Here is a 70,587-nt window from a genome sequence, read left to right as displayed (position 1 = left end):
TAAGTCCAGTTCTCTCTGCCTCTCCTCAGAAGTCATGTGCCCCAGCCACCAAACCATTTTCATTACACTCCATTGGACTGTCTTCGATTTGTCCACATCCCTTCTGTAGTGAGGGGCCCAATACTGGACACAGGACTCCAGACCTGAATTTTCAATCAGTTCCAGCTACTTACTGTTTTCATAGGTGGCTCAATTTTTTTTATCCATTTCATGAATAGGCATTTTTAGCCTTAATTTTTATGGACAGTCTATAAATTTAAGGACAGTTCCCAACCCTGAATCTGTGTTATCCAAAGGCCTTCCCCCCACTCCACACCATACTCTGCACCTCCCCAGGCTTCAATGTACATAATCTTTAGGTTATCACTCCAGGTTACCCATAGAGCCTCACTTTCCATCACACCTAGACCTCAAAATATCACCATCAGGGCTTCACCACGAGTCACCTGCAACTACTCTTTCACACCTGGGATCTTCCCTGGAGTCACCATCCAGCTTCACCGTACATTAACCTGGAGAATGCACTGTGGTTCACTCTGAGGTTATGATATATATGACAACTGGACAACAATCTTCTGCATCTCCCCCAGCCCAAAAGTCTTCGCTTTTTCCAAGCTTTGCTCAGTGTAGCCCCTGAAGCCTCTGGCCTAGTCCTTTATCACTCACAACCCTTGCCATGTGTCCTTCCAAATTTCAGCCTGCCCAAAGCACAGGGCTTCATTCTGCACCAACCTCAGGCCTCTGTTCTGTGTCCCCCCATTCTCAATGAACAGTTTCCCCACAGCATCAATGAATGTCTCATCAATCCTAGGGGAAAGCACTGCACAGTTCAGAGTCCCCAGGGCCTCAGTGCACAGAATCCTGGACATTTGTGTACATCACCCCTAGATTTCAACATGTGTCTGCCACAGGGTCTCATTCTACATCCTGCTCAGGCAGCTCCAAGTGTCACCTAGGGTCCCATTTGTTTCACCTCTGGACCTTGCACTGCATCACCACTGTTCCTGCCCTCAAACTTCCTCCTGCATCACTCCCACTTTTCACTCTTGGCAGATTATACGAAGTGGTAAATATCCATCAAACCCTTGAAACATTTCACTTTTGTAATGCTGCCTGTTTGGTAGTTGTAGTGTAGTTTTCTTGTGCCCCCTCTCCCCTTCTCTGGGCCACGGTCACTGTTCAAGTTGCATCTCTCAAGATGTTCCACAGCATCTGCTTCTTGGCAGGAAGCAGTGCATCATGGCTGTGGCATGGAAGATAAAATCCATCTGTGATAGATTATAGGGTCAGGGTAGTGTGATGAGAACAGCACCTGAAGGTATAAGAAGTTACAGGGAGTGGTGGTACATGATGGGAATAAAATGTAGATAGCACCTGAAGTATTGTGAGGTTAGTAAAGGAAAAGTTATGTGGCATTAAAAGTATCTGTTGCAGTGTTGGGTCACTGGGGGTGGGATGGTTGGAAAGGAACAGTAGTTACAGTGCTGGAAGGGTAGTGGGTGATGGATAGTGTGATGGAGTGATGTCATCAGCATAGTGGGGTCACTAGAAAAGTGTGATATGACGAGAAATTATCATTGATATTGGCTATTTTCTTTGAGAACTTGTGGAGGTTGGGTGAGATTCAGACAACTGGAAAATAGGCAAATATAGTGCTCATCTTTAAGAAAGGGAATCAGTAGAATTACAGGCTGGTCAGTCTCACCTTGCTCCTTGGAAAGATTATTATCATGAACTCACAATCTTTGGGGTGCTCATGAAATGTCATGCATAGATATTTTCCTGATTTACAGTTACCACTGTAATTTTTGGTCTCTCTTTGTGGCTCATGTTAAGCTGTGTTTTGCTCTATTATTTTTATGCCTGTAAGAACCAGGGTTTGGGTTATAATTGTAGTCATACCATTTTGTAAGGTTTGACTTGCCGTGAGGGCTGTGTTAAATTAGGTGTTCCTCTCCAGACAATAATGTTCACACATCTGAGGGATAATCACTGAGAAGTTGCATCCAAGATGACTATGCATATTGGCCAGCCCAAAGGATGAACAGGCCCACAAGCAGACTGCGGTGGTTAACACGCCATAGCTGGAGACCAGTAGCAAGACTAACACTTAGAAATGGTCTAGTCAAATTGCAGTTTGAGAAAATAAGCGAGAGGCCATACCTCTATCGGACCATTGATAGCTAAGGACTAGATTAGATTAATGTATCTGAAAAAGTTGTATATACTTTCCAGATGTACTTGGATCAGGAAATACAGGTGTCAGACAGATGCATATCTAGGGGAGGCAGTGATCTCCATAATATACAAATGCACCCTGAGAGCTGAATGGAAGAACATACATGAACAGATAAGATTACATACAAAAAAACTAGAACTCTTGGTTCCAAAATGATACTTTTTATTAGACCAACTGGGAAATTGCAAGAAAACTGTCCTTTTCTGCAAGCTTTCAGGATCAAAGTCCCTTTGTTAGGCTCTGGGAAAAGTATAGATAGAAGAAGTGGTAAAAAGTCATAAATAGTACAAAATGATACAAGGTATACAAGATATACAAGGTATAGTTGGTACAAGATGGTAAAAAATGTTTAAGACTGGGTTCTTAGGACATGACTCAAGAGGCAAATTGTTGTCTAAGGAACTCTGAGCACTGGGTGATTTAGTCCCCTGGCTGAGTGAAAGTTGGGCAATACAACCTAACTGGCTGCTTGCAGAAAACTTGTAACTTAAGAGCCAACAAGTGCATTGTAGTAGTGCAGGGTAAGATTTCTACTATTTTTCCCTGATTTAACTTCCATATATTCCATATATTTATACACAACATAGGGTTACTGTTTTTAGGATTTCTCTTGTTTATGTAATAAATGGTTTTGTTATTTCTTATGACTTTCTAATCGATTTTGGTGTGATTTCAGAGCATTTCACAGAACAGGCCACTCACTCCTACAGGGGTGAGGACCAATAATTTCTCGCCCAAGCTGAACAGACACAATTCAAATCACTTCTCTTTCTTGAATAATTTGCTGCCATTTGCCACTACAGAGTACAAATATTGCCTCAGTCCACACCCAACAGCCTACGGATTTTTTTTATTATTTTTATTTTTTTACTTTTGACTCAACTGTATATTAGCTTAAATCATTAACAAGGACTCCAGATTGTAGTCTGGCATGCAGCTGGCTATTGCCACATCCTCACTGAGAAGAAAACAACCAAATATCACCACAGGTGCTCCTGTATTTTTCTGACATTCTTCCCTGGATTTGGCTGTGATTATTTTGGATGACCAGTCCCATCCCTACTTGGGACTGTCTCTCTAGTCTCACAGTCCGTATCATCCAACTTCCATTGCTTTCATAGTGAGTGTTTTTTTTTCCTTAAAGATGAACTCTGGAAGCATGTGCATCCTAACAGATACTCTGTTGGTCACTGAATTTTGCAGTCAGTCACTAAGACCACATGTTCATCATACAGAACAATTCATGCAGCTGTTCTGGCCTTCACTAACCAGCATCTTCTCCCAGACAGTATCATTACCTGCAATAAACAATGATTACAGGTAACCATTACTTCTCCCTGTGCGGAATACTGGGAGCGGATCGTATAGAAAAGCTGGGCTGAAAACACAACGAAGAAAAAGACTTGCATTGCATGTAGGAGCAACAGTCGTGGACCCGGACCTCAGCGTGCTACCATCTGCACAAATAGAGGCAAAGATAGGGCCTTTATGATAGAAGGATAAGACAAGAGAGAACGGATAGAAACAGGCAGACAGGTCGGGTATACAAGGAAATGATGGTACCGTATTGGATTGCATGCTAGGCAGTGTTCTCAGTAGAACAGCTGCCTAACCATTGTTATGTTTATGACTCCCTTGTTAAATGTGAACTGCAAATGGACAAAGTAATTCCATACTCATTTAAATACATCATTTCTGTTCTGGATCCTGTCCCCTTCTTGCTATTCCTTGTTCATTGGGAGCAAAAGAATGAGGCTGCTGAATGTGCACCCAGCAACACTGATCTTCAGCTGGTGAGTGATCCATGACACAACCAGTGATCAGAGACTCCTTGCCTCAGGGCTGTAACTAGATACCAGCTGGCATCAGTTCTCTAATTTAACCTTCAGAAGGGCATAGCCATATGGCCTCAGTGTGGTGCCTGGTAATTTCTATCTGCCAAATGAGCTAAGGACTTGTTCAGCAAATCCTCCAGTTAATTTAAAAATAATTATAGGAGCTTTACCATCATTCAAAATCACTCCCCTGAACTAACATACAATTTCAAAGCAACCAGATTAAAAGAAAAAAGTTCTCTCTCGCCCATGTAAGCCCATAGGGAAATGTTTAATGTAACATTGAACAAAGCAATCTGCTTTCCATTTCTGGAGGGCAGCAGTTCTGGGCTGTATGCCTAGAAAGTGAACTTCTGTTTTATCTGTAGGATGCAGATTTCCTGCCGTACCAGCTGTCTAGCTTGAAGAGGCAAAAAATCTTTTACAATAATTCACAATTTCGTTTTTCTTTTTTTTTAAACAGGCTTTTACTTTTTACAGGCTTGGCTTCAACAAAATTGTTCAAACAAATCTAATTCTAATTGCCTTAAAAAACCAAACATCCTAGCATCTCATGCACAACCAGTCTATTTTAAAATCTGTCCCCTCCTAGGTCTGGCATATTAGCTACACTGATTCTTAAGTCACTTGAAACATTTAAATACAATTCTGGAACAATACAGGGACATCTCCTGCTTTTCAGCTCAGATGTTGCACCCACATCATCTTGTGCTCTCCCCCTACACTACAGCCTTTAAGAGATGCTCTCTTAAATACCCGCAAACTTAAAATCAGTGGATCTATCAGATGAACATCCACTTCCAACCACTGATTGATGACATGGATCTCATCTGATACATCAAGTATTAAGGGAGGGTTTCATTTTAACCATAACTCTTATTCCGCCTCCCTTTCCTTCAGAAAGTATTTGGAAGGAGAAACATAGGTTTCAGTGTCTTTCAGAAGGTATTAAAGTCAGTGTTAACTGGATTTTTTTGGAGTAGGGAGAAGAGAAAAAAAAGTAGGAATAAGCTGGGGTACTGCTGTTGCTACCTTGTTAAAATCTACTCCTGATTTCTTGACAACAGAAAATAGCCTACATAAAAAAGGGACCTGAAAGAACAGCCAAGACAGAAACCCCAGGTCCTGTTCCTAATGCTTACTTGCACATGCAACCTCACTGCTGGAGAAAGTGCAGCATCTACTTTAACCCAGCAAACCTGTACCATTGTTGGGCTGTTTAAGACATTGCCTGAAGGTGCCTCTCTGGTCAAAGATTCATGGCACCAACACAAAACAATTCTGTCTGGCTCAGCCTGGCTCTTACCAACAGAAGGCAAACAGATAGCTGATAGAGGAAATCAAGTTCCAGCGGCTAGGAGTTGAAGTTAGACTAATTAAAGTTTGATGCAAGTCACTTTTCAAGTAGCAAGTGTAAATTATACATTGAGGCTGCCTCTTCTGAGAAGGTGCACATTTTCTGCAGCTTGGTGTGTTCAAATCAAATATGTATCAAATATTTCTCAAACACAGGCCTTAATTCAGTATCTGGGACAGACTCTACTACTTGCGCATACAGGTCATACTAGATGGTCCTGGACATCCTGTTTGGCCATAGGATCTATGAATCACCTGCAACATGGGCTGCTATAATCTGCAGCACTATTCTCACTGCCATCATTTGGATGTCACCTAGACAAACAAGCAACAGAGTCCAGTGCAACACTTCAGCCAACACTTCAGCAGGGTGAATCTGCCTAGAGTCCTATGTGAAAAACGTTCTCTCCTACGTTCCTGGTCCCAAAGGATGTATTTTTTGGCAGCTGGATTTGCAATAAGACCCTCAGGAGCAAGTCCAAGTTTGGCACTCCCTTGGCCAAAGGCTTACCCAAAAAGTACATTAGAAGAAAATGGAAAATATAAGAGAGGAACTGAACATGCCCTACCTCAACTCATCTTGAGTGCTAGGCATTGCTAAAGCCTCCATTAATATTTGATGTATGAAATTGGATCCTTGTCATCAATCAGGACCCTTAAACAGAATTACTTACTGTTCCTAGAATTGAACACCCAATGTTTTAAAGTATGAATAAACCTCTCAAAACCCTCATGTAACATTAAAACAAATATATTTTAACCAAAGAGTACTGATCACTATTACTGTGTTACTGGAGATGGTTTGTTTGCAATGGTTTCTTACAAAACATTAAAGAAGCATGCAAATGAGTTTGTAAAAATGTCTTTTATTTAAAAAAAAAATCTGTTTCTTTTCCATTCCGTTTTAGTTTCAAATGTCAGGATACTACTTCTTCCTTTTTAGCTATTCACATAAGCCAAATATTGTGGACCCATGGACAGAGCACTGGGTTGTGATTCAGATGCCTTGGGTTCAGTCCTGTCTCACCCACTTAGAGCAAGGCCCTGACCTTCCAGCACCCTAGATTCCTCATTTTTACAATGGACAACTATCAATCTCCTTTCTGGAATAATTAAAGGTCTTCAGAAGAGAAAGCGCTACCTAAAACCTAAGTCTTTTGGTTTAGTTTCACACTTAATGGAAATCATATGGAGATTTTTTCTTTGAATTTTTTTTTAGGTCATCTCATTAGCTTTTCTCTTTTGGGGGAGGGAGTAGAAATTTCAAAATCATTTAACAGAAAATGCTGTCACAAAATTACATCAGGTGAAAAACTTATGGTAAATGCTGTCAATGAAATCTCAGTTCTCATCAAACATCAAAGTCCTATTACTGCTATGTCTACTGAAGCAGGGCTGTCCAGATGGCTGCCCACAAGCCACATCCAGCCCCTGGGCTCCTGGTCTGGATGCTGCTCCCCTCATTGCTGCTGCAGCCAGGGTCTTCAGGGTCTCCCTCCCTCCTCCTTCTTCTGCTTCCTTCCTCTGCATCTGGGGACAATATGGTGCAGCAGAACATGCAGAGCTCAGGGAACTTGTGGCTAGGGGGATTTAAGAGCCCCTATATGGGTGGCATTAGGGCACCAATGCTATGTCCAGTGGAGGGAGAGGGAGCAGCTATATCAGGACACAGGGCACAGCATGTAGCTAGAAGATGTGCAGCCCACTCAGAAGTCGGACAGCCCTGTACTGAAGCATCAAAGAGGGATACCACAGTCAGGACTCAAGTCTCTCTAGGGACTGGTGCTGTTCACACACCTGACAAAATAACCCCTGTAGCAGGAAGCTTTAAAATAAAATATTTTGTTTATTTATTTGTATACTGTAGTGCCAGCACGTATGTAGTCTTAGAACAGGACTGCACTATGACAAGTATTTTACAGAGCTGGACCTTGCATCTGCTTGCAAGCCTAGCAGGGAGACATGCCAAACCACCAGAGCTGACTTTCTCTCATGGACTCATGAGCTGACCTGACACAAGGAGGGCTACAAAAATGAGAAGTCTTTTACATGCAACCAGCTAGCTTACATAATGCGCCAAAAGATGGCAGTAGAGGACAAGTTCAGAAAAAAAGGAGATGGCTAGTAGAAGAAACTAGACAAAATTCAGACTGAGAATAAGGTCGTTTTTAACAATGAGGATAATTAACTGTATGAACAGCTTATGAAAGACTGAGCTGGGTTCCTCCAGCATTAGCAAACTTTAGATCAAGACTAGACATTTTCCCCCAAATGTTTTGCTCTAGTCTTAGTAGGAATGAACACAGGTGATACAACAAATTCAACTTCTTGTTGTGAAAGACAACCAGCACCTTCCCTGCTACTCTGAATTTATCAGGTTCATGGAATCTGGGTACGGACCTCAAGTCCATTCTCTGCTCTTCAGTTTTAAAATAATCTCTCTCATCAGCATACCAAATACAGCTGGAAGGCACTCAAAGAACTGTCACTTGTTATTTAGGAATCCACTTTCAACAGATAAATGAAATTCCTGATGGAGAGAACCAGCCTGCCTGCCATTTGTGGCCACCTACTTCCAGGACCAACATGTAGAGCATAAACCAAAGGTATTTTAAGACCCTTTGGCCAAGTTCTGTTTGAAGGGAACCCAACTGGTAAAATCTACTGCCACCTGGCAGAAGTGGTTAGGGGCATGAGGCATAACAGAGCACTGTTTACGACACAAGAAATAAACCTAAGCTTGGCGTTAGGGTAGGAACAGCAATGATCAGAAACATTCTTATACTGTATGCCCAGCAACTTCTGATGCCAGGCCCCAGCTCACTCATACACTGAAGTGCAGAAGAAGTTTAACGTGGATAGAGCATCCCTCTGTCCAAGTTAAACCCTTTCTACACTTCAGTGTATCAGTGAGTTGGGACCTGGCATCAGATGTTGCAGGGCACATGGTATAAGATGTTGGGGCCTGGCATCAGACGCAGTTCTTGATCTGTTTGCAGGATTGTACCTCCCCCCCAGGGATTGCTTTTGGGAATAACAGAGACCACAGAGCAGGAAAGCAATAGTTGTGCTCTGTCTGTCCAGGGAAGGTGCCCCCTGCGCCTCCCCAATTACCACAGAAACACCCCACTGTTCTCTCCATACCCATGGCTCCTCAGACCAATCCAGTCCTGATATCCCTTGTGCACCTTGCTGCTTTTGTCACAGCTAATGACTCCCATGTCCTTCGTTTGATATTGAGATCCCATCCTCCATCCCACTCTCCTCTAGCAGAACTGTGTTCTGCAAGACCCCCTAACAGTGCTAAATTGGATATCTGGGTCTCATTCCCATCCTGAGCTCTCTTTCTCGCTCATAGAAGCTCCTTTCCATAAAGTTCCTTGATTTTGAATTCATTTCATTCTATAAAGCCCCTGGTTTGCCTGGAGCATGATGAAATGTGATTTGAGCACATGCCCACAGCCGGTGACAACAGCACCTAGGGGCTGGCTGCCAAAAACAGTTACAGCCAGGTTGACCCACACTTGGTCACTAACCAGGCCACTGTTCTCCACACAGCTCTACTGATTCTATGCCGCTCTGGGCTGAAGGAAGGCATGGGAGTGGGAGGGAAGGGGAGGTCACAACTATCTCCAAATATTTTATTTCCCCAGTGGAAAGGACATGCTGCATTACCAGCAGGACCAAAACTAATGGTTCCCCAGGCACCCAGTGCTCTGGTGAGTAGCCAGAAAGGGCTACTCCAGCAGGAAAGAGCTGGTTGGAATGAACTTGCATAGGCCTCAACAGTGCAGGGCCTCCATCCAAATGACCATGCTACTCACCGGTCAAGAGACCAGACAGTTGTGGTGGTGCCCCTCAATCCCAACCTGCAGATCCCTCCTAAAACAGCCCCACCTGGATCACAGGCCTCCCCTTGTCCCAATCTTGTGGAAGATAAGGATTAGTGCCACAAAACATAGAGGGAGATGCATCATAGCAGCCTGGGAGAAGTCACGTTAAGGGCGACCTGAGGTGGGGCAGTGTGGGGAGGAGAGTGGAATTGAGAGGGATGTTAAAAACTAAATAGGATACATTAATTTTGTGCCAAGTTTAGAGTCAGTCCTGGTTGCCAGAAGAGTGGCCCAACCAGATTCCTGATAAATCATGTCCACAGCATCACAGTTAGGTAGTGGAACTGGTACTGATGACAAGGGGAGAGCACCCTCACACCATCCTTGCAGCACCTTGTGCTACACTGAGGCTGTCATCAGCATTGATTGAGGAGCAAAACGCCCTACATACCTGCCGCTCGCTGCATAGCACAGCAGCCCCTACTGCACCATACATTTGACAAAGGAACTCCCCACACAGCAGAGATTCAGCCACAATTTAGTCCTTAACAACTGTACAATGCTATATACAAAATATATTAGTGGGGGAATCATGCCCATGGTACCATGGAAAACTACAACTTCCAGGACCCTCTCTGCAGGAGCCCAGCCCATTAAAAATGGTCACAAGATGGAAAACAACAGATAGAGTGCAACCTGGTTAGACTTGGATGGGAGAGTTAAATGAAGATGAGCACAAAGGAGATCAAATTGGGACAGCGCAAACTTTGAAAAGGAGGAGAAATTGGGTCTCCAAATGAGCTGCTCCATCCATTTGCCCCTACACAGAAGGATGGTAAGAACACAGTGGGATGGGAAGGTGGGACTCAGAAGGAACTGGGAAGTTGTGGAGACATACAGAAAGCCAGAAGAAAAAAATAAGGGGCTCAAAATGGAGAACGCCTTAAAGTGCAACTGAAAGCAACTGAAGTCCTCAAAAAGGGGTGACAGAGAAGGGTGCCAGCAGCGTATGAGAAAGACAGCCAAGCTTAAGACAACAGCCCCCATGGCCTATTGAAAGGGGAATGCCTAAAAGCAGTGTAACCTCCTATCCCAGCCCTGCTCTCAGCCTCAGGACACAATGTCCCGCAGGGCCACAGGGAGGTCAGGGAAGGTGAAGTGGTAGCCGCACTCCAAGGTGCGTTTGGGCACCACTCGCTGCCCCTCCAGCAGCATGACGCCTCGCTCAGCCCCAAACACGGCCTGTACCACCATAGTGGGCAAGGGTAGGAGGGCCGGTCGCCCCAGAGCGGACCCCAATGCATGGGCAAAGTCAGCATTTGAGGTGTTGGGGGAGGTTGGGGAGACACCATTGAGGACACCTCGGACACCTTCAGTCTCTAGGGCATGGGACACAATGCCAGCCAGGTCCTGAACATGGATCCAGGGGAAAGGCTGGACACCAGAGCCAATGGGGCCACCAAGGCCCAGCCGAAAGGGCCACAGCATCTGTGAGACTGCACCTCCGTTCTTCCCCAGTACCACTCCTGTGGAGAGAAGAGAGTCAGATAATGTCCCTGTGTCAGCCAGTGCCCCCTAACTGGGCCATATCAAAGTAGCAGCCTCTACAGAGGAAAGGTCATATGTCCCATTCCCCATCCTTTGTGCTAGACAGTCTCCCAATCCTGGACTGAATGGACGCCACAACCCCTCACCCCCAAGGGAAAGGCCCTATGCTCCATTCCCAACCCAACTAAGAAACCTCATCCCATCACGGTGGGGCCAGTCTTGAGCCAGAGCCCTCCAATGGGGAAGTGCCCCATACTCCATTCTCCAACCCCTGAGCCATCCCCTCAACCTGGGGCTGATCTGCACCAGTGCCCTGCATCCCACCTCACCAGATCTCACCACCACTTCACGGGTGATGTTCCCTGGAATTTTAGCTGCTAACTCCCAGGCGTGCACCAGGCGCGAGAAGAAGTCAAAGTCCCCACCAGAACTGTCTTCGGTATATTCAGTTGTCAGGCTAGGGCGGTAATACCCTGGCAGGTTAACAGAAAGGGCTGTTATTGCTGGATCGTGGTCCTTATTCCCGTGGTCACTATGCTCCTCACTGAAGCACTACAGATATCCTAACCTCTCCCACAGCCATCACGTTTCGGAGACTATTTTCTCCTCTCTCCAAGTGATGGAAGCGCAACATTTCTTCTTACAATGGGAGAAAGACACATTTCGCAGGAGGTTTCAGTGGCTATTTTCTTCCACCTCCCCAAGGGCAGAAGCACATCTATTCCACAAGAGGCTGTACTCCATTTTGCTACAAGGGTAACCTTGTCCTCGCAGCAGTGGTAGAAAGACATGCCCTTTTGTGGACAGCTGTGTTTTGCCACAGCAATATTATTCATCTGTTCCCAATGGCAGAATATCATCAATATCACCATAAGATGTGATTTGCCCTTATGCTACAGGCTAGGGAACTATTTCCTTTTTAGTGTCAGGGACAGAAGCACAAGATTTTGTGAGAAATTACCCAAAGAAATTATTTTTCCTCTGTGAGCATGGGTGGACAGAAATCTATGTTGTTAGGGAATGTACTCTATCTAGTAAATGGGGACTGCTTTATCACAGTCACAGGAGAATATCAGGACTGCAGGAGACGTGAGGACTATTTTCCTTCTGCGCCAGAGGGGCACAGTAGGTATGTCGAAGGCTGTGCTGCACTTGGCGCTGCTTCTTCTTTTCTGTTAGTAACCCACAAAAGTAAGAGGCTGCACTCTTCCTTGCCTGTACAGAAGGACTACTGACCCAGCAAGGCAGCAGATCAGGACCAAATCACACTTCATCCACATATACAGTAAATACCTACGCCGGTGACAAGGACCCAGGCACGAGGGGGCTGCTCAGCCTCAGCAATGGCTTTGGCCAAGGTCTTGGTAGTCTCCACCCGGCTGGCAAATACTTCCTTTTGGAAGGCACAGTCCCACCTGCAAAAGCAGAAAGATGGCAAAGGGGTCTTGCGTAGTCTTCACCCTCTGCACTCTTAATACACTCAATGGTTTTTATTTATATATATGTACGTGTGTGGGTATAAAAATCCACAGCCACATCCAGCTAAATCTCCCTGGAAATGGCAGCTCTAGAAAAAGAAAGTTCCCTATAGATATTTCATATTCAAACCAGACTCAGTCCCTGGTTGATGCCACAATGCCACACCCTCCCCCTGCTGTGTAGTAGTTCAGGTAGTACAAGCCCCTCCCCCCCCCCAAGCAGCTGGAGTGAATGGTAGGCAGAACTCTAAGCCCCAGAAGCGAACAAGCCATCAGCTGCAGACAAGCAGTCAGCTGCATGCACAATCCAAAACAAGCACCCGTTTAACTAACCATTCCCCAGGAGAAAACCTCCCAGTGACATTTTACCTCGAATCCCAATTCTCCATCCTTTCTTTCCCTTGTGGCATTAAAAGACAAGGGCAGGGCAGGAAACAACTGTGGTGACAGAGACTCAATCCCTAGAGTGTAAAGGTCAATAGCCTACAGTTTACACTCCAAATATGGCCAACTGTAGCATGGAGAAATCAGCCGCACACAGCTTGGGCCAATCCATCCCACCCCCTCTGCTCTGTATCAGGTCACTGATCCCCTCCACAGCATGCCCCTCACTGCTCTCTCCCCCACCCCAAGGTGGAAGGTGCTATATAGTTTGTAGGAGGGATTGTCCTCCTTCACACAACCCTGCAGCCCCCTCTCCATGTATGGGCTCACCTTCGAAGTGGGTTGAGGACATTCTCACCAGCCAGGTTCACGGCAGCATCACAACGGGGTAACCCAGAGCGGGACAGCTCACCCTGGGGACACAGGACAGAGACACTGCCCACTCCCTGCTCTCAGGGCTGGCCCCTTCATCCAGCCTCTCCGATCTCCTGCCCTCCCCAGATTGGCCCCAAGACCCAGCCAGCTGAGCACACGCGTGCCCTGCTCTTGATGACTTTTACCAGGCTACAGGCTCCAACCCCAGCTTCCTCCTGAGTCCTGCAGTGTGGTGGCTGCCACCAGGCAGAGCTGGAGCAATGCCTCCGTCTGAGCTGTTCAGCCCAGGCAGGAGCTGCCAGACACATCCGGACCAAGCACTGATCTGCTACAACTATGGACTCCCATGATCTCTGTACCCCACTGAGACCAGAGGACCCGCCCCCCCGACACTGTAAAGATTCCTGCAATCTTTCCCTCTGGGGATCCAGCCAATCACATACCCAGCTGATCCGGTCCTTCCCTGCATGGCGTGAGACATGGGTCACCTCATGCCCTGTGCTCCTCAGCAACTGAGTTAGGGCTGTGCCCACAAAGCCAGTTCCGCCTCCTGGTTTAGATAGAATTCGAATTAGGCAGAAAGCAGAGCAGGGCAGCAGCTGAGACACTAACTAGTTCAGAGGGGCCCGAAGGTCTTGCAGGCAACAGCCTAGTTGTCAGATGCTAGAACAGATCTGCAAAAATCTGAAAGAGTAGGCTGCTACCTGTGAAAGCTTGTGCCTCTCTGAGACAGACTGGTCTCCTCCAGTTGTTACATTTGTCATGAGATAGATGCAAGTTTCATGCAACAGATTGGAACATGCCAGGCTTTAAAGCAAGATAAAAATAGCAAATCCATTGCAAAACTGAAGAATTGACCACAAAGAAATTGCTGATTGATGCAGCAGGTTTTCAGGTGTCGAAGTATCCCAGGGGCAATTTGAAGGTTTGGCCAGTCCCTTGGACCCTGAAGAGTAAAAGGCTCTTTTGTGGCCTGCTGCAGCAAGCTGCAAAAGAGACCTGGGAGCACTGCGTTGCCACCCCAGTGCTAGAGCAAGGGCAACAGCTGGCTATAGTAGGTAAAGCACCAGCACCACCACTGAAGCTTCAAGGTCATGGTGCTTGGTCTCTCTAGCTAAAAACAGCCCAACGAAGCAGATGATCTGCCTCACTGGACAACACGCACATCACCCCTTGTCCTGCCCTTGATGATGCGGTGTGATTTCCCTGCTTTTTCCCTGCCCACCTGGCTAGCGAGGAAGGTGAGGTCTTCCCTGTCCAACCAGACCCAGACATCTGAATGGGGAAACATTTTTCCCAACCCAGCCAGACCCCAGGGCAGGCATCTGGCTGAGTAGGGAAAGTGTCACCATTTGAGGGTACAAACAGATGTCGTTTGATTTCTTGTTTGTACCACCTTACAAATTTTTAAAGGCAGCACAAATGCAGAACAAATAGACATTGATACCTTTTGTTTGTGCAACACAGCAAGGAAAAATTAGTAGCACAGCAGGTATCAATAGTCATACAATCACAGACAATGAGGGGTGGACGGGACCTCAGGAGGTCACATCTAGTCCAACCCCCTGCTCAAAGTAGGACCAGCCCCAACTAGATTATCCCAGCCAAGGCTTTGCCCAGCCAGGCCTCAAAAAGCCTCCAAGGAAAGAGATGCCACTGCCTCTCCAAGTAACCTGTTCCAGCGCTTCACCACCCTCCTACTGAGGAGTTTCTGCTAATACCCAACCTCAACTTGGCTGGTTGCTCCTTGTCCTGCTTTATCGTGGTGGATGTCTGTTACCACTTGAGCTGCCCATTTGGCCACTGCCCCAGAGCAGCACTGTGGGCCTGAGACTGGCTGGGCGGGGGGGATCCCTGCATCCCCTGCTGCCCCAGACCCGTGGGTAGGGGGAGGACCAGGCGTCCTTGCCTGCCAGCCGCGGAGGTGACAGAGCCTGGAAGCACCTTGCCCACTGGCCCGGGGGAGCAGCGGGGCGAGCAGGTGTCTGCCACCATCAGCACGAGGATGATGTTGCTTTGCAGAGGTGGCTGTGCCCTCTAAAGAGACCAGGGCAGGGCAGCAAATCCAAGGCCAAAGGGCTAGCTTAGACTAGGGTCCCGGTGCGGAGCTTGGGGGCACCCCCAGAGACCGGCTGTGCCTCAGCGGCCGCTCCAGCAGAGGACTCGTTTGTTCTCCCCGGCACGTGACAGGGCGGAGGCCGCCCGGCTCTGCCCCTGTGCCGCCCGGCGGACGCTGCAGAGCGGCACAAAGGGGGCGCGACACCACGCCCCACCCCGCGCGACCCACTCACCCACCACCACCCTCATGGCTCGCGGGGAGCGCACTGCGCATGCGCCGCGCTGGGCCGGCCGGGGAGGAGCGGAACCGTGCGTGCGCAGCTTCCAGGCCGGGCGGGATCGCGCATGCGCACGCTTCGGGCTGGGCGGAGCTTTGAAGCGCCGAATGGCTGCGCCGGGATGCGTGCTGTGTGCGAGTCCCAGTGTAGGAGCGCCCAGGCTTCCGCAGGGCTGAGGCGTTGGGCACTGCCAAGGAGGGCGATGGTCTGCTCTCCCTATTACTCCACAGTATGTTTCTTGTTTCAACGGGGCTGGAAGGAGCCTCCCGGGGTCTCCTAGCCCAACCCCTTCAAGGCAGGATCTAAGCCTTTCTGTGCTTGATCCCACACACCACGTGTCCTGTCCCCCATGCGTACGTGGCATGGCAGGCTGTGCAGTATCCAGGATCAGGGGTCGGTTCCCTCCTGTCAGTATCAGAACATCTGGCAGACAAACGCCCTGATGCTTCATTTGGCCGAGATAAAAGCGAGACTTCCTGAAAGACTCAGAGACTTGCTGAAAGAGCTGTAAGAAACGGGGAATGAGAGCCTGGGTGGTAAAGACTCACTCCAGAGCGATGTGCTGGTAACCTCTCATTTCCCAAGGGTTCAGTCCTGTCACTGTTACAGCATTTTTGTCTTAATTGATTTCTGTGGGCAGTGAAAGTATATTGTTAAGAGGGAAGGTGATGCAAGTTAAGATTTAGAGATTTTTCTTAATTTAGAAGAGATGGGAATTGGGAGATGTTTCCTCAGGGAGTAGCTGCAGTCAGAAACAGCGCATCTACGTGTTCATTACTGCGCCTTAAGTACTGCACGTTGCTTAACAATGTGCAGGACCTAGAGTTACTGTGCAGTAGTGCCAGCACATGGTTATTTAGTGATGCTTACTGTGCATTAGCCTAATAACACTGCACAGTAGGCTATTAGCATGGTTTGTGCTGTGACGCACTACTGCACAGTGTTGTTAGGCTAATGTGCAGTATGCATCTCATGTAGACACTCCCACTAAAGATCTGAAGAGGCTTATCTACAGCTGCATTGAGTTGTTTACTTTTTCTCATCCATGCCTGGCTGTCTTACCAGTAATTATTAGAGCCATCCTAGCCCCTGCCCCCTAGGACACAGGCTCTGTTGTTGGTAACAACATGCAGGTTCCTACAGCTTGGGACACAAGTTGCAGTGGGGATAGTTTGGAGTGTGACACTAGGAAGCTCCATGTGCTTGGAGAATTTCTCAATAGCTCCAAAACAAGCTATACCTCACGCTTGCAAGCAGCACCATGGAGCACATGGCACTTCCAATAAATATCCAAGTTCTTGTAATCCTAATAGTCTTTTGATTATTGCAAAGAGCTCAGTGTGTGAAACATGCTAATAGCAGATGAGAATCACAGTGAAGAGTGTGTGATTTAAAGTATCAACCACACAGCAAAGAGAGAGCAGGCTGTCTGGAGAGACACCCCCCCCTTTTACATTCAGATTTTCAATCAGAGAACTGGGAAGCAGTATGGACGCAAAGGAAGAGCTCACAATGCGTCCGCTGTTTCACTGAAAGTTATTCCCACACCTGAATTGATGTTCACCTGAGTTAACATAACCAAGCTAATGTTTTTAGCTAGAGTTGAAAACAATCTGTGTGGCTTTGAAATAGGAGTCACATCATCAAGACCAGCTAACAGCAGAAGAAAGGATGGCTTGTTTAGTGAAAGGTGAAGATTATCAAAAAGGAGAAAGGTTCATTAACACCTATTGAATGAAGAGTTTAGAAGGAATCAGGTAGATTATGAGCCATGGAGTCAAGTGGTTCGCTCACTGCTGCTTGAGTAGAAAGGCTGCTGCCACTGCCGGGCAGTTGGTTTTAAACTTTGGGTGGACCAAGAATGAAAGTGGAGTGCAAGTGCACCACTGCATTCCCATGCCCCTTGGGTCCACCCCTGCCTCCAGAAAGGTGCTGACAGTCACTGATCCAGTATTACCCCTATATTTCAGACAAGATACCAGTGTAAAAATTAAACATGCCAGCACACAGACAAATTACATAGGCAGTGTGATTTTCTCAAACTTCCTCTTTTTTGGGAGTAATAAAGCACTCTTTTGGCCTATGAACTTGCCTGAGGTATAAAACTACAAGCAATAAGAGGCCGTTACTAGACTGTAATTTACTCTAATGAGATCTGCAGGTGGTGTCAGATCCCACATAGAGGCAGGATAGGTTCTTGTGGGAAGAATGTGATAAAGGACTTAAATCACTATTTGGGGCCCTGTTCATTTTTTGAAAGAATAAAAGGAAAATGGATCTCTCCCATTAGAAGATTTTTTTTTAATACCGGGTTAATGAAGGAAAAGGAATTTGACTTCTCTCTAACAGTTTACAGCCTGCCCTATACTCCCTAGGTTTATTCACATTATTTACAGAAGCAATAAATGCCAAAATCAGATGGAGTTCCCCTGTTTTTATTTTGTTTTATTCTGCTGTAAATATAATTTCATTTATTTTTCATTTTGTGGTGTACTGTTTGTTTTTAATTTTGTTTAAACTAGTAGAATATATAATCTTATACTATTATAGGTACCAGAAGTTATATATTTTTATTATATTTGATGTAATGTTATTGCCAATTTTGTATTGTTTTCATGAAAGTTGTAAATGAACTACTACTACTACCACTACCACAATACAAAACACAAAACATCACTGTACCATTATAAGGATCCACAGAGCAGCTATAGCTTGAATACCGCATGCAGTTCTAACCACCCTAGGAGCAGATCTAGGATTTTGAAAATGGGGCACGTCGGTGGGACTCCAGACCCCAGAGGGTGAGCTCTAACACCACTGGCCTCCCTAGAAGCAGAAAAGTTATTGAGGGGTGCCTTGAGCCTGAAAAGATTGCGAACCACTGCTCAGCCGTAGTGGTTAGGGCACTTCCCAGAGAACGGGAGCTGTGTTTCTAGGTATCTCTTATCCCATGGGGGTATGAACTTGCAGCTCCTAATTTCTCAGATGTTTTTATCACAAGTCTGTGGGCTGAGAATGTACAAGACGAGGGGTATGTGTGTCGTAAGTGTCATGGGGAGTATATTATAAGGATGTTAACTGACAAGCATCTGGAGGAGAAAAAGCTGATTTCAGTCAGCCAGCATGACAAAACCAAACTGATCTCTTCCTTTGACAAAATATCCAGCTTTGAAGATGAAGGGAATAGAGTGGACACAGTGCACTTAGATTTGGTAAGGCTTTTGATAAAGTCCCCCGTGACCTTCTCCAAAGAATATTGCAGAAAGGTGGGTTTCATAAACATGCAACAAAGTGGTTAGCTAACTGGCTTAATAGGCACAAACCAACATGAATTTAGAATGGGACACTGGTGGAGTGGCAGGCTCTAATTACTTATGCCAAAAGGAGCAGCATGAACAATGGAGTTTGAACATTTCCATCCCAGAATATCTCATAGCACAGGGGCAGGCAACCCCCAGCACGAATACCAGAGCATGTCATATGAAGGCGTTTTGCTTGGAGCATGCACCACAGGGAAAGAGCTGTGGCTGCACTGCCCCAATAAGGATTGAGCCCCACATGGCTCCCCCGCCGTCCACACCTGGGATGCCAACAAATTACAAATTGAGATTGTGGGTGTTTTTGGCACTCTACCCAGAAATCTTGCTCACCCCTCCCACAGTAGCTATTAAATTCATGCCTGGATTAATGATGCTGAGGCCAGAGGAGAAGTCGCCTTTTGATCTAAGATGCCAGGGACTGGAGCAGTCACCCAGGAAGGAGGTGGGAAATCAGGATGAGCTCTTTCCTCTGAAAGCATTTGCAGCCTCCCAGGCTCATGCCTGCATGTAGGCTGGCTGCTTTGGTATAGCTTGGGATGGAGGTGCTCAACCTCCATTCCTGGTGCTGCTGATTTTGGCATCAGGAATTATAGGGGTAGCAATGTGGGACAGGAATGTGTCTGGACCACCCCCCAGGTGGATGCCCTAACCCAAAGTTGAGAGGAATTTGTCTCCATGGTCCTAGCGGAAGCTGGCGCTGATGCTCACAACCTCCCCAGGGGCTTCCCGAACCCGGAGGTGAGAGGGATTTGTCTCCATAGTCCTAGTAGAAACTGGTTCTGATACTCCCTTCTGTCATGGTTAGAAACCATCTCATCTTTCCCTGGGTGCTTCAACCCATTTGTGCTCGTACTGACACATGTGTAGAGCAACATTGGCCCCCCACAGCCTCCCTTTATCTGAGCGGAACAAGCCATGCTTTTCAAGATTTCCATGCAAAGACAGAGCACCCCTTGCCCTTATTGTCCTTGCAACTTCTCTGCAGCTGCTCAAGTGCCAAGGAACTGAAGGTAGAAAGAATTAAGAGTGTGGAACTGAGAGCAGTGCAACGCCTGCATCCAATGGTGCGGAGGCAAGAGCGCGCACCGACAGCTGGGGAATAAATTTCCTCCTCTGCTGGACAGGACTTGCACCCATATTTCCCACATGCTGGGAGATTGGTTTAATGAATATACTGTTGTATAAAGAGATGCATCACCTGCTTGTCCTCCCCGCCTTCTGATGTGTTTTAAAAGGAACAACCTCTCCACTTTCTTCCTACATGTGTAACCATGGTTTATAAGAAAAGAGTAATCTCTGTTTGCTTTTTTCCCCCTTAGCTGTCTCCTTTCAGGGATGCGGTTTCCAAGTGGAGAGCGGTCCTTCGTGATAGCTCTAAGACAAGTCTGTAAGATCCAGAGGGCGAGCATTTTAGACAACCCCACTTCTCAGTGTTTCCTAGTGTCTGTCTCTGGGCCTCTGTACACTCGGTGTGCCAGCTGTTTGGGATTCATGTTGAGGTGCTTGATCCTCCATGATCTGCACAGGTAGCTTTGGCGCCCACCACAGGTCTGGCTTCTACCTTGAGTGCCAGACACCTACACACTAGACTTTGCAGTCCTCAACACTGTGGTACCAAAGTCCTTGTGTAGGTCTACCCCGTAGCTTCTGCAGGTCTCTCCTGTAAACCCCATTCCTTAACTGCAGCGATGGATTGTTATATATCCAGTTTATATACGTGTGTGTTTCCCCTCAGAAATACTCAACTGGGGTTGGCAGAGATATAGCTAGATCAGGGGTGTCCAACCTTTTTGAATGTGGGGCCGGATCATGAACTTTTTATCATCCAGTGGGCCGGCAGGAGCGGGTGCTCGTGCAGCCTGTCCGGTCCGGCCGCAGCCTGGGGGCGCAAGGGTCAAGGGGTGCCACATGACCCCACCGTGTCCTCCCTGCCACCTGGGCGGCCTCGAGGATGCTCCCACACTTGCGCACCTTGGCTCAGCAGCCAGGGAGACATGTGGGTATTCGACGGGGGTGTGGGATGTGCAGGGACACCCCCCTGCTCCCTCTCCCCCGGGGCAGCCTGAGCCCGAGCCCAAGCGCTAGGGGTCCCTCTCTCCCTGGGGCCCATGACTCACCACCCCCAGTGCGATGTCTGCAGGCATGAGGGGATGCGGGGAGGCAGGAGCAGCGCCGGCTTCCCGCCCAGACAGCCACAGCAGCAGCGGCAACAGCATCTCCCGCGGGCCCGGCCGCAGCACCCCTCCGCGCCCACCTACCTGCTGCACTGCGATGTGCTGCAGCCCACGCAGCCGGTGGGGACTGGTGCAGGGTGGGGCCAGCATGCAAACGAGGAAGGGAGGGGCGGGACTAGGAATGGAAACCCTGCAATGTGGGAGAGGGGAGGAGCTGGCATGCAAATGAGGAAGGGAAGGGCAGGGCGATGAAGGGACACAGTGAAATGAGGGGGGAGGGCAGGAGCCGCACCACATCGGCAACGTCAAGCTGACGCCGTGCGTGTGGGAACCATGTCCCTTCCTCAGCCCTTCAGCGGCCAGTAGGAAGCTGCTGAGGGGCTGGGGGAGGGACAAGCTGTTCCTGTCGCAGCGCTGCGGGCCACAGAAACTGGCTTGACGGGCCGCATGGCAGCCTGCGGGCCGTATGTTGGGCAAGTCTGCTGGACACCCTCTGCACCCCACTTTTTCTAAATCCTGACCCCAACTAGGTGCTTGTCCACCTTGTGTCACTGCAGCAGAGAGCGGATGCTGGAAGGGAGAGGGAGCTGGGTCTGACCAGGGTTTTTCCCATTGTTCCTCTCCCACTGGCAGGCTTTAAGGTCTAGGAAGCTGCAATTCGGGGGCTGTGTCCCTCACTCCCAGGCTCAATAGCTACAGGTGCCCCATTCCTTCAAGGATGTGTCCAACCCCTTTGTGAATCTGGTTAAAATCTCAGTGTCCACCACATCTGGTGGCAACGAGTGCCATGCTTTAATGTCCTGCTGGGGGGAAAAGAACTTCCTTATGTTCATTTTCAATGTACTCCCTACTAGTTTCATCCTGGGACCCCTAGTTCTTGTATTGGAAAACACAGTAAATAATAAATCCTTATTGACTTGCTCTTTCCCATTTTAGTATCTTGTAAACCCTCCTCATGTCTCCCCTCAAGCATCTCTTTTCTAAACTAAATAGACCTGGCCTCTTTAGTTTCTTCTCATGTGACACTTATCCTTGGTTCCCTTCTCTGGATGTTCGCTAGTACTTCTAGTTCCTTCTTGAGATGCGGGAACCAGAACTGGGCACAATCTTCCAAGTGTGGAGGCACCATGGATTTATAAAGGGACATCCTGATACTTTCTGGTTTGCTCACAGTTCCCTTCTTAATAATCCCTAACATTTTGTCTGCCTTTTAGACAACTACTGGGTGCTGAGTTGATGTTTTTAGCAAACTGTTCAGAATTCCCAGATCTCTTGGCAACCAGAGTGTCATGGGAAGAAACAGGGGCAGACCCCGAGGAGCCGGGGGGGAGCCCTGGGATCAGGAACTTGCCGGGGAAGGTAAAAGGAAAAAGAAAGAAACAGAAAACTTCTTCCCTGTAGCAGGAGCCGCGCCGAAGCTGGAAATGGTGGGGGGACCTGGGCAGCTCGGTAGCCGTGCCTTTATACAGCTGCAGCCAGCCGATAAGGCGGGTGGCAGGAACCGGCCAGGGGAGATAAAAAGAGCCGCTGGCGTGGAAGTGGGGGAGAGACCCGCAGGAGCACCAGCCGGGAAGTCTCACCCGGAGCCCCCGCAAGGGGGGAAAGTGTGGGAAACTGCCTCTCGCAGCATGGGAGGACCAGTGAAGCCCCCAACAGGGAAGATGCTGCCAGCAGCAACGCAGGGAGTGAGGGAGCAGAGGCACCTCATCCACACCGGGAATCCGGATCAGGGGACCGTGAAGAGCCAGAGGAGCTTGACGCCCAGGGTTACCACCAAAGAGCTGGAAGAGTCAGCAGAGGCCAAAACACCAGACCAAGTGGGACCGCTGAGGGTTCGGGAGGGCTCAAGGAGGTGCCCCAGGTGGGGGACGAAGGGCACGAGCAGTGTGAAGGACGGTGGAAGACGGGCCCCAACAGTATAGAGCCGCTCCGACAGGAGACATGGGGAAGGCATGCCAAGAAGGACCACCGAGGGTCCAGCGAAGCCACAGGCTGGGCAAAGAGTGGAGAGGAGGACGCAGTAGCCTGCAGTCTAATTCAGACCCAGTTTAGGGCCAGCTAGGGGTCTTAGGGGCCTGTTGTAGGGCAGGCTGTGGGAGCATGCGGTAAATGGGGCAAAGGGCCTTAGTATCTTTGTATTCCTCTGTTGTTGGTATTTTTTCTTTTTTTATCTTTCCCATTTTTGGAGGGGTTCCTCAGAAAGGGAATATGGAGCCTGAGTGTTTTTTAAACCCAAAGGGGGTTTACAGTCACAGGGAAAGCTAGACAGCCGTGAGACGCGGTGGGTGGAGTTTGGGTTTGATCCGGCTGCCCTATAGCTCATCTCTGCAAGGGTGCACAGAGCCTCAACTGTCAGGGAACTGGCCGAAGGACATCAGGAACTCGTCAAGGCGGGGTGTAAGGGCAAGGCAGAGGGCAGGTGGAGCCTCGCAGAAGATCATCATCCAGCAGTCCCATATGCGAGAGAGCCCCAATAGTCGGACCCCCCACCACTGGAATAAGATACAAAGTTGTGGCAGGCGAGATTGGGGGAGAGACTATCCGGGGGAGGGACATCTACTCAGCAGGACCACAGGGACGGACTGGCGGACACCCCCGAGCATCCGGGGCCGCGCAGCGCGTGACTGGATGTTTGAGAGCAGACGGGTACACACAGCTACCCCCTTATGGCTTATATTCATCTTACGACCCACTATATCTCCCAAGTCCCTCTCTGCAGCACTGCAGCCCAGCCAGCTATTGCCCCATCTGTATATGCACGTGCAATTATTCCACCCCAAGTGCAGGACTTTGCACTTGTCCTTATCGAATCTCATTGGAGTGAGGACCATTTCTCCAGTCCAGCTGAGTCCTTCTGGATCATAGCCCTGCCCACAGTATCTATGCCTCCATCCAACTTGGGGTCATTCACAGATTGCTAAGCATACTTGCAATCCCATCATTCAAATCATTAATGAAGATATTGAACAACAGCAAAGCCAGAAGAGACCCCTGGGGAAGCCGTGTGATGCCCCCTCCCAACTAGACATTGCGTCACTGATGACTATGTGATGATCCCACCAGTTATGTAACCGTGTGACACTCTTCTGTCTCTAGTTTCCATTTGTTAGCTCATAGTGAGAATGTTGCATGGGGCACAGCCAAGGCTGAGACACCATATGGGTCCCGGACTTTGCACACACCCCTGAGCCTTGGGAACCACAGCCATGATCCCCAGGGCTCCGGAGTTTCATGCTGGGCATGAAGCACCCCTGTGGCCAGACCTGCCAACTGATGGGGCTCTCACCCGCAGGGGAGACCCTACTACACATGTCAATTAAAGCTCAATAGCAACCAGCTAAAACATTAGTACACAATTTTAAGGCTTAACTTGCTAGCTGGTTAGAACTTTTCATTGTGTGATAGCTACTTGGCACATGTAGCTGGTTTGAAGGTAATTGGATAATTAAACAGTTAATTGTGTGATACCTGTAATATATAGAGGGGACCACAGGGTCCAAAAGCCTTGGTAAAGTTAAGGTCTATCACATCTATGACTCTCCCCACATCCAGAGCCTGTCACCTTATCATGGAAGGAATCATGTTGGTCAAGCATGATTTGCCCTTGGTGAATCCATGCCAGCTACCTGCGATCACCTTGTTATTCTCCTCAGCCCCTACCCTGTTCTCCTAAATATCATTCCCATTTACACTTACCTGGCACCAACTGAGATTCAGTTAATTACAGTATTTTAGAATCTACCACCCTTTCACAGTAAGTTAGCTACTTGTTGGCTGTAATTAGCATAAGTATCAAATGTGCTCTCAATTCAAATCTCTCTCTTCCCTCTTCAAACAAGCACCCTTGTGTCCCTTCAGCTAAATCACTGTCACCAGTAGATATCAGGGGCATTGAAAATCTTCCAGTCCACTTCAAATTCAGGGATATTGATGTTACCAGGTGAAGGACAGACCCTTATCAGCCCCTTCTTGCCAGAGCAGACCTTCACACACACACACACACACACACACACACACACTGTCCTCTGTCCTCCTCCCCCCCCAACACTGTTATTTTCACTCCAGATCCACGATGGCAGGAGGTGGTGAAAAAGCTTTCCATAAATCTAGGATAGATACATTAGTCCGGTTCTGATACATAGAGTGTGGCATTTCCCAGGTCCTCACTCTTGAACAAAGAGGTCCTCTGATCTTCGAAATGGCGAAAGAGTTGTAAAACAGAAGAAACTGAAGTTTCGGAGAACAAATTTCCCCCGAAGAAAGGTTAGCTTCATCAGTCAAGAGCATTAAGAAGGAGAGGAAGAACAATGGGCCATTGATTCCTTCAGTAATAAAGCAAGGTAGAGTTGCACCTTTATAAACTAATTAAATAAGACAAATATGCATAGAGAGAGAGCATAAGCTTTCCAAATATAGATAAAGAGAGACAGACAGGCAGAGCACAAGCCTTTTTTGATCTTATTTAGTCTAGAACCCTGCCGTCTGACTGACTTCAGGCTTTCATGGCTAGGTACATCTTCCCTTTCTCTTCCCCTTCGTGATTTCACAGAACTCAGCACCCATGAAAGCAGGGGATCCTCTGTCTGACCTCATATATGGGGAAATGGGGGCAAGAAAAAAACATGGAGCACATTTATCAAGAACAATCTTTACTAAGAGGGACAGGGAAAAATATCATATCCGAAATATATGGAAAGACACATCATTATCAACCCACTGCTGACAGAGTCAGGGCACAGTGCTGGAGCCCTGTCATGCTGCAGGTCTGGAACTTGTAGCCACAAAGGTGTTGTAGGATGTCCCCATGTTGAAGGGGATGAAAGGCAGATGCCAAATGCACTCTCTCAGTGCTGTTCCCATGGGAAGGACCTAGAGATGGTGGAATTCCAGGGTGGGATGGGAAGTATGCCACCGTTTCCTGATGCCAACTGTGGGGAGTCCATGGGTGCCCGTTAGTAATGCAGATGGGAAGAGACAACAGTGTCCTAGAAGTAGACCAGGACGGTGACCACCTGCCTGAGCCCAAGGAGAAGGTGGATTCTTGGGTGTCCCTCCCAGCAGGCAGGTGGGGACTGGGAGGTGTCAATGGGGCACCACCTTGGAGGCCTGATGGCTCAAGGGAGGCTTTGTGAACCTGACGTTGGGGACCTTGTTCTGTGGATCCCGGGACAGCCGGGCCTTCACGGTGAGGCGCAGCTTGGAGAAGGTGCGTTGGAGGCACCTGAGGAAGCGGCGGCACAAAGGGACCTTTTGTCTGGGCACCGATGGGGTCCTGGTCTGGGGTTTCTTTTCTTTGGTGGCCAGGAGAGAAGTGGCTCCATCCATCTGCTGGGGGAAATCTGCGGTGCTGGTGCTGACAGAGACAGTTTGGGGTCGTTCGTAGGGAGCTCTCCTCAGCCTCCAGTCCTGCCTCTTGCTCCCTCCCTCCAGGTGCTTCTGGTCCAGATTGGAAGGCCGCAAGGGGTCCCCTGGAGTTGAGCACCGAGGCTCTTCAAGGGGTCCCCGGAAGCCGCCAGGGCCCAAAGAGCTACCTGGCTTCCTCTGCTGCTTCTTGCTACACATTTGACAGAGCCCATCCGGGGCTTGGGATGTGCGGAGCCAGACGTTAGTAGCATCATCCACCCCCTGCTCAGATGTCCCTGCCTTCTTCTGAACTTTCATCCCCTTCCATGTCCCCCGGGAGCCCCCTTTGGGCGGCCCCTCCTGAGCTGGCCTGCCGGGAGCATCTAGCCTGTAGCTCAGGCTCATCTGGTGGGCGCTGACCTGGCCTTGAGCCTGGACATCCACCTGGGTGGAGAAGGCAGGTGGCATGGGCTGGCACAAGGTCTGGTGCTGGCAAATGGCACTGACACCCTGGGGACACTGCTTCTTCAGTAGGTCAGCAACAAACTGGAGCTGCAGGTCTTGAGCGCTGAGAGAGGTCAGGATGGAGCCCAGGAGCTGCGCCAGGTCAGGGGGCTCTACAGTGTCTGGCCTGGGTCCAGGCCTGGCTGCCCCCACAGGGCACTTCTTGGTCCCTCCCTCCTCCCTCTCCCTGGGGAGCCTGCTGGTGTCCCCAGGAGTGCTGGCTAGGTTTTCTCTTGCCACAGCCCTCGAGCTGCTAGCATGGGTTGCTTTTCCCTGCTGGGGCTGGCTGGAGCCAGGGGGTCTCCCCTGACTGGGCCCCATCCTGCTTCCCCCACCAGGCTTGTGGATTGGCTTGGGGGGCAGCACAGAGGCTGGTCGGTGCCTCCACGCAGGCATGCAGGTCTGGGATAATGGGACATGGGTCCCCGGTGAGATCTCTGAGCCTGGGGGCAGCTGGGAGACCAGTTGATCCTGTTCCCAGCTGGTCTCAAGGCTGCTCTGCTGGAGGCCTCTTCCTGCACCATCCATGGAGCTTGTTGAGGCCTTGGGGCTTCTTGCCATGACCCTTGTGACCTTGTGGAGCAGCCCCTGAAGCTCCTTCAGGCTGCAGCTGACACCAAGCTGCCCAGAGTCTCCTGGCCAGACTGCACGGCCTGGCTTTCCCTCCAGGCCACAGATGCAGGGGAGGTCAGGAGCCTGCCCACCAGCCTGATGTCGCTCTCGGCTCCCAGCTACCACTGGCTGCCAGCTGGGTGCCCCCCTCTGCCCCCTGGGGTGCCAGGCAGGGGGCAGCTGGCTGCCTTTCCTGGACTGTTCCAGGCTCCACTGCTGCCTTCCTCCACGGCGGCCTCTCACCTGGGTGGGAAGGAGGCAGCTGCTGCTTGTTGCACCTGCATTGGTGGTGCCCCACGGGTGGGACAGGTCCTTCTTTCCTGGGTCAGTCTCCGTCTCTGGGGGCACTCGGCAAGAGGCCGGGCCTGGCTCCTCAGTCACCTCCTGCAGTCGCTTCCCCACGAGGTGCCGCCTAGATGTCTCCTGGGAAGCACAAAGATCCTCAGATGGGTCTGGGACCTTGGTGCTGGCTTCCCCTGGCAACACGGTGGTGTCTGCAGGATCCTGCTTGCCCGGAGGCTCTGGGGCCAGGTGCAGCTTCCACTGCAGGCTGATGCACCCCGGTGGCCTGCAGGGGTTTGGGGGATGGTGGCGGTGCTCTGGGCCCTTCTCTGGCTCAGCCGCCCTGCAAGGCTTCCCCTGAGGATGGGCCTGGTCAGCTGAGGGAGTCTCTTTCCCACACGGAGCCATCCCCTGGGACCCGCTGGCCAGTGGAGGCTGTGTCTCCGGGCTCCCCTGCTGAAAAGAAGGCTGCAGACTGGGGTCAGCATGGGGCGCGGGCTGGCTGACGGCAGCCTCAGGGAGGCTCATGAGCCTCGGGGCCTGGCAGGGCAAGGGCTTGGGGAGGCAGACACAGGGCTCCTGGGTGTCCAATCCCGGAGGCCGCACGGCCTTATCCTGTGGGTTGGATCCAGGCTCTTCTGTCTTCACGGCCTCAGCCTCCTCACAGTCTTGCGGCTCCTCAGGCAGAGCGGGCAGCGGGTGCGAGACCTGCAGGGCTGCACGGCAATCCTGAGGGGTGCGGGAGATGCTTTTCCGGAGCCGGTGTCTCTTAGCATACGTGGGACTGGGGCACCAGAGCGGCACTGGGGGGATCAGGCGGGACAGTGACTTGGCATCCGGGCTGGGGAGGCCCTGCTGGCGCTGCAGCTGCAGGCACCTGACGTGGAAGTCCAGATGCTGGGCATGCGCCGGCTCCAGCACTGGCACAGGCATGGGCTGACTCTGACACCCATCTGCCTGTCCTGGTGGGGACTTAGGAGGGTGCCAGGCCGGGCTGGGGAGAGTCACACCAGCCTCCTCCAAAAGCACAAAGGTCTCCCTTAGACAGGCTGACAGCAACGGCCCCATGAAGGCGTCCTCCATGGCAGCATGGCTGGGAGGTTGCATGAAGGCAGCATCAGGGTCCTCCGTTTCCTCAGGCTCCTCGGAGGTCCAGGATGGTGCAGGACATGCAGGTCTGGGCCAGTGGCAGAGAGGTGACAAGGGGACAGAGATGAGACGGGGGGCAGGGCACGTCCACTCCTCCCCACCCCACATGGTCCAGACCTTGGGAGACGTGGGGCTGGGCCATGTTTCCCAAAGACTGCAGAAAACATGGCCCTTCAAGGGCCTGCTCAGACACCCCCCACACCTTCCCCACTCAGCTCTTACGGGATCAGATCGCTCATCAGGTGCCAGGTTATGTGCTGGAGCCTCCTTTCCACCAGCTGCAGTGTGTGCTCAAGGCTGAGCCTGTCCCCAGGCATGGGGCAGCTGCAGGACAAAGAGCAGGGCATCTCATATGGCTGCATTGCCCCCTCCCCTCCTCCCTTTCCTGAGCCAGCCCCATCCCTGGCAGAAAGGGGCCCTCAGTCCCCGGGAGGCTGCAGGGGGCATGGGGCAGGGCTTACTGTGTGCACTGGGGTGGCGGTGTCTCCTCCACGTGTCCCCAAGCTGCTGTAAGGGAGAGAGGAAGGAGCTGGCATGGGCCTGGGGATACTCTGCCCCTCCCCAACTGGCACCCCCAGCCTGTGAGCAGGGCCCCGGCTGCTCCTCCGTGGCTCCCATGGGCTGGGAGGAGGCAGGAGGCCATGCTCTCTTCTGCCCCTGCCCCTCCCCAGGCCAGGGCCCGAGGCTACTCACCTCCCAGCTTGGCTCTTCCCAGTAGCTGCCTCAGCCTCCTGAGCCCCCGGTGAACGCTCTGCACACACAGAGAGCAGCGGGTTAGAGGACAGCTCCCTGGACCCCACAGGGCAGGAGACCTGGCCCCCACCCAGCGGGTCCCACCATCCCCACGGGGATGTCCCTGCCTTGGGGACCCTGAGCAGAGGGACAAGACCCTCTAGCAGGAGCCTCCGGCTGTTGTCCCAGCAGGAGCATTGGCACAGCCCTGTCACCATCCCCGGCCTCAGTTGCAGCCAACACCCAACGCCTCTAAAAAAGGGGGTTTGTTTTGTTTTGTTTGGGTTTTTTTTAAAGAAACGTTTCATGTTCCAAGCCAAATCAGGTCTAAATGAATGAGTCTGCCCAGAACCATAAGTGGCCCTACAACTAGCAAACATCCTCCACGCCCGCCAGGGGCTTCAGAGATTTCCAAAGTCTTTTGGCGGGCATCCTATGTGCAGGCCCAAGCCCAGAGACTTGGTGTTAAGATGCCCCCAAGTTTTGCCTGCCCTCAGCCATATGGCTGCAGATGCAAGCTAGGGAGGAGCCTGCCATTTCCATAAAGTGGGCTTTAAGCCCCAACATCGAGGCGGGTACTAAACCATGCCAGGGGAACAGTTATCCCCAGGAATGCTCAAGGAAACTGCCCTAATCGACCCAGATACATGGTGTGTCCCCTGCCTCTAAAAGAGGTTTAAGAACATCCTGACACATGGAGCAAAAAGGAGAAGAGGAGGCAACCAGCAAAGCCCAGAAGCCTCCTCCCCTCTGTCCCCACCACACCTACCGGTGAATCCAGAAGCCACAAGGCCACTTGAGATAGCAGAAAAACCAGGATGAATTCGACGAGAAAATCCATACTGGTAAGTTGCCAGGTTGGTGGAGCAGAAGATATAACAACCTCCCTCCGCCACCTCTTTCTTGGCAACTGCCCACCTGAGGGTCCCTGGGGCCTAGGAGGTAGTCAGGGAGTGACATCATCGTGAGGACAGAATGGGAGGGTCCTTGTGAGCTCATAAGGGGCAACAGACCCTGTCCGGCTGCACTCAGGGCATGAGCTACCCTGGGGGGAACAAACCCATGGGGATGTAGGTGCAGAGAGGGAACGTAGGCTCTTGTGACAGCTGGGGGCTCTTGCACCATAACTGAAAAGGAATCGCTTCCCATCCTTAGGAGCACACCTCAGGCCCAAGCAGACCCTTGTGCTAGACCACAAGCATTGCTATGCCTAGATCATCCCCATCAGCGGCCGTCCAAAATCTTCGGGAATATCTCCAGTGACGGAGAAGCCACCACTTCCCTTGGTGTCTAGTCCACAGCCTCCCTGTTCTAACAGTGGAGACGTTCTTCCTGGGATCCAATCTAAACCCACTTGGCTGCAATTACAAGCCATTGCTCCATGTCCCCCTGTCTGTAGCCAGGGAGCAAAGGTGCTCCTCGTCTTCTTTGTTCCAGCCCTTCAAGTATTTGAAGACTGCTCTCACATCCCCCCTGAAGCGCCTTTTCCACCAGCTGAACGTGCCAACTCCTTCAGCCGCTCCTCCTATGACTCGCCTTCCATGCCCATGCCCATCTTTTTTGCCTGCCTCTGGACCCTCTGTTTCTTCTCCATGCCCTTTTTAAAACGAGTAACAGTAAAGGGGTGGGATGCGCTGCCCAGACAATCCACAAGGCCAGATTTTGTGTTACAAGTCTGAAACAAGTGACATACATTTCACAATTCAGGATGACTGACGCAAAACCTTTTGACTCATTTTGCCCAGTTTGTGTTTTTATGCATTTAATATGTGATTGAGCAAATTATTATTTATTCTTTTTTTGCCTTGATCTTCCCTTGATGCTGGGGCCCCCTAGCATTTTAGCCAAGTTTCTAGGAGTCCTGGATCCCAGAACTAGTGATCTATTGATGAAATGTAGGAGTCCTGGATCCCGACTACCAGCTCCTTCCTTCACGGCACCAAGCCATCTCCTCCATGCTGAATTAAAAACAGCAGTGCTATACACTGGGTCAGACCACAGGTCATGTGTCACGCCACGTGTCACACCATGGCAGACAGCAGATGCTGGAAGGGAGAGTAAACTGTGTCTGAGCAGGGCTATCCATTGTTTCTCACTTGCAGCCTCCAGCATTTAAGGTCTAGGAAGCCCTGATTCCGAGGCCGTGCCCCTCACTCCTGTGCTCAATATCTACTGATGTTGCTTTCCTCCAAGAACATGTCCAATCCCTGTTTGAAACTGGCTGAACTCACAGTTTCCATCACATCTGGTAGAACGAGTCCCACACTCTAATGACCTGCTGGGTGAAAAAAAACTTCCTTGTGTTTGCTTTTAACGTACTCCCTACTACTTTCATCCTGGGACCCCAGTTCTTGTACTTCAAGAGAGTCAATAATAAATCCCTATTGACTTACTCTTCTCCATTTAGTAGCTTGTGAACCCTTCACATGTTCCCCCTCAAGCAGGTCTTTTGTAAACTGAATAGCCCTGGCCTCTTTTACCAGTTCTCATGTGGAAGCCCCTCTGTGATGCTCATGATTCTTGCTGCCCTTCTCTAGTTCTTCTGTTTCCTTCTTGAGATGCGGGGACCGGACCTGGGCACAGTCTTCAATGTGTGGGGGCACCATGGATTTATAAAGGGGAATCCTGAGACTTGGTTTCATTTACAATTCTCTTCTTTAGCCATTGAGCTGGTATTTTTTAGCCAGCTGTTAACAATTACTCCTAGACCTCTTTCCTGTGTGGTACCAGCTCATGTAGGGCCCATAATAGGTAAAGCATGGGTTATTTTTGCCCATTTGCATCAATTTACACTTCTCAATGCTGGATTTTTATCTGCCATTTCATTGCCCATTCACTCAATCATGCAGGATCCTTCTGTAGTTCCTCACAGTCCACCTTGGTCTTCACCACCTGGAATCATTTTGTGTCATCTTGCTACTCCCCCACCTTTTCCTTAATGTTTCAGCTTGGAAATAGCCAGCTGCTCTTTGAGGCTTCAAAGGAAGGCCCCAGCACCAAGAACTAACCACTACATGAGATGCTAGGTTCTGCCTTTAAGGGGAATAAATATTTCTTCCCATCCTCTACACCACCCCAGTGACAATCAGCAGGTACCTTGAGGCACGGGATGAACCCAGGAATTACAATACCATGACACATGCATACATAACGTATGTTCTATGAGTTAATTAAACACATGACAGGGAGAAAGAGGAGGAAGGAAGGAAAATTGAGCTGGGGGGGGGGTTAGGCTGGGGGGTGGGGCTGCCCAGGCTGGAGAGACTCATGGAGATCTGGAAGCCAGAATGTGGCTTAGGTAGATCCACCCTAGAGGCCAGTGCTGAAGCACCAAAGTTTGATGCCTGGGGCAAACCCCGCAGTGGCAGCCCGCCCTAGCCCTCTGCACAGATTGGGGGGGGGCACCCCCCCATGCTTGCCAGGAGTGTACACAGCGGCAGAAGCCACCCTTTTCCCATCCCCATCTCCCCAAATAAGTCCCTCATGGCTCCGTTCTGTGACCGCCCCAGCTGGGGAGCACCTCTTGGCATCCCCTTCGCTTCGGCACCCAGGGCGGTCGCCCCACTTGCCCCCTGCCTTGCTACAGCACTGCTGGAGGCCATATCCTTGGAGCATGTCAATGTAATGAGGTGGAGATGCTGAGGCCGTACCGCTGTGCAGCGTAAGCAGGTTGCCATGCATTGCCTGGAATAAGGACATAAAACTGGGTCAGACCACTGATCCATCTAGCTTGGTATCCTGTCTCCAACATGGAGGCCTGATGGTCTCCTGGTGGGCCAAGACCCACAGCCCAACAAATAGTCTGGTCTGACAGTGACAGAGGGAGATCATTGAACTGAGTATCTCTAGAGCAAGGCAGGGGCTGGACTAGATGACCGATAGAGCTCCCTTCCAGCCTGACTTCTCTATGGTTTTCATGAGCTTCCTCTTCTTCAGTACCCTTCCTAGCATCCACCTCATTGGGTTTGAGACGCCAGAGGAAACATCTTTGACCTTCCTGCTCTATAGCCAAGAATAGCTCTAGCTTCTCTGAATTTATCCAGTCCTCTGCTGAACCCAGTCGTGCTATCTCCACCTCTTCCCATAACAATAAATGCCACCTGTTAATGCGCTGAGTCAAAAGAATCCTTTAGTGTGTTAGTTTTAAACCTACCACCTACTAATCTCAGCAGGTGCCCGCAAGGTCTAGTTTTGTAGGACTTGGTGAACAAGCGTTCCCCGTTCATTTGGTCCATACCTCTATCCTACCCCCACTCAGCCTTCTGCTTTCCAAGGAGAAGGAAAGGTCTGAGCCTTTTTAGTCTCTCCTGGTATGGCAACAGCTCCAGGCCCCTGATCCTTTGGGCTGCCCTTCTCTGAACGTCTTCTAATTGTACCGCATCCCTTTTGGAGATGCAGGAACGAGAATGGCACAAGGGTTCAAGATGTAGGAGTCCCACTGACACGCATAATAGCATAACAGTGTTCTCTGGTTTGGTTTCTATTCTCTTCTTAATGTTGCCCAATATTATATTGGCTTTTTAGGGTCACCGCTGGATACAGGACTGATTTCCTTTCCCAGGGAGCACCAACCTCTGGTTTGGAAAGGAGAAAGTTAAGGAGAGAATAGGACAGAGGTCAACACACTCAGGAAGAGCTGGGACCAAAGGAATAGGCTGGCCTGGGTGTTCAGAACTATTATCTGCAACTGACAGTAACTCTCAGTGAGAGATAGGCCTGGATGGATCCCTCGCTTGGCACTAGATCACAGCAAAGCAGGGCTGGAAGGGACCTCACAAGAGCGCATCTAGTCCAGCACCCTGCTCAAGGCTGCACCATCCCTGACTGGGGGTGGGGAGCGGGTATTTGAGAGACAGTACCCCTCATAATTTGAAGGTTTGCATTCATGGTTTTTAACTCTATCAATTTTGCACATTCCATCTAATAAGCCAGAACTTCAAGGCTCCCGGGAGTTGGTCATTTATAGCCAACACTCCCCCTGCCCCCAACCAATGGGCTTCACTCTGGCCACGCTGCCCACAGGCGAGGGGGAGGCAGACTCGAAGCTCTGCTCTGCTGCAGCAGCCAGTGTCTCCTGCAGGCGGTCCCCGGGGCTTAGGCGCTGCTGTGGGGGGCAGGGGCTGTGGACCTGGGTCCCTGGCCCTGTAGCCCTGACAGCTGTGGGCCCCCTCCAGCAGGCCTGGGGGGTAAGGGGCACTGTGGGTGGGGAGTGAGGGCACCAGCATGGTCCAGGGGGCTGTGGGTGGCAAGTGATGGATTTGGGGGATTTTAATCAGAACTTGAGATTTTTAAACAGAGGAGACCAGGATCCCTGCTCATCAGTCTCATGTCCCAGGCTCCTGATCATTTGTGACCCTGAGCTGGACTTTTTCCATCTCTCCACATCCTTCTGCAGGTGCAGGGCCCAAAACAGGACAGAGGACTCCAGGAGAGGCCTCATCAATGCTGTATAGAGCAGAGGGATTGATATAGGCCCTGCTACATGTTCAAATTCAAGCCAGGTCAAGAACAGCCATAGAGTCGTTACATATCTTCAAGCGGGAACTTCATGGCTTGTCGATTCTTTTCACTGCTAGACAGTCACATTTATCAGGTGATCATTACTTTGACCCTGTTGCCAGTCTAAACTTATGGCGCGATTTGCCGGTTCATTATGTAACAATCACTTTGCTCTCGCAGCTGATCTTACTTTGCCCATGGCCATGGGGCCAGTTTAAATTTATTATGCAATTCATCAGGCACTCGCGCAATACACATAATGCGTTGCAAGCGCCTCCCATTAACTTGATAGTGACTCTCCTGTTAATCCAACCCATGAGCTTTACAGGCAGAGTGACGCTGTTGGCTCCAAGTCAGCTGAAGGTTGATTCTTAGGACTTGCGAAATACTACGTAGCATCCTTTTGACCCCAATACCACCCCCTGCTAGCAGCAGCCAGAACCATTGCCCCCGCCCCCGAGCACATCTGGGCCCCCATGGGAACAAGACATGAGAGGCAGCACCTGGGCACCACTGGTGGCACCCACCAGGCAGCAAGCTGTGCCTCAGCTGGCATGTGGAAGCTGTCTTTGGCCTGGCTGCTAGCATGCAGGCTACGCAAAGGCTGCTGGGTGTTGTAATCTCTGCTTGTGGGGAGGGGCTCCCCCACACATCTGGAGAACCCAGGTGTCCAGAGGCAGGCGCTGCGATGGGCAGCCAGCACACAACAGCCCCCAACTGCCCACTTCAAGACATGTGGGTTCTCTCCCCCCATCCAGGCCTAGGGGCCCACCCCTGTGCACCCCCTACACATCGCCACTGTTAAGGTAGATGTCTATTTGCTTTATTGGTAAGAGTGCATGGGCAGCAGGAGTATGAGGGGTCATTTTCTGCTTAATGCTACTGTTACAGTAGCATTGTGCAAGTGCCCTGGGATTTCCACTGAAGGATTGGGCCCTCTTTGTGTGCCTGCCTGATATCCCCCTCCCGTGGAGATGCACCCCTGGAATCTCCAAGGTGTGCCTCTGGAAACAGGGAAAGTCAGGATCCTGTCTTGGTCAGGCACACTAGTGGCAATATCTGGGAACCCTGGAGATTTCCAAGGGTGCCTCTCTGGAAGTGGGGAACATAACATATCAGCCGTTGGGCTGCAAGATCCATGGGCCTGATACGGTGTAACGTTTTTTTTGCCTCATTAAGTGGATCAGCTGCATGCAGACATCTCTGGACACATCCAAGCTCACGTGGTCCCCTTCATTTGGCGCATCTGTTTCTAACCAGAGGGATCTGACAAGAATGTGTGCTAAGATCCAAAGTAGCCATAGGAACATCCCACAGGCTGTAGCGGGCCAGTAGGGGGCGCTTCTGCATTAAGCCACCCACCTTGCTGCCCCTGATCACCTTCCAGGCTCCTTAGGGGCGCCTTGTGTCCGGCTGACCCCCTTTCTGGAGCACACTCACTAGCCTGGGGGTAACATAAGTTGCCACCACCCCGAGAAGGGACTCTCTTGGCCCTGTGTTCTTGGGGAAACACAGGCCTAACAGTCCTATGTGTGCTTGACCCAGTACAGGCACTTGGGGCACTTCCCCAAGTCGGGGGCCAAAAAGGGAAGTCTCCTTTAGTCTGCAGACCCAAGGGGCCTCTTAGGAATAATTTAGATTCACCTCTCAATAAGTCTCCTACACCAGTCACAAAGGAGAACTTTATTGATTACAGGGGTAGGGTGAAAATAGTGTACAAGATAGAGCAATATCATAGAAATCCCATAGAGCAAAACAGTCTGGCCGAGGTAGCCTTTTGATCACGCATCTGAGTTACTGCCAGCTATATATCTAACCAGATCTCGAGTAGCTTACTCACATGCATCATCCCGAGGCTGTTGGAGATCCCCTCTGGAGGCAGGCAGTTCCTCACTCATGAGCTATGGGGGAAGAGAGCCAGTATCAGATGGTAAAACTCCTCCCTAAGTCTGAGTCCCCCGTATGGCTGCCCCCCCTCCTCTGGGGCAGTCTTAACTTATATAGCCCCTGTGACCTCGTTCACCTGGTCCAATGGAGGCCAGCACCTGTTGGCGACGGTCGGCCAACCAATTTGAAATACATCACTAGTAGCTGTTACCAGTCAAGTAGGCAGAGGGAGCAGGTTTCCCCCCTCCCTCAGGAATGCAGCCAGCTCAGGTTGCCTAAAGAGACAGGGTAAAGGTGCGTATCCTCTGCTGTATCCTAATAACTTGTCACAGCCCAGAGATTTTGGGGAGAAACAAAGGTGGCTTCCTGCCACACAGGCTATCAGGCAATGCAAGTAGTGGGGATGTTCACCTCTGATGCTTACATGTCTCTAAAGCGTCAGTACTTTTCCAGTGATCTTCCCAGTTAGTGTTGCCACCACTAACATCTGCAGCCTTGAGAGATGAAGAATGGCTTCTATGCTATCAAGTAGTTCTGCTGACCTATGGCAGCTATGCACATCCCTGATGTTTCCTTCTATGTGTGCAATTTAGCAGAGGTCAGAGCAGACTCGATTAATGTGTGCCAATCAGCATGCCCCGGCAGCCTCTACATCACAGGTACTTAGTGTCCCCATACTTCAAAATGGTGGCAGGGTGCTTGTCAGAGAAGCTTTAGTTAAAGCACCCCTGCTGTCATTCTGAAGCATGGGGATACTGAATACATGTTACTTTTCTGGGAGAGGTGGGGTAGGAGTGGGGTGGTGGAAATGTCTTGCTACAAAATCTAAAGCAGTGGTTCCCAAACTCTGACAGCTTGTGCACCACCAATTTAAAACAATACATCCTTAAGTACCACCAGCAAACTCTTCAGTTCAACCATAAGTACCACCTGCAAATTTTTGCCATATAAGGAAATTATAATTAATCGGTTAATGTGTATCACTGATAGGTTGTCTGTGTACCACTCGTAGTATGTGTACCATAGATTGGGAAGAGTTGATCTAAAGCAAAGACTGGAGTTTTCAGAGGGAAACCTGGGGTATTAATCACAACAAAACTCATTAAGGGCTGTCTGTTTAACTTCCTTGAGCTCTTTGAACCCAAAAACATTACTGGAAAAAAATTCTTTTTTCATAACACTATGGATAAATTCTTTCTGGAAATAAGATCCAGGATATATACACTGGGTGTCTATATCAATGGTAAAGAAATCATCTGTTCCTGAAAATGGGGCATACAACTTCTTGTGTGAGAGAGCATGTAACAAAAATGTAGTGACACACAGTGGGCGTGTCTAGAGCTGCAATTCATGCACTTGAATGTTAGGGCCGTAAAATTCAGGTGCATTAAACTGCCCGAGCACATGTCTTCATAGGAACCTATACACATGCATTGAGGCTGCTCTGATGCATTGTAATTACAGTGCGCCAGAGCAGACTTGACTAATCTAGTCAGCTAGAGTGGTTATTACCGTGCTCCAGCAGACACCAGCATCATGTGTATCAGCATCCCCACACTGAAAAATGGGTCTGTGGGTGCTCTAACCAAAGCACATTTGATAAGCTTTAGTTAAAGCTTCCTCACTGCCATTTTTCAGTGCAGGGATGCACATACATATGGCACCCCGCGTGCTTTAATTAGAGCAGCTCGAAACTACTCTAATTAAAGCACACCCCCACCCGCTCCAGGAGCAAGTCTATAAATGTCCCATCTGTGCCCACGTTGGCACCTAATTAGGTCCGACAGGAGTAGCCTAATCTAGGGCTGCTCCTGCACTGCTCTGCCCCACTGTAGCAGCCAGGGGGAGCTCCAGGCTCTGGCCTGGCTTTGCATTGCTCAGAGCTGCTCCTGGTGTCGGGGATGGCTCCTTCCCCACCCCTAAGCAGAGCTGCAGTTGTGGCCCCTGCTGCCTCAGCTAATCAGGATACATTTTCTCCTGGGTCCGCATCTACATGTGCATTCAGAAACAGTAATGTAAAGCACTGTTGGCTACTATCTTTACCTGTTTGTACTAGCCAACGGTGCTTTATATTAAGCTACTGTGCAGTAATTGCTGCACACAGTTAGACAGGGATGCTTTACTACACATTAGACAGGTCTACTACATAGTAAAGTGCATGTGTCTGAGGCAGGCCCAGTGAGTGTAAGAACAGATTGCATATGGCTTTATTTTTCTAACAAGGTTTTTGGAGGGATAGAAAAGAAATCCCAGTGCTATGTGAAGTCTTTCTATTAACTATTTATCACCTGTTTTAGTTTGAGGATACCACCTGGATGCTGATTTGGGAACTATTGTATGAAATGCAGGTAGTGTCTCTGTAGAAAACACTTGGAGCCATATCGTCTTCCACCGATCAGGTCCCTTAGTGTCCATGCTACTCAAATCTTTGAACCCCTTCAAACTCTCTCCTTTGCCCCAGGTTGAGGTGACAGGTGTGGCTTCTGATTTAGGTGAAAACATGTACTCTGACCATTTCTAGATTAAATCCCCAGACAGATAACCTGAACCGTGCCAAAGAGGTTAGCAAAACACTAAAGCTGGAGGCTGTCAAACATTTTGAGATGTCAGATGACAATTTTTACCTAGTTCTCAATTGTGTTGGGCTGCTGACTTTCATCTCCATTAATGGAGGCAGCTCACCACCAAACTCAAAGATCTGTCCAACCCAAAATTGTGCTGTCACATATTATTTCAGGTCCACAGAATAATCTGTTCACCCAGATAATGCTAGTGTCCTGGGCAAAGAAATTACAGTACATGGTCTGGAGATGATCTCTGAAAAGGCCCTTCTCCATGGTATGTCTCATTTCTTCCTCTTTGGACACGAGACTCTTAGGCTTGCAAAGCACATAACGCAGGTAAAAGGGGCACCTACCAAGTGAAAGGCTCAAGAAGTCTTGAGTGCCCGTGCCACAGCACAGCACTTGGCATGAGTGGGAGTTATGTAGCTGAATGCTATTGCTAATCAAACGTTTTGGGCCAGCTTCCTTAGTTTCTGTCAAAATACCTGTTGAGGGGCAAGAGAGGAGAAGGCATATGCCCTGGACATTTGTTTGATCTAGCTGGGAATCCTGGTTTATTAACGTTTACCTCTAGCTGAGAATCATTTGCACACCTAATAGTGTTAATGTTACAAGTGCTGTTGAACAAATCTCAGGGTAAGCCAGATGCCATGCCACCCTAGCTGAGAATTGCTGTCCCAGTGTAAGCAACATAGCACAGATCCTCCATCTCCTTGTTTCTACTGATAACCCTAGCCATGGTGCTACCTGTGGCCAGGTCTGGATTCAGGGTCCTGGGGTGTCAAATAGCCTTGGTCAACCTCCCCATCCCTAAGGCTAGGGCCACCTCTCCCTGGAGTGCTTTCCCCACACTGGAGTATATACAGTCTAACTATGTACAGAGTTTATTATTTACAACATGGTCAACATATGAATGAGTTTAATAGCCGAACAGGATATCAATAATCTAGTTGTCAAAGGCAGGTATTGATGAACTAAAATGCCCTATATAAATTGAATCAAAAGACACCCCCAGTACATCTCCCCAGCTTAAACCTTGAGACTCCAGTGAATTTCAGCAGGAGCACACAGGGTTAACCAGACATCAGCTGTCCTTCACACTGGCAGCCCAAGACCCACGGCTGGTACTGCTGCTTTGGGACGTCCTGCTCTCTGCCAGACCCTCATGGGGAAGAGCAGCTCACCTCTGCTCCAGCTGTCTGTGGTATCCGCAAAGAAATGCGAACTACCCCCCCTCTCCAAAGCACCTTTCTCCAATTCCCAGACATGGCCCCTTGCCCTGATGACGGAAACAACCCCGGCCCCAGGCTGTTCTCAGTGAACTCTGCCCAGAGGCTTCCCAGACCAACACCCTGCCCTCCTAGGGAAGTGTAGTTACCACCTTTTTCCCCTCCACATAGGTCCTTTGGCCTCTCAGGGGGAAAAAGGAGACCAGGTTGTCTTCTCTCCATCACTAGGGCAGGTTCACTTCTCAGGCAGGGTGCAGGGTGGTTTCTCCCTGAGATCAGTGGCCCTAGGCTCCTTTCCATCTCTGATCCTGGCCTGGTTCCCTCCCCTCTCCTGCCTCAGGAGTCAATCAAAAAGCATGCAGAAGCTCTTGCAAGCACCAACTTTCTGCAAACTTTCCTGCTCTGCCTTCGCAGGGATCCTGAGCCCTGCTGCAAATCCAGCAGCAGCTGTTACATATTAAAGTAAGTTTTGAGTAAGCTGTATCCACCAGAAGGGCATCCATTATAAGTTTTAAATAGAGGGAGAAGCTCTCTCTTCATTTTCTAGATGTTTCTAATGATTATTTCCCCTCATTTTTAACCATGTATGTCTTATTTGCAATTGGAATTGATTTGCAGTTAAATTTACTGCTAGTGGCCTTTGCTACATCTGTGGTTTTCTTTCCTTGTATCAGGTTCTTGTATTGTACCAGGCAGAATTTTCCTGATGGATGATTTCTGTCTTCATAACAACAGTATAAATAGTTTTATGCAGGCTCCATGAGACAGGAGGAACAGTACTGTTCATACATATTACCAGGTCTACAGATGTTATAGTATTTGGGCATGAGCTATGGTACATGCCAGATGTATGAAGTGCAGCAGCCTTGTGAGCACTACTCTCCATGCTTTAAAACTCTCTCTCTTAAAAGTAATAAGTGCAACTTGCGTCTCAAACCAGGAAAGAATGAAATAAAGGTCCCTAACTTCCTATGTATTTCCATAGCTAGCTTTTCTATCTCTTGTGACTCTGAGAATCAAAGATCCTGGGGACAGCCAGTTTTAGGGGTGATGCGTAGTGGGTACATGCAGGTGCACATGCACCCCCTGAGCATAGTGGTGCACCCCCCTACAAAAAAGGGAGAGGGAGGGTCCCAGTGCTTCCACCACGCTACATGTCCAAAGTTTGCAGGGCAGTGCATGGCATTAAAAAGTTACTGCAGGGGAAGACTTCTTATTGGGCGTGGCTGCACACACATGCAGCTTAGAGAGAACCTTGGTCAGGACCCCTAAGCTGCACAGGCCCCTGTTGGCTCCCCTCCTGTGAGATCCTGCCCCAGTGGGAAACCCTCTTTCCCCACAACTCATGACCTCTGGTTTTGCAGGGCTGTCTCTGGCTCCAGTGAGGGTGGCTCTGTGCTGCATGGACTCTCTCACCCAGTGTGGTGGCCCACTCGTGGCTCTGTGCACTTCAGGTCTTGTTCTTCTGCCTGGATATGTTGGAGGCCCAGACCTCCTTGCGTGGTGCTGGGGCTCAATCAGCTCTTGACAGGCAGAGCTGGTGGGAAATTGATGCACATGTCTACTCGAAGCACTAGTTTTCCGTCAAAATTGGTTTCAGTGGAAGGATTTAGCCAGCGTGATTCCAGGATAAAACAAACAAACAAGTCTCCAAGTGCCACTACAGCTACGTGAAGAAACTTGGCACAGCTCTGGTCTTGGCTCGTAGTTGTGTCTTTGTCCCATGACAAGAGCTACAGTTGCCTAGAGCAGGGATTGGCAAAATGCGGACCAGGGGCCGGATGCAGCCTACCAGGCCATTCCATCTAGCCCGTGAGGCCCCGGAAAAAACTTACAAAATTAATATTTGTGCACCCCTGGCTGCCTGTCATGTGGCCCTCAATGGCTTTCCAGAACTCAGAAAGCAGCCCTCCACCGAAGATAGTTGCCCACCCCGGGTCTAGAGGGACAGAGGGTAATTGCTGTTGCAGTTTGTGCCCAAATAGGCACTATTGTCTTTGTACAGGTTTTGGTACCAGTGTGTGGTTTGTAACTCTATTTCTTGCTCTAGCAAAATAAATTCACCCAAATGTGTACCTGCTGGTATTAAATGGGAGACTCCATCCTGCAGGGCACTGAGGGGGCAATCTGCTGCCCCGACCCCTTAGCCCAGGAAGTCTGCTGCTCCCCGGGGGCCCGCATCCGAGACATTGCAGAGAGGATCCCACAGCTCCTCCGGCCTACAGACCACTACCCCATGCTCCCGATTCATGGGGGCACCAATGATACGGCTCAGAGCACCCCCAGCCAGGTCATGAGGCGCTACAGGGAGTTGGGAGCGGGGCTTAGGGGTCTGGGAGCTCAGGTGGTGTTTTCAATCGATCCTCCCAGTCTCGGGCTATGGGCTGAGGAGGGAGAGGAGGATCCACGCAGTGAACCAAAGACTGCGGCGCTGGTGTTATCGGGAAGGCTTTGGCTTCCATGACCACAGCCTGCTCTTTGGAGAGAGAGGCAGTGAGCTGCTGGGAAGAGATGGCCTCCACCTCTCTCCCCTGGGGAGGAGGCTCTTCTCAGCCAGGCTGGCTGACCTGCTCCACCGGGCTTTAAACTAAGCCCACTGGGGGATGGGGGGGACTACTGCCCCTGCTGGCCCACTGAACGGCCCTTGCAAAGCCAGTGGACCAAGGCACTTAAGGGGGCACTTAAGGGAGCCCACCCCTGCCCCAGCCCTGGCACAATCTGTGGGCAAGGCAAGAGCCCCCAAGGGCACACTTGCCTGCCTGTACACCAATGCAGGAGCCTGGGCAACAAGCAGGACGAGCTCGTCCTCCTGCTCAGTGCAAAGAAATATGATGTCATTGGGATAAACAGAGACCTGGTGGGACTCCACCCATGACTGGACCACGGGTATAGAGGGCTATACCCTATACAGGAGGGATCGTGCTGACAGAAGGGGCGGGGGTGTAGCTCTCTCTGTGAAGGAAAGAGACATGTCCCTGCAAGCTGATGTTGGCGACCGGCATGGACAGCTAGAGACCCTCTGGGTAAAAATTCGTGGGGAATTCGGCACAGGGGACACAACGGTGGGAGTCTACTACAGACCTCCCACTCAAAGTCCCGAGCTTGACCAGGAGTTCACCCAGGAACTGACTGAGGCTGCTTGCTCCAGGACCTTGGTTGTCATGGGGGACTTCAATTACCCGGACATCTCGTGGGAAGATCACTCAGCTAAATCTGAGCGGGCGCAAAGCTTTCTCTCATGCGTGGATGACCTCTACCTGACTCAAGAGGTCTATGGGCCAACGAGAGGCAAAGCGCTGCTTGACCTGGTACTGGCTATGGGGGATGACCTAATCGGCGACCTAGTGATTGATGGGAAGTTGGGTGACAGCGACCACGAGCTGATCACCGTCACCATCCGCTGTAAAGCTGGCAAGTCAGTCAGCAACACAGAAGTCCTTGACTTCAGAAAAGCCAACTTTGACAAGCTCAAGAGGCTAGTCGGTCAGGCCCTCAGGGACCATGACCCCAGGGAGTTGGGAGTTCAAGAAGAGTGGTTGCTTCTCAAGGAAGCGATCCTCAGTGCACAAGCTAAATCTATTCCAACATGGAGGAAAGGCAGCAAGAAGGCACAACAGCCCCCCTGGCTCTCCAGAGACCTAGCGGACCTACTGTGGCTAAAAAGGAAAGCCTACAAAGGATGGAGGACAGGATTCACCTCCAAGGAGGATTACTCCGTGCTGGTCCGGTCCTGCAGGGAGCAAACCAGGAAAGCCAAGGCTGCAACTGAACTCCAACTAGCTTCAGGCATCAAGGACAACAAAAAGTCCTTTTTCAGGTATGTGGGGAGCCGGAGGAAAAGCAAGGGCAATGTTGGACCCCTGCTAAACCAGATGGGGCAACTGACAACTGACGCCCAGGAAAAAGCCAACCTATTAAATAGGTACTTTGCGTCAGTCTTTCATCAGTCACACGGGACGCCCATGCCTGCTATGGGACAGGGAGATCCGGGTGATGGGGATCCCCTACCCTCCATAAATGCTGACCTCGTGAAGGAACATCTTGAGAAGCTGGATACCTTCAAGTCAGCTGGCCCTGACAATCTGCACCCCAGGGTACTCAAGGAGCTGGCAAGCGTCATAGCCCAGCCCCTGGCATGGATCTTTGAAAACTCCTGGTGCTCTGGTGTAGTGCCCGAAGACTGGAAGAAGGCCAATGTGGTGCCGATCTTCAAGAAAGGGAGGAGAGTGGATCCGGCTAACTACAGGCCCATTAGCCTGACTTCTATCCTGGGGAAGATCTTAGAAAAGTTTATTAAGGAGGCCATCCTTGAGGGACTGGCCCAGGCTAACATTCTAAGGGACAGCCAGCATGGGTTTGTTGCGGGTAGGTCTTGTTTGACCAATCTCATTTCCTTCTATGACCAGGTGACCTATCACCTGGACAAGGGAGAAGAGATTGATGTCATATATCTTGACTTCAAAAAAGCTTTTGATCTGGTATCCCATGAGCACCTCTTGGCCAAACTGCCCAGTTGTGGCTTTGGCTCCACCACGATCTGCTGGCTGGGAAATTGGCTTCGTGGTCGGACCCAGAGGGTTGTGATTGATGGCAGTCACTCATCGTGGTGCCCTGTGACCAGTGGGGTCCCTCAAGGCTCTGTCCTGGGACCCGTAGTGTTCAACATCTTCATTAATGATGTGGACATTGGAGTCAGGAGTGGACTGGCCAAGTTCGCCGATGACACCAAACTTTGGGGCAAAGCATCCACGCCAGAAGATAGGCGAGTGATCCAGGCTGACTTGGACAAGCTCAGCAAATGGGCAGATGAGAACCTCATGGTGTTTAACACCGAAAAATGCAAGGTTCTCCACCTTGGGAGGAAAAACCTGCAGCACCCTTATAGGCTCAGCAGTACTATGTTGGTTAGCACTACAGAAGAAAAAGACTTGGGGGTCATCATTGACCACAAGATGAACATAAGCCTCCAATGCGATGCTGCGGCTAGTAAAGCGACCAAAATGCTGGCGTGCATCCATAGATGCTTCTCGAGCAAATCCCGGGACGTCATTCTCCCCTTGTACTCGGCCTTAGTGAGGCCGCAGCTGGAGTACTGTGTCCAGTTTTGGGCTCCACAATTCAAAAAGGATGTGGAGAAGCTTGAGAGAGTCCAGAGGAGAGCCATGCGCATGATCAGAGGTCAGGAAAACAGATCTTATGATGACAGGCTGAGAGCCATGGGACTCTTTAGCCTGGAAAAGCGCAGGCTCAGGGGTGATCTGATGGCCACCTATAAGTTTATCAGGGGTGAACACCAGGATCTGGGGGAACGTCTGTTCACCAGAGCGCCCCAAGGGATGACTAGGTCGAACGGTCACAAACTCCTACAAAACCGTTTCAGGCTGGACATAAGGAAGAATTTCTTTACTGTCCGAGCCCCCAAGGGCTGGAACAGTCTGCCAGCGGAGGTGGTTCAAGCATCTACATTGAACACCTTCAAGAGTAAATTGGATGCTTATCTTGCTGGGATCCTATGACCCCAGCTGACTTCCTGCCCTCTGGGCAGGGGGCTGGACTCGATGATCTCCCGAGGTCCCTTCCAGCCCTAATGTCTACGAAATCTATGCCTCCAAACCTCCCCCTTGGCACACCCCAAGCCTTACAGCTGTACCAGACCTTCTTATGTCATACACTCGCCGCTCCTGGGCTCCTATTCCCTTCTCGCCTGCTCCCGGGCCTATTCGCCCCCCCGGGCTTCTGTTCGGCTCTGTCGAGCTCTTATCGGTCCAGCCCCAATCCGCATGTCAGCCCCTCTCCGGGCTTATGCCGTGCGCCTGCCCCCTTTCCAGGACGTATACCGTGCGCCTGCCCTTCTCCGGGGCTGAGTGACGGTAGGATACTGATCGCTCCTGGGGCCTGTGCCGCGCTTCCTGCATGTCCCGCCCTTACTCAGGCTTCTCAAAGCTGGGCTCAGGCAGCCCTTTCCCCACCTGGCCCCAGACCCACTTTCTCAGGCCTAGCTCACGCACCTCTCATGCCCATTGTCCCCTCTGGGGCCTATGTCACGCCTCTTGCGCGATACAGGCTCTGAGAGGGCGAGGAAGCACCTCTCACGCTCATGTCACACTTCTCATGCCGCTCGCGCTTCTCACGTCCAGGGATCAGGTGGCCCGTAGCCGTGTCTGGCCCTCGACCCTACCTCCGGGTCGTATGCCCTACCGGGCAACTGCCCTCGTGGGCTGGGGTCCCAACCCCACAATCACCAGATGCCTCTCCGGCACTCTAAATTACTGTGCCCACTGTGGCACTGCTCACTGTGCCCGCTGGGCACCAGGAACCCCCAAGCTACTAGGGAACCCCCGTAAGGCCTCCTCACACCCCTACAGCCTCACCCGGTGCTCCAGTCAGGGTCAACACCCCCAACACACACCCCACCAGCGCAAACAGCTGTGCCCGCCTGGCACCACTTGCTGTGCTCTCTGGGCACTAGGAACCCCCAGATTATAGGGGAGCTCCTGTGAGGCCTCCTCACACCCCTACAGCCTCACCCGGTCCTCCAGTATAATAATTACAAGTCAACAAAACTATAAGCCAGCCAGCTACAACACATCATAAGCCCCCAAGCTCATAATACCAACTCTGCACTATGCTGGCTCTTTCATACCTCCGTCAGGGTTCTCTCTACCCCTGCATTATTGCAGCCGGTCAGAGTGGTCAGGCTGCAACCATCAATTCAATCTGCTCAGCTCTCCCACAAAGCTCCTACTTCTGCAGCTACCAGAGAAGAACTACTAGCTAGGTTTTGGCTTAGCTGTTTATAAAGGCCTAGCCCTGCCCCTTTTTGGCCATGTGACCAGCCTGGTTGCCCTAGCAACCCACATCTGTGCTGCCAGGGAGCTTCAGCAGCCCTATTCCTACTGCTAGTAGCAGGCACCCTGGTGCCCTGCTACACCTCCAATTACTCATTCTTGAACAAAGGACAATTCTTGTGTGTCAGCAGCAGTTAGTTTCCATTCAGAACTGATCAACTCCCTCCCATGGCAAAAACCTGAAAATACCAAGAGTTAAAATGCTCTTTCTTGACATAACATAGTCATTGGAATCAGTGGTAAACCTGTAGTTGACTGCAAGAATGAATGTTTTTCCTATCCTTTTTTAAGCCCTTTATGAAATAGGAGGGTGTTTAGCTGTGGAGTCTGCCACCAAGAGGACACGGCGATACATGCACACAAGCAGGGAAGGGGAAATACAATTGGATTCTAGAACCTAGATCAGCATTGTCATGTGATGATTTCAGTTGTGAAATTTGTGCTTAGAAAACAAATGCTCCTTAAAGCTCAAGGACATTTGGATCCACAGTTTGGGGTGAGACACACTTAATAAAGAAAAAACAAGAAGGATTAAAAAGCTTAAAATATGTCGGGGTGACTTACTATAATAAAACACTCATTCTTGTAATGACACAACATATTGTTAGGAGGGGCCTAAAAACTTAGGTAGATATGAATATAGAGGGAGAGTTGGATGCCAATGAAAATTACGCAGAGAGATGTACAGATGCATGCAAATATTTCTTAATTACTTCTCACTTGATAGCTCCATATTGGGGAAAGAGGCTTAGTTTGAAGTCATTTTCCTACCTATGATTCTCCTCAACGCATCTTTCGCATCCTTATTCCTGAGGCTGTAGATGAAGGGATTCAACATGGGGATGACAAGGGTATAAAACACAGACAAGACCTTGCTCAGATGTGGGGAAGACAGAGAACCCGGCTGGGCATACATAAAGGAAACCGTCCCAAAAAATAAAGCCACAGCCACCGTATGGGAGGAGCAGGTGGATAAGGTCTTGAGTCTGCCCTTGGCCGAGTGAATCCTGAGAATGGCATAGATGATGCAGGCATAGGAGATGAGGATGATTCCTGAGGTGATCACTATGATGAGGCCAGATACAAGAAACATTACCAGTTCATTGATGTAAATATTGGTACATGATAGATTTAGCAGGGGGGGAAAGTCACAGAAGAAATGGTTGATCTCTTTAGGCCCGCAGTAGCTCAGTGCAAAGGTGAAGCTGGTTTGCACTATCGATTCGGTGCCACCACAGATATAGGAGACCATGATGAGCTGAACACAGGCCCTTTTGGACATGGTGACACGATAGTGGAGCGGGTTACAGATGGCTATGTAGCGATCATATGCCATTGCTGTCAGGATGAAAGCTTCTGTGGTGATAAAGAGAGCAAAGAAGAACAACTGAGCAGCACATCCATAGTAGGAAATGGTTTTGCTGCCTTGTAGGAAGGTGGCCATGGCTTTGGGAGCAATGGTTGAGGAGTAGCAGAGGTCTAAGAGAGACAGGTTCATGAGGAAGAAATACATGGGGGTGTGAAGGCGAGGGTCAATTCGAATGATGAGAACCATGATAGTGTTCCCTAGCACAGTGGCCGTGTAAATCAGAAGGAACACCACAAAGGGCAGCACCTGAATCCCAGGTCCACTCCCGAATCCCAGCAGGATGAATTCTGTCACAGCCGTGTAGTTGTTCTCCCCCATAGACACTGCCATAGCTCATCTCTCCTTTGGGGGTAAAAAATAGGTTAAAGAAGGAGGACTAAGCTTAACGTCCCTTTGTGTATGACTGGCAGAACCCTTCACACGTTACTTAAATGTTGACTTAATACGTCTACAGGAAGTCTATTGAAAGTCTGAGTTTTCTACTATGAAGCTATACCTCCATATCATTTCTCCATATGATAACAATTGTTACAAGTGCCTTTGGCAGAATATTAGCAAAATCTTTCAATTTCCCTTGTCATTCTCAGGTCTCCATTTGGAAATATGTGTTGCTCAGCCTTGTTATTTTGGGTTGAATGCGACTCCCAGTCTATACGTGCATATACTGTAAACTGAGTGTGTACAACACAGGGATTTCTGTGCTCCAGACAATGACTTTTCACTGAACTAGACCAGATTTCTCTTTATGGATTCAAAGATAAACAGATACTGAATCCTATCATTAGAGTATCCCATAATTATTACTGTATGCTTTCCCTGTATTCTATATTTTCATCAGCGGTATCTTACCTCCATCGAAATGAAACCTGTGGAGGTTGGAACCAAGAGAATCTGGAACATATCCAGGGTGCCTACCTGTATCTTTAGGTACCTACGTGGTTCAAATATGTCCCCCAAACTCCTCTGGTGTTGTCTGAAAACACCAACCTCATGTAAGCAGAAGGGAAAGGACTGGGTTCTTGATAAAGACTGGCCCATTCAGCTCACCTTCCTACCTTCCTTTCTTACATTGCACAATATGTCTAGAAGTTTTGTTTTGGGAGCTCCAGCAATTGTTTTAACAGAATATAGAGTTTATAATGAAATAAACATTTTTACATACATTGCTGACTTTCCAAACCTCTGGAAATAGATACATATGCCAATCCATGCATAAAACTTAAACAGCAAAGAAAAAAACAAACTTAATGAAGTACATGGTACTTAGGAAAAACGATTGTTTTGTTTTCAATATTATAAGGTGTTTGGCTGAACAATTTAACTTTTGAATAAAAAATAAGAGGTTTCATTTAAAAAATAGGACTGTCTCTATTACCAGAATATAAAAATAGCCAGCTTAAATCAGCATACACCCACCCACAAAAAGTCTCTTTGCATGGGAAAAAGAAGTTGAATGTAAAATATTCTGTATTTTGTCATCTTTTTTACATCCACAACTCTATCAATAAGACATTAAATGCTACCTAATCCCTTCACTTTCCTAGCGACTGGTACCTGAAAAGTAGAAGTAGAATGAAGTTTTTTGTCTGGTTTTACCTCTTTCTCATGCACAACACTATCCATGACATACTGAAAAGCCTCCCAACACCTTCACATCCCTATCTTGAAAGAAAGACATACCCCAGCATCATTCAACTCAGTCTCTTTCAGAGTCTTTGGCAACAGCCTCCTGTGCTGTTGTATGTGAAGGTTGGCACCTTTCACTGCCCCCACAATCCAAGGATTTGAGTAGGAAATTTGCTTTAATTCTGCTAACTGACCTGGGATCTTTACTGCCCTCGAGTCCTTTCTGCCAAGCTCAAGTGCTGGGACTGTTCTAGCAGTTATATTGAGGGGAATGGCATTGAATCTGGCCAAACTGCAGAAGTTGTCCAAAAGGAGGCGGCTGGTGCTTCCCTTCTTAACAAAGGGCCTTGAGGTCTCCAGAGGAAAGGTGCTATGAGAATTCATGACTGCAGGGAGGCTCTCCCTAGTGACAGAGATGTGTTTTCAGTCCCAACCCTGTGGATTTGTACTGGAGAGACCTAGAGAGGCACTAAATAGAAGCCCTTGAATGAATGCAATGAAAATTATCTCATTCACATGAACGGCCGTCAGACCAAGCTGGCATCAAGGTCTGGGGATATTATTTCCTGTTCTCTGCTCTTGCTCTGTCTTCTTATGTGCCTGTGTCTCAGGTCCTGCCTGACCCTGAGGCCGTGAGCCTTTTGGGACCTGGGCTGGAGAAGGATGTGGGGCGCACAGTGTATGTGCAGAGCAGAACAACATTGTCCTGCAGTGGGCTCTGGGCCATTCTTCATCGTGTCCTGGAAGGAAATGAACCATATCCATTTACAGCCATGTTTCTTGTTCTTGTTTGGGCTTTTTCTTCACCTCTTGTTTTACTCCCTTTTGTTTGTCACATTTCCAAGCTCCAAACCCTCAGGGCCTGGCATGGGAGCAGCAGGCCCTGTTACTGTGCTGCTCCCGTCTCCATGCCATTCTCTCACCATTCACCCTTTTACACACACTCATACATAAAGGCTATGTGGAGTTCATTCACTTATATCAAGCAGAAGGATACAAAATGGAGTTTTGAAGTTGCTTACAGGACAAGACTAACATGGTTATATTTCACAATTATTACACTTTGTGTTAACATCAGAGACATTAGTTCAGTTCATGCTACAGAGGGGAGAGAGAAAGCAAGGAGAGAAGGAAGAGGGAAAAGAAAATGGAGGGAAGAGAGAGAGAGAGAGAGGCACGGGGAGAAGCAGGAGCCTGGGGAGGGAACGCAGGTAGGTTGGCCTTGTCAGGCCGTTGGGAAGGTGGCAGCCGGAGGGCAGTTGTGGGCAGAAGGGGAGTGGGGGCTGCCTCAGAGCTCTGCAGACTTGGGCCACAGCTGGGCCCCCGCTGGCCCCCACAGCGGAGTCCGGCCTGGCCCACACAGCTCCGTGGGATGGGGCACAACTGGCCCGCCTGTGAGAGGATGCTGTCTGGCAGGGGCAGGACGCTGGGTTTGGGGGGCTCCCAGCTCAGCGTCTGTGCACATTGGGCACAGCACGAGTGGGGTGGAGTCCCCGAGGGTACAGCACGGGCCCCTGGGGCTCTGGGAACAGCTGTGCAAAGCTGCGTAATTACCCCCGCTGTCCTAGTCCGTCCAGTCCCAAGCAGCGCATGGCTCAGCTGCCACTTCTCCTCGCTGGTGCTGACTCGGCCGGGGCTATCGCATCCTGCACTGCACGCAGGGAAGCACCAGCTGGGCCGGCTTTGCTGCATGCTGGTTGGGATGGGATGGGCCCAGCCAGGTCATCACCTGAAATAAGAAGCAGCGACTGAGCCTTGTGCTGCTTCCTCGCATGCTACTCCGCACAGGCTCAGCCACAGCTTTGCCTTTCTAGTACCAACCTGTGCCAGGCAGTGCAGGGAAGCGGCATGTGGCTCAGCTGCTGCTTCTCTTTGCTGGGGCCGACTCCGCCGGGCCCGTCCTGACCCAAGCAGAACACAGCAAAGCTGGCCCGGCTGCTGCTTCCCCGTGTGCCACTCAGGATGGGCTGGGCCAAGCCTGGAGGGCACCGGTGATAGGCTGGCAGAGGTAAGGGAAGGCATGGCTGAGCTGTGTGCCTCTCCGGCCCGGCCGGACTGGTCCTGAGTGGCACTCTTTGCCGCCGACTGAACCTCCTCTTCTCCTTGCCAGTGTCGACCTGGCCGGGTCTGTCCTGTCCCATCCCATCCTGAGCGGCACGCAGCAAAGCTGGCCCAGACGTTGCTTCATCGTGTGCTGCTAGGGGTGAGATGGGCCGAGCTGAGTCGGCACCAGTGATGAGAAGGAGCTGAGTGGCGCCTGCCCCCACCCGTCCCCATGCTGCTCCCCATTGCCCCCCCACTGCAGCCACTTCCGTCTGCTCCCCCACCACTTCTAGCCTGGCTCCAGAAGCACCATGGGGCTCCTGGCCACTGGGCTGTTGCAGCGGTTTCCCCTCCTCCACCATCCGATCTTACCTTACCTTCCACCCAGATTGTGGGGGGTGGTGAACCACTGCAGGGTCACGAGGCCAGAAGCCACAGAGGCTTGTGGTTTGGGGCTGAAGGTGGGAGCAGGGAGGGAGTAGGGTCTAGGGGCAGGGTGGAGCCAGGTTCGCCTTGCTGCTCAGCCACAGGCTCCTGCTGGGTTCTGCTGCTGCATCTTTGACAGGCAGAGAGGGGCACATAAAAATGAATTTTCCAAAATTATTGAGGCCCTGCAGGGTGGATAGAATGGACTGGCATGTTGGATCTTGCCATGGGCTGTATTTTGCCCACCCCTGCTGTAGATCATATCAAGAAACACCTTGAGAGAGTGGACACCTTCACATCATCCAGCAGAGACCCAGTGTGGGAATTATTAAGATTAAGGCCCATGGGCAGCCTCCCTTACTCAACTTTTGATAAGAACCAGTTATGGTGGGCAAGTAATTGAGGGAAGGTGATGAATAGAGTCAGAATCAGTCAGGAGCCACACAGCCACCAAGAAGCATCATGGCTGCCCTTGTGCCCATGAGTCTGATACAAGGCACTTCTAGAGGGAAAAAGTGAAAACACTAACCCATGAAATACACAATCTGGGACAAAATATCTAATGGGTATTAGTAAGCACACAAGGCCATAATTGTTTGATGCCAGAGATCATGTGAAATTTCGGAAGTGGCCAAGAGGGTGAAATCCCCAGAGTCAAGCCCATGGTGCATGAACCACGTAGGTCTGGGTTCCCTACTAGCTTATGACTTTTGTATATGAGGCCTTGGAAATGTAAAGAATAAAAGATCTATCCAGTTATTCCTATTGCATGGTTGCTTGCCTGGCTAGGTTTAAATCCAGAGAAAGGGCACAAATGTGTTTCCACCCTGTGTGGAAACCACTTCAATATTGACCACTTGAGTAGGACACCGTTTGCCAACCTGCTCAGCTTCTGCTGCATGTGTCAGCATGTGTTTGCTCTCATAGGAAGGTATCATGTGTCACAATGAATATTTTATGTAGGGAAAAACGTTGAATGTGTTTTCAGTTGTTAAGTCAGCAAGATGTTGAATATGTAACTGCAATGGAAAGAGAAGAGATTGAGAAGGTTCAAGTGGGAACCTGATACAGTAGTCAGCCATCTAAAGCCTCGCTGTTGATGAGCAGGTCCACAAGCTTTTGGTAATAGGAATCATGACCATTTCTGCAAACTGGACTACTGACTTAGAGGAAATCAAGTTAGGCATGGTCAAGATAGTCCAAAGTTGCTTCATAAGTTTACCACCAGACATGTAAATCATATATTCTGTTAATAATGAAAACCATGCTGAGTTGACGGTAAAACATGTAAATGAAGAGGTCAAAATTATTCGTGACTCAAATGAAAAACGACGCTGAATGAAGGTGGTGGGTGCCTGTGTTTGGATGGGCAGCTTGTCCCTTGCATATTTAATAGGATGTTGTACCCTATCATTCGAAATTTTGCAATACTGATATTTCGTTGTAGCCTTCTGTTTGCACTGTGGTGTTGGATAGGCAAGCTATATAATTGGTTAGAATGGCAAAGGGAAAAGCAGGAGCTTGCACAGTGATTGCCGTAGCCCAGCAGGGGCAAGCCTGGATCTGCCCTCTGCTTTGCCATCAAGAACTTACTTGGTTGCTTGCTGAATTGTGGTAGGCCTAGAGCGCAGATGGAAGACATGGTGGCACCAGAGCAATGACATGACTGGAGTGGTACAACAGGTAGCATCCCCAAGTACCAACAGGGATTGGGGGTGGGGGGATGGCTTTTTTGCTGCTCCATAATTGTTTTTTCTTTCCCTCCTCACCAGAATTGGCAGCAGGAAGGAGATGGGGACAAGATGCAGTTACTGTGACAGCTTTCCCAAACTTTCTCAGTTCTGATCCCCTGGGTGGGGACCCCCTAACCCTCACCTCCTACATCCCAGTCATGTCTCTGACACTTAGCCTCCTGAACACCACAACCATCACAGCATTGTTGAAAGAAACACCATGCCTAACTACTTCCAGCATGGGGATACAGGCTGGGAGAACGGCACTGCTGTCTAAACACCTAATAATGTAAGGGACAATTTGTTAATTTGGTTGTCAAACAAAAAACACAACGTTTTTAAACTTTGTAAACATCCAAGTAGTGTGTTCTGGGTTCTTGCCACAACTGGACCTGGATGCCATGAATGGACCTGATGCAGTTAGGAAATCCACTACAGGCTAATCTGGGTATAAGAAGCCCTGCAGTGGAGAAGTGCACTAACCATACTGCCAGCATCTTCTACATGGCGGAGCACGTGATCCAAATGGCCAATTCAGCTGTGGACTTAACCATGCTTACGGACGGGTGTGCAAAGCGGGTCCTATTTGATTCGGACTTGGCCTGAGTCCAGGACAGTGATTCAATTCCTTGATTAAGATCACTGTCCCTGATTCGATTTGGCTGAATCAGAATCTGAAGATTTAATGCTGATTCAGAGAATCAGCAATTTGGACATAGACAGAGTTTCAAATGTTTTTTCTACATACTTGAGGTAGCAGGCGCAGCTTGTGAACACTACAATGCTGGGGTGCATGGAGTGTCCCAGAGGAGTGCAGGGGCGAGTGGGGTCCTCCATGTGCTTGGCAGTGAACCCAGAAGTGAACCAGAACTACTTCTGGTCCACTTCCGGGTCTCCCGGGGAATGTGCTGGGGAGCCCCCACATGCTCCCTCGCTCGGCGATCAGCCATGGGAGGACCACAGGTGTCCCCCCCCTCCCCCCAGATCCAGTAGGCACCAGTCTCCAGCCAGGGAGATGCAGGGGGGACCTTCAGTGCACTCCCCGGTGGACCTGGATATGGAATGGAAATGCTTCTGGTCCACTTCTAGGTGTGCTGCTCAGCGTGCTGGGGAGCCCCCTGTGCTGCTGTGGGACGCTCTGTGCCCCAGCATTGCAGCACTCATGAGCCCCTGCTACCTAGAGGTATGTAGAGAAAACATTTGAAGTTGTGTGTATGTCCAAATCTCTGACCTGTGTTCAAGGTTGAGGCCCATAAAGTTTGTGTAATGAGGCTACGGCACACCATGTAGCACGGGGCGAACTTTTATGAGCTGAATATTCTTGCTAATTAAATGCTTCAGGCCAGCTACCTGAATGTCTATCAACATACACATTCGGGGGAGGAGAGGAGATGAAGAAGGGGAAGACATATGCCCTATCTGTTGGGTTTATCTCAGTGGGAATCTATGCTTATGTAGATTCATCTCTAGGTGGAGAATCATATTAGTACATCTAGTAGTGCTAATATTACATAGCACCCTTTAAAAAATCTCAAGGTAACCCAGGGTACCATGCCACATTGGCTGAGAACCACTGTCCTAGTGTAAACAACATAGCACAGACTATGAACCTCCATCCCCTTGCTTCTATTTGACTAACTTGTGAGTAAGCAGCATCTATCAGGAGGGCACTCAGTATGGATTTAAGACCGCCATGGCGGGAGAAACTAACCTTTCCTCTGCTAGCTGCTTTTAATGGTTATTTTTTCTCATTTTTACAATGTGTGTCTTATTTTTAATTGGAATTGATTTGGAGTTAATTAATCGCTAGTGGCTTTTGCTATGTCTGTGGTTTTCTTTCTTTGTATCAGGTGCTTTATATTGTACTAACGATAGATGAATGATATCTGTGTATTCATATGAAGAGAGAATTTTCTGCAGGTTTCATGAGGCAGGAAGTACAGTAGTTTTCATGCATATTGCCTGGTGTAGAGTTGTTAAAGTATTTGGTTAAGAGCTATGTTAGATGCAGGAAGTATAAAGTGCAGCAGCCCCCGGATCACAGCTCTTGCTCCTTCATCACTTTTAAGACTGATATCCAACATACACATTCAAAGATGACTGTTTTTGCTAATCCTTTCCTAAGCCCTTTATGAAATAGCAGGGTGTTTAGCTGTGGTGTCAGCCCTTAGGAGGAGATGGACAAACATGGACACAAGCAAACACAAGCAGGGAAGGGGAAATACAATTGGACTGTAGAACCTAGATCAGCATTATCACGTGATGATTTCAGTTGTGAAAATTGTGGTTAGAAAACAAATGCTGCTTAAAATTCAAAGAAGTTTGTCACCACAGTCTGGAGTGAGATGTGCTTAAAAAAGGAAAGGATTTAAAAATTGAAAGAAAAACTTAAAATATGGGGGTGACTTACTATAATGAAACACTCATTCTTATAATAACACACCATATTGTTAGGAGAGGCCTAAAAACATAGGTAGATATAAATATAGAGGGAGAGTTGGAGGCTAATGAACATTAGGCAGAGAGATGTGCAGATGCATGCAAATCATTATTCATTATTTCCCACTTTATGAGCCTGAACTGTAGTTTAGTTCTATAAACACAGAAGAGGCTTAATTTGAAATCATTTTTCTACCTATGGTCCGCCTCAAAGCATCTTTCACATCCTTGTTCCTGAGGCTGTAGATGAAGGGATTCAACATGGGGATGACAAGGGTATAAAACACAGACACCACCTTGCTCAGATGTGGGGAAGACAGAGAACCTGGCTGGGCATACATAAAGGAAACGGTTGCAAAGAATAAAGCCACAGCCACCATGTGGGAGGAGCAGGTGGATAAGGTCCTGGACCTGCCCTTGGCTGAACGAATCCTGAGAATGGCATAGATGATGTAGGCGTAGGAGATGAGGATGGTTCCTGAGGTGCTCACTATGATGAAACCAGATAAAACAAACATTACCAATTTATTGATGTAAATATCGCTGCAGGACAGGTTTAGTAGCGGGGGACCATCACAGAAGAAATGGTTGATCTCTTTAGGCCCACAGTAGCTGAGTGAAAAGGTGAAGCTGGTTTCCACTAGCGAATGTGCGCCACCACAGATATAGGAGGCAACAATGAGCTGCACACAAAACCTTTTGGACATGGTGACAGGATAGAGCAGTGGGTTGCAGATGGCTATGTATCGATCGTATGCCATTGCTGTCAGGATGAGGGTTTCTATGACAACAAACACAGCAAAAAAGAAGAACTGTGCAGCACATCCATTGTAGGAAATGGTTTTGCTGCTTTGTAAGAAGGTGGCCATGGCTTTGGGGGCAATGGTTGAGGAGTAGCAGAGGTCTAGGAGTGACAGGTTCATGAGGAAGAAATACATGGGGGTGTGAAGGTGAGGGTCGATTCGAATGATGAGAACCATGATGGTGTTCCCTAGCATGGTTGTCAAGTAAATCACAAGGAACACCACAAAGGGCAGCACCTGAGTGCCAGCACCACTCCCGAATCCCAGCAGGATGAATTCTGTCACGGCCGTGTGGTTTTGCTCTCCTGTAGACTGCATCGCTCATCTCTGCCTGGGGGGCAAAGATGTGTATGGATGAAGGAAATAGCAAAGTGGCTAAACAGACTGCAGAACGCTTCAAGTCCCTTTGGGCTTATTGTGACAGAGCCCTTCAAAACTTACTTAAACCTCAACTTGATAAATCTACAGCAAGTCTATTGAAAATCAGAGTTTTCTTCAATGAATCTATTTTTACATATAATTTCTCCTTATGATAACACTTGGGGAAAGTGCCTTTGGTATAATATTAGCAAAATCTTCTCGTGTCTCTTGTCATTCACAGGTCTACTTTTGGAATGAAGTGTTATTCAGCCTTGGTGGAACGTAGCTCCCAGTCTGTGCATGTTTATACTTTAAACTGAGACGTTCCAATAGGGGGATACGGAAAGACTATTTTCCTGTTCTAAACCAAAACATTTTTCATTGGACTAGAGAGCATATTTACTCTCTTTGAATGCCAGTATGAACAAACCCTCAAGAAATACTTAAATGGATGAGTCTGCAGTTCACCTGATGGCATCTTTGCAACCGTGGCACATGTACCATTGCCAAACAGAAGCAATACCTGTGTCCTGTAGTAATGTCTATGGAATCTCAGTTTAGTAAGAATGAAATCAGCCAAGGTTGGAACCGAGGTGATTTTGAAAATCTCCCTTGGTGTCTACCGGTATCTTGAGGTACTCAGGTGCTTTGAGAAATGTGCGCCAAACTCCTGTGGTGCCTCTGCAAACAGCAACCTCATGTAAATAGAAAAGAAAGATTGGCTGCTCGATAGACTGACTTATTCAGCTCAGCTTCCCATCTTTATTTGTTACATTCACAGAGGCTTGCACAATATGCCTAGACTTTGTTTTTGAGAATTCCAGCAATTGTTTAAACAGAATATTGGGTTTATGATTGGGTTTATTTCTGGCTTTCCACAACTACGGAATTAGAAACCTACATAATGGAAATAGAAACATATATAAATGAATGCATAAACCCCAAACAGAACCAAAAGAAAATTAAGACCATGGAACTTAAGGAAAACACTAGTTTTTTTTCAGTATGATAAAGTATTTGTCTTTGAAATGTTAGCCTTTCAATGAATATAGAAATTTTCCTTTTGCTTTGTTTTATCTTACAATTGTTTTCAATATTAGAAAGTGTTTGGCTGAGAGAATTTAGCTTTTCAATAAATGTAAGAACGTTCATTTAAAATAATAGAACCAGCTGTATTGCCAAAATATAAAAATACAAAAACTAGCTCGGTTGAGTCAGCATACACCTACCCACCAAAAGCCTTTTACAGGGAATGGACATGTTGAATGCAAAATCTTCCTCACGTTATCATTGTTTTCTCATCCACAACCCAATGAATAATACACTGAAAAGCTTCCCAATGCCTTCACTTTCCTAGCTGACAGGTACCAGAAAGCAAGACTTACCCCAGCTTCAGTCAACTCAGTTTCTTTTGGAGCTTTCTGAAACCACCTCAGATGATCTTGTATCTACAGGTCTGCCCTTTTCACTGCCACGTAATCTAAGGATTTGGGTAATAATTTTGCCTTAACACTGACAACTGGCCTGGGATCTTTACTGCCCTAGAAATCTTTTCTGCCAAGCTCAAGAGCTGGGGCTGTTCTAGCAGTTGTATTGAAGGGAATGGTGTTGAATTTTGGAAAAGGCAGAAGTTGTGTAGGAGGAGGAGACTGGTGCTTCCCTTCCTCAGGAAGGGCCTTGATGTCTCCAGAGAAAAGGTGCTAGGAGATCACTCAGGACTGCAGTGAGCTTCTCCCTGGTGACAAGAGATGTGTTTTCAGTCCCAGCCCTGTGCACCCATTCTGGAGAGAATTAGAGAGGCACTAGAATGATGTTCCTGCAGGAATGCTATAAAAATATTCTCTCTTTCAAATCAACAGCAATCAGACTGAGCTGGCATAAACATCGCCCTGGGGATATGATTCCCTCTCCTCCCCTCTTTCTCCATTTGCCTACCTGCCTGTGTTTCAGGCCCAGCTTGACCCTGAGACCATGAACTCTTTGGACATGGACTGGAGAAGGATGTGGGGAGCACAATGTATGTGCCAGGGGAGAACAGGATTGTGTTGTAGTGGGCTCTAGGCCATTCTTCATCATATCCTGGAAGCAGATGAACCAGATTTGTTTACAGCCATGTTTCTTATTTGCTTGTTTGGGCTGCTTTCTGTCTGGTGCCTATCTTTAAGAAAGGGAGGCAAGTAGATCCAGGGAACTACAGGTCATCAGCCTGACCTCTATCCTGGGGAAGATCTTGGAAAAAATCATCAAAGAGACCATTCTTGACAAACTAGCTAAAGGCAACTTCCTGAGGGATAGCCAGCATGGGTTGGTTGTGGGTAGGTATTGCCTGACCACCAATCTCATCTCCTTCTACGACTAGGTGACATATCACCTGGACAAGGGAGAAGAGATTGAAGTCATATATCTTGATTTTAAAAAAGCCTTCGATCTGGTATCCTATGTTCATCTCATAGGAAAAGTTGGGCAAGTGCGGCCTCAGCTACATCACTGTCTGCTGGCTGGGGAATTGGCTCCAAGGTTGGACCCACAGCGTGGTAGTTGACCCAAGTCAATAATTGCTGTGCACCGTGACCAGTGGGGTCCCCCAAGACTCTGTCCTTGGGCCTTATCTTTTCAACATCATAATTAATGAGGTGGACATTGGTATCGGAAGCGGACTGGACAAGTTCGCTGATGACACCAAACTTTGGGGTAAAGTGTCCACATGCAAAGTCAGGATGCTGATCCAGGCCAACATTGACGGGCTTGGAAAATGCAAGGTACTCCACCTTGGGAAGAAAGACCTGCAGCATGTTTATAGGCTTGGCAGTGCTACGCTTGCTAGCACCATGGCTGAAAGGGACTTGTGGGGGGTCATGATTGACCACAGGATGAATATGAGCCACCAATGTGATGCTGCAGCTGGCAAAGTGAGCAAAACTTTGGCATGCAACCATAGATGTTTCTCCAGGCAATCCCAGGATGTCATCCTCCTGGTGTACTCAGCCTTAGTGAGGCTGCAGCTGGAGTACTGTATCCAGTTCTGGGCTCTACAATTTAAAAAGGATGTGGAGAAGCTTGAGAGAGTCAAGAGGAGAGCCACTCCATGAACAGAAGCAGGAAAATAAGCCTCATGATGAGAGGCTGAGAGCTATGGGACACTTCAGCCAGGGAAAGTGCAGGCTCAGGGGGGACCTGGTGGCTGCCTGTAAGTACTCTGGACTCCTTTAAGATTCAATTGGACCTTTATCTTCCTGAGACCCTGTGACCCCAGCTGACTTTCTACCCCTGGGGCAGGGAGCTGGATTTGATGAACTTTCGAGGTCCCTTCCAGCCCAGACTTCTTTCTTTGCCACAGGCAGTGAAATGGTACATGGCATCCACTGTGAGGCAGCAGTACTGTAAGCAGGTCTGCACACTCATCCCCTCAAAGACATGATAAAGCTAGTGCTCATGGGCATGTGGCTGGACTGATGCTGGGCCTGGCCTGGACCTGTTTGCGTGGCCGTTGTTGCATGACCTAGCGTAGCACGCTTGAAGCTGGGGTGGTAAAGTCATCAGAAACGAAGAAAGCATGAGCGGGGCCTGACTTTCCAGCCATCTTTGGACACTCCCTCTACTGTAGTCAATGGAGTCAGCCAACCAATTGGTATAAATGAGCTGTAACTCCTTTAGAGACAGTTGGTCAACTGCTCAACTCATGTCAATCATTTCACTCCAGTGCAGCCAATGGAGTTATGCTAATTAATACCAACTGAGTCCTTGGCCAGGTGTGTGGCTTTAGCCATGCTGGTTAATGTCCATTTTCATTTCCCTCTGAGGTGAACTTACACTAAGACAGCATTGCCTCCCCGTGCATACCTATTTTGATGATATAATTGATCTGCCAGTGAATGGCTCTCGTGGGCGTCCTATATAATTATGTCCCTCATGTTCCTGTAGTTGATTAAAATAGTGATGTTGATCCTAGAGCAAGATCAGAGTAAACCTGGCTCTTTTTTTTTGTTCTCCAGTTACCTTGGAACATATATCAGTTTCTCTGTGACTGACTATTAGCTCTGAACAATGCAGTTTATACCAGAACCAAAACTTCATTGCTCAAAATTCTGTTTTTTGGTTTTTTTTTCCAGGGATGGGAGATCCAGTTCCCATATGAATGATAACTCAGTGAAGTGCTCCAGACTTCAAGAAAGGAAATAAGGTATCGATATTTATTTATCTATCAGTCCTTAGTGTCATGGAAAACTTTGTATGTATGCTGACAATACAGGAATTGAACTAGCTGATATGAGCATGCGCCATAGAAACAGACCCAGTATGTGCCCCCTGGGTGACCTCAGGAGCTGTCAATCAGCCCTGACCCACTGTCAACCCTGCGCAGGCTCTGTTGCTACACAGACCTTATTGCAGAGCATGCCCAGTGTGCAATTGGAATGAGGTAATACCTTTAGAAATTTCTCTCAGCCAAGCAGCCTGATTGGCTATAGGGCTGCTATAAAAAGTCTGTGGGCCCCTCCCTCGGGGGGAGATCCATTCAACTGAGGACAGAGGCTGGTGCTCAGGGACTGTCCCTCAGTTAGGCTCTGCGGCCTATCGGTCTCCTCCATTGCGGTTCTTCCGATTCGTTCTACGCTCATCCTATTGATCTTTTGGCTCTCGATCTAACTGGCATCAGCTATGACTACGGCTTTGATACTGATTAATGGACTCTCAAACTGAACTTACCTTGATTCCACGGCTTCCGACCTCGGCCTTCATCCTCGATCATTGTTCTGTCCCACCATACCTGGCATTCGACTCCGGCACCGCTCTTCATTGACCTTGACCTCAATCGTCCCTTTTGGACTGGCGTCACATCTCATTTCATTGTTCACCGTGTTACAGTTTTGTTCGTTTGTCTTCCCCACCTATGAGCTGTTGACCAGCCCTGGAACTTAAGGAGTGGGCAGCCGCCCCTAGCCCTTCGTGGTTAGAAAGCAAGGGCTCACTCTGGAACCCCGTGGGCCAACAGACCCCTCTGTTGTTTTGTGTTATACGGTAACCAAAGAAGTTACCTGCACCTACGCCTTCAAAGTGTAAGTTAAATAAACCACCTTGTTTGGAACCATACGATTGTGTGCCACTCAGACTCCACCACCGCTAATCCCACCTGTTCGTACACCCTCGGCCCATAGTGACCATCGGGGATCCTGTCCCCTTTTCCGATTTCAGCACACTTAGGACAAGATCATTAATTTTGGCTAAAAAGAATTCCATGATGAATGATACCAATGCAGGATAGGGCTCACAATTTTTTCTTTGCTTCTTTCATGCTCTGAGTTTTCACTGGTGGTGGAATAGATGCTAGGACAAAGGATTTCTAGTGCGAGTGGAATACAACAATTGGATTGCACTGAAGCCCCATTAGAGCTCTTTGACTGGCCTCAGTGGAACCAAGATCAGAAGCGCAGGAGAAAGGGAAAAGAGACGCATGAAGGGAGACAAGATTTGGATTTTCAAGGCAGTACTTTTCAAGGAGCTCTTTCCCAGGGAAGTTAGGTGCCTCCCAGTTGTCCCATAGTTCTGGGTGCATCAGTAAGTACTTTTTAAGTGAATCACAATGACCTATTTTAGTACAAGTAGAGAGTCTCTCCATGTGTAATTACACCTTTTTTATGCCTTTTATATTTTTGATGCTTGTTTTGTTTAGTTTTTCTTGAAAACTCTGAACTTATTCCTTGACATATTGGCAGCCCATTTCCTGATTGTACCCTTTCTAAATGCAGTGTATTGCTACACCATGTAGTCACAACAGTAACACAGGAAGGGGATAGTGCAGGATTAGGGTATGTTGAAGAGGGAGGGCTGAAGGCAAGCAGTGATGAAATTACAAATCAAGGTTGAATGAAGGTGTTGGGAGCCTGTGTTTGGATGGTCACCTTTTGCCCCTGGCATGTTTATTTTGAGGTTGTACTCATATCATTCTAAATTTTACAATCCAGATATTGGGTTGTACCCTCTGTTTGCAATGTAGCGTTGGATAGAAAGCTTGTATGACTGGTTTAAATGGCAAGTGGAGACGTGCAGCTACTTCCATTGTGTCTGCTGTAGACCAGGGGGGCAAGACTAGATCTGCCCTCTGCTCTGCCATCAAGAACTTTCTCAGTTGCTTGCTGAAACCTGATAGGCCTTGAGCACAGATGGAAGACATGGTGGTACCAGAGCAGTGACGTGACTAGGGTGGGGCAGTGGGTTACCTCTCCAGGTACTGATGGAGCTTAGGGGGGGGGAAAATGGCATTTTTTTTATTCCATTTCCATAATTGATCAGGGGCCAGCAGCTTCCCTGAACTTTCTTAATCCTGATTCTCTCGGCTAGGACCCCTTAAGGTCAAGTACTGTCCTCCTGCATCCCAGTGATGCCTCTGACGCTCGGCCTTCTGAACACCACAGTCATCAGAGCTTCCTTGTAAGGAAAGTCTTGTTGAACTACTTCCAGCATGGGAACATAGGGTGGGAGTAGGGCACCAGTGTCTGAAAACCTAGTTATGTAAGGGACAATTTGTTAATTTGGTTGTAAACCAAAAAGCCCCCAACAATTTAAACATTGTAAACATCCAAATAGTGTGTGCTGCCCTCTTGTCAGATATGGACCTGGGTGTTATGAATGGACCTGATGCAGTTAGGAAAGCCACTAAGAGCAAATCCAGCTATAAGCAGCTCTGTGGTAGAGAAGTGGATGAACGATGGTGCCAGCATCTTCTAGATGGCAGAGTGCACGTTTCAAACAGGCAATTGAGCTGTGGTCTGAACCATGCTGAAGAGGTTAGTAAAACACTAAAGCTGGAGGCTATCAAGCATTTTGAGATGTCAGATGACAATTTTTACCTAGTTCTCAATTGTGTTGGGTTGGTGACTTTCATCTCCATTAACAGAGGCAGCTCACCACCAATCTCAAGGATCTGTCCATCCCAAAGTTGTGCTCTCACATATTATTTCAGGTCCTCAGAATAATCTGTTCCCACCAAATAATGTTTGTGTCTTGGGCACAGAAATTACAGTACATGGTCTGGAGATAATCTCTGAAAAGGTCCTTCTCCATGGTATGTCTTGTTTCCTCCTCTTTGGACATGAAGCTGTTAGGCTTGCAGAGCACATAACGCAGGTCAAGGGGGTGCCTACCAAGTAAAAGGCTCAAGAAGTCTTGAGTGACCGTGCCATGGCACAGCACTTGGCATGAGTGGGAGTTATGTAGCTGAATGCTATTGCTAATCAAACGTTTTGGGCCAGCTTCCTTAGTTTCTGTCAAAATACCCATTCAGGGGCAAGACAGGAGAAGGCATATGCACTTGACATTTGTTTGATCTAGTTGGGAATCCTGGTTTAATACCATTTATTTCTAGGTGAGAATCATTTTCACACCTAATAGTTTTAATGTTACAGGTGCTGTTGAACAGATCTCAGATCAACTCAGCACAACTCGCAAAGACACTGTCATGGACCCAGAGACAGCTTTCCGTCTCCAGCTCCCTTTGTGCAAAAATTAAGTTTATTTCCTAACTATGGGGACTTTTTTAACCATCTATACTTTCCCCAGAGCCTGATGAAGGGCCTTTGAGCCCGAATGCTTTCAGAAAAGGATTTTTTTTTTTTGTAATTTCCCAGCTGGTCTAATAAAAGGTATCATTTTGGAACCAAGAGTTCTAGATTTTTGTATGTCTTTTTTGTCTCAGACCAACATGGCTACCAAGTACATCCCTGGCATATACAGTAAGCACTCAGAGCTCACTGGCAAATTGGCAGAGTTCCTGCTGCGCTCTGTGTATATTCGGTGAGCTCTATGAACTCACTGGCTGCTTTGTGTCCCTACTTTTCGGAAGCTCTGGAGCCAGCTGATGCTTGCCAATTCTGGTGAGAAGAGTCAGGAAGAGCATCTGGAGAGGGGAGTGGAGGAAAGGCAGTTGCAATGACAGACCCTGATTTCATGGAGCTCAGGAGCTCTGAGGGGCCCATCCTCATCCCCTCCTTTCCTATTCTGCTGAATTTCAAGGAGGGGGTGTGAGTGGGGCAGTAGGAGAAGAAGGGAGGTCAAGAGTGAACAAAAGCAGGTTCTGGAGCTATTTGAAAGCAGGAAATCCAGGCAGCCCACACCCTGGGAAGTTAATAGCACATTGCAACCATAGGGCCTTGAGCATCCGGTCACGTGCCACGTGACCCTGGATGTATAGGGGTGTCTGCTGATCTGTCCCTGAGATCCTGCTGAGTGGATGTTTTGCGGTAGCCTTTTCCCCAATCTCGCCTGCCATGACTTTGTATCTTACTCCAGTGGTGGGGTCCGACTACCGGGGTTCTCAAGCATCTGGGACCTCTGGACGGTGATCTTCTGCGAGGCTCCACCTCCGCTATACCTTGCCCTTATACCCAGCCATGATGAGTTCCTGATGATGTTTGGCCAGACCTCCGCCTGTTGGTGCCCCGTGTTCTCCTATAGAGATGGGCAATAGGCCACCTGAGCTCACCCCGTACTCTACCTACTGGGTCCTACAACCGTCTAGTTCTCCTTGAGGTTTTCGTGGTTTAGCTTACACTAGGGGCTTTCCCTAGGCCATATCTAACAACCCCTCCAAAAGTGGGAAACAGAAAGAGACAAAAAACCCCCAATTACAATACCAGATAGGCTCCCAGGTTGCCTAGGATGTGCCTATTGGCCTCTTACCACCTGAGCCCACAGCCTACTACACTATACTAGGACCAGACCTCTAAAGCCCCTAACTGGCCTGGCTCTGGGTCTGCCCTGTTCCGCCAGCTACCACGGTCTCCCCTCCATTCTTTGCCCAGCCTGTGGGTTTGCTGGACCCTCGGTGGTCCCTCTAGCCATGTCTTCCCCCTGTCCCCCACTGGGTTAATCAGCGTTGTTGAAGCCCGTCTTCCGCAGCCCCCCTCGCTGTTTAGGCTCTTCGTCCCCCGCCTGGGGTATCTCCTTGAGCCCTCTCGAGCCTGCACCGGTCCCACCTGGTGTGGTGTCCCATGTTCTGCCATCCTCCCCGGTTCTTTGAGGGCACTTCCCATTGTCTCACTCCTTCTCTTCCCATCCGAGTCCTCTGTCGGAATGGAGTGCCTCCTCTTCTCCCCTCTCTGTGCTACCGCCGCCGTCTTCCCTGCGATGGACTTCAAGGCATCTTCCTGCACACTGGGTAGCAGTCTCTTCCCACACACTGGGTAGCAGTCCTGCCTCCTATTACCTCTGATGGCGGTCCTGGGAAAGACTTTCTTGCTGGTGACCTTCCGGGTCCCTCCTCTGGGTCCTTGCCCGTGGCTCCTTTTATCTTCCCAGTCCAGCTCCCATTGCTCCTGTTACCAGCTGGCTGCAGCTTTAAAAAGGCACGGCTAACAAGCTGCTTGGGTCCTGCCGCCATTTCTGGTTTCGCCACGGCTCCGGCTACCGGTAAGGGATTTTCTGTTTTTTTCTGTCTCCCTTCGTCTTCCCCGGCATGTTCCTGACCCCAGGGTTCCCCCTGGCTCCCTGTGGTCTATCCCTTGATTCCTCCCCGTGACACACATGCAGAGTTCCACTGATATGCTGGTGATTGCAGAGATCTTGCTGGCATTCAGGATCACAGTGAGGGGCGATGGTAACACCCTTTTTGACTGTGTGGCACAAAGGTTATGGCATCTCTTCACTTAAAATGTGTTAGACATCCAAAGGATTATGGCTGCACACCTATTGCAGTGATCCTGGATCTGCCCATGGATGAGCCCTTATAGTTCCTAATCTCAAGCTTTCTTCTCCAACCAGGAGGGCAGTCAGCTGAGCTGAGTGCCAAATACTTCTAGTTACTGGAGAAACTTCAAGGAAGTATAACTTGGGTACACCCAAGGGTATGTCTCATCCGCAGACAGAAGGGATGTGGGGTCAGGTGGTGATGCTGTGAGAGGGATCTGGTCATCTCTGTACCAGTTCCCTGTATTCTCTAAATAGCTAGGCCAGAACAAGATGATTTAATTAGTTATTTAAAGATTTATTAACGTACATACATACATATAAAACCTTCACCGATAATAACTATGTACAATACAACTTTACAGACAATGCTATATTCAATAATCAGAGGGAACAGTACCACCACCAGTGGCCTCAAACCCAGCACAGAGCAATGGTGAGTCCTAAAAGAAATAAGCAAAAGCAAATGCCAACAGTTCATACCCACCACAAGTGAGCAGATGGATCCTAGAACAGATAAGTGCAGGTAAATACAACAATATCACAAAATAAATACCAGGTAACTATTTACAAATTATAAAACCCAGTAATCAGAAATCATTAAATAAGAGATGTATACATATACTCGTGCTCATAAAATAGTGAGATCATAACCACCCAAATATAACAAAAAAAAAGATGCAGACCGACAAAATGTAAGGTGCTCTTACATCCCTTCAGAGTGCCAGTGAGAAATGAAATACCTGGATTTCCCCATTATTTGATAGGAGCCCTTGCTGCTATTTGTCGGGGAGAGGTACAAGATCCCAGGTCCTTCTGCCTGTTGTAGGTTGCATCAGGATCAATGTTCCCTCTAAGGTGTAGCAGTCCATGAGCATGCTGCTTCAGTCCATTCCCAAATGGTTCTGCCTGTCCCTTCTGGCGCACACCACTTCAGTCCATCCGGCAGTATAACACAGTATAACAACAAAAGATGATACTATAGCTTTTTGTTTAGGGTGGGTCTGAGTGCAATGAATATAAAGATGATCCTTTACAGAGGCTGCAGGGAAGATATTGGCCTTCCTAGAATTATAGAAAAAGCAACACTATTTGGTGTATGGTAGAATCATGCCCACTTTAACCAAACTAGTGCCCAAACTGGATACAATTTAGCCAAGTTGGTGCATTTCTCTACAGATGCATCTGTTCACCCCGCTTCAGCTATTATCTTCAAATCTGCTATCTTAAATTCATCATCTATGCAATAAGTCTGGGTTGGCCACCCTGGGCTGATATTGAGCAACTATTGCTGGTAACTGTATCTGGTGTATGTGTGGATGAAATGGCTGTTTTGTGTATGTGTATGACTGTGTGTAATGATGTGTATGATAAATTGCGTGTACTTGTATGAATGGTGTGCCCAAACCTCTATGTCTGACTATTGTGATCAATAAATGTGGCACCTTGCCTTCACCTCCTTTATAAAGTCTCACTCATGATTTGAGCAATTGCCAATTTGAGTAACAGAAGTTTTTCCAGACCGGCAGACTGCAATCTCGAACCAGGCCCGAAGGTTTTCTTTTTTTTTTGGTCTCTCACATGGAGCAGGGACAGGGCAAAGCCCCTCCCAACTATTACCTGATTGGTGGATGGGCTCCATCAATCACAAAGAGTATTCTCTGAGCCCAGACATGACAGGGTGTATTGGTAAGTCTGCCACAGAAGATAATGGTTCAAATGTTCCCCACTGCCACTGCTAACAGTAACTCACAAGGCTTGGATCTTGGTGTAGCCCAGGAAAGTCGGGTATATACTCCCCTTCTCCAGTTGAAGGGGACTGTTAGCTGGCAGGTGTGCTGTGAGGGAACTGCAGACCACTCAGTTTCCCTCTGTCCCTATAGAACTAGGCCAGGACAGTCAGGGGACTTAACTGTATACAAATTTATTTACATTAACTTATCACTAGGAAAAGAAGCATGGATATAAACATATGTACCGTGTGTGTGTGTGTGTGTGTGTGTGTGTGTGTGTGTGTGTGTGTGTGTATGAAAGCTAAACAAATAACATAAATGATACGCTCTGGGTAAATGCGTGTGTGTGTGTGTGTGTGTGTGTGTGTATGAAAGCTAAACAAATAACATAAATGATACGCTCTGGGTAAATGCCATAAAACCTTATACCAGTGCTCCGGATACAGGTAAATATCTGATCTGAAACAGATAAACCCCAAAATAAACATAGATAGCCAACAGATAAACTCTAGATAAGTATGGTTGAACAATAAATAAGCCACAAATAAATACAAATAAACAACAGGTGAAACAATAGCAACAGGGGGTCCCAGCAGAGCCTTAGAACTCTACTTATCTACTTATTTACAAACATATAAGGCATGGCATCATACCACTTATGGTGCAAGAACCCCAAAGATAAAATTAATCCCAAGGGGAAACCCCAATGCCCTTGGGGTTTCCCCAAGCCCTACAAGGAAGCTGGTGACTTTAGGGGGGCCCTCCCAGTGGGATCTCCACTTTCAGGAGCCCTTAACTAACCAGGGGGAAACTCCCCCTCCCCTGCAGGAATCCTCTTTTCCTTGCAACC

At 49.0% G+C, this 70,587-nt stretch overlaps 4 protein-coding genes across 5 annotated transcripts; all 4 read right to left on the bottom strand.

The window, feature by feature from the left end:
* Positions 1–7,256: 7,256 nt before the first annotated feature.
* Positions 7,257–15,463, bottom strand: SDR39U1 (short chain dehydrogenase/reductase family 39U member 1). 2 transcript variants are annotated; one of them, XM_090052656.1, is made up of 6 exons: positions 15,340–15,463; positions 13,492–13,598; positions 13,004–13,086; positions 12,105–12,226; positions 11,141–11,284; positions 7,257–10,789 (listed from the first exon to the last, which is right to left on the bottom strand). In XM_090052656.1, the coding sequence occupies exons 1-6, from the start codon at positions 15,353–15,355 to the stop codon at positions 10,374–10,376; spliced, it is 888 nt and encodes a 295-aa protein (XP_089908782.1). In that variant the 5' UTR covers positions 15,356–15,463; the 3' UTR covers positions 7,257–10,373. The 2 variants fall into 2 exon arrangements, with proteins under 2 accessions (XP_089908782.1, XP_089908783.1); XM_090052657.1 differs by having other exon boundaries at positions 15,344–15,441.
* A 9,749-nt stretch (positions 15,464–25,212) lies between these two features.
* Positions 25,213–34,029, bottom strand: LOC149862734 (uncharacterized). Its single transcript, XM_090054406.1, has 5 exons — positions 30,270–34,029; positions 29,462–29,519; positions 29,230–29,275; positions 28,995–29,092; positions 25,213–28,320 (listed from the first exon to the last, which is right to left on the bottom strand). The coding sequence occupies exons 1-5, from the start codon at positions 30,339–30,341 to the stop codon at positions 25,961–25,963; spliced, it is 2,634 nt and encodes an 877-aa protein (XP_089910532.1). The 5' UTR covers positions 30,342–34,029; the 3' UTR covers positions 25,213–25,960.
* A 14,246-nt stretch (positions 34,030–48,275) lies between these two features.
* LOC149862733 (olfactory receptor OR9H1-like) lies at positions 48,276–49,226 on the bottom strand. Its single transcript, XM_090053343.1, has one exon. The coding sequence runs from the start codon at positions 49,224–49,226 to the stop codon at positions 48,276–48,278; it is 951 nt and encodes a 316-aa protein (XP_089909469.1).
* Positions 49,227–57,336: 8,110 nt separating this feature from the next.
* On the bottom strand, positions 57,337–58,284 carry LOC149862732 (olfactory receptor OR9H1-like). Its single transcript, XM_090053031.1, has one exon. It carries the CDS (start codon positions 58,282–58,284, stop codon positions 57,337–57,339), a length of 948 nt encoding a protein of 315 aa, XP_089909157.1.
* Between the last annotated feature and the right edge of the window lie 12,303 nt (positions 58,285–70,587).

The sequence above is a fragment of the Crocodylus siamensis genome, chromosome 6 (genome assembly GCF_052110815.1).
Source record: "Crocodylus siamensis isolate JL-2025a chromosome 6, ASM5211081v1, whole genome shotgun sequence".
NCBI classification, from domain to species: Eukaryota; Metazoa; Chordata; order Crocodylia; family Crocodylidae; genus Crocodylus; species Crocodylus siamensis.
Note: the sequence above shows the minus strand (reverse complement) of the source record. Positions and strands in the feature narration are given on the sequence as shown.

Bases quoted from the DNA above. Each gene is read 5' to 3' on its own strand.
- LOC149862732 (XM_090053031.1), bottom strand. From the start codon at position 58,284: ATGCAGTCTACAGGAGAGCAAAACCACACGGCCGTGACAGAATTCATC.
- SDR39U1 (XM_090052657.1), bottom strand. From the start codon at position 15,380: ATGCGCAGTGCGCTCCCCGCGAGCCATGAGGGTGGTG. The intron at 13,087-13,491 runs GTATGTGATTGG...CTGTGTCCCCAG, and splicing joins GGAAGGACCGGATCAGCTGG to GGTGAGCTGTCCCGCTCTGG. The intron at 10,790-11,140 runs GTGAGGTGGGAT...TTCTCTCCACAG, and splicing joins TGAAGTGGTGGTGAGATCTG to GAGTGGTACTGGGGAAGAAC.
- LOC149862733 (XM_090053343.1), bottom strand. From the start codon at position 49,226: ATGGCAGTGTCTATGGGGGAGAACAACTACACGGCTGTGACAGAATTC.
- LOC149862734 (XM_090054406.1), bottom strand. From the start codon at position 30,341: ATGGATTTTCTCGTCGAATTCATCCTGGTTTTTCTGCTATCTCAAGTG. The intron at 29,276-29,461 runs GTGAGTAGCCTC...TCTCCCTTACAG, and splicing joins GGGAAGAGCCAAGCTGGGAG to CAGCTTGGGGACACGTGGAG. The intron at 28,321-28,994 runs TCCCGTAAGAGC...TGCAGGTCTCGC, and splicing joins GCACCTGATGAGCGATCTGA to ACCCGCTGCCCGCTCTGCCT.